Source organism: Procambarus clarkii, chromosome 43, assembly GCF_040958095.1.
Source record: "Procambarus clarkii isolate CNS0578487 chromosome 43, FALCON_Pclarkii_2.0, whole genome shotgun sequence".
In the NCBI taxonomy this organism is placed as follows: Eukaryota; Metazoa; Arthropoda; class Malacostraca; order Decapoda; family Cambaridae; genus Procambarus; species Procambarus clarkii.
Genome location: NC_091192.1, coordinates 22238362 through 22310450, shown reverse-complemented (window position 1 = coordinate 22310450; position 72089 = coordinate 22238362). Strand labels below are relative to the sequence as shown.

Sequence of the window (72089 nt, the reverse complement as noted above, 5' to 3'; positions counted from 1 at the left end):
AGTTTTTGACTGCTCTTCTCAAATAAAAATTAGAGTTACCGAGATTTCTGCTGAACAGGAAACTAACTCAAATGTCCAGCTAACTTGTATGGGGTTGGGCCCCATATAATTTAGATTATCCAGCATAGACAGTAATTTTCTTATCCTGTTCACATTACTTTAAACCACTTAGCAAGGAAAAAAATATTATTTTGTCAAGTTATTCGTACATACAGGGGTACAAGTCTGAAAATGTTTGTAAGTGCAAGGGTAGATATTGATATAGTAAAAGTAAAAAACTAAATCTTTTAAGCATCAGCAAGAGATAATCACCTCAAGTGACGTTCCAATGATAAGAAGAAGATCTGTGAAATGAGTCTGTTGGTTGTATTCCCAGAATGACGAAGGGAGATCCTCACCAAAGAAAACAATATCAGGTTTGACTTTACCCTGTGGATATTACAAAAAAAAAACTTTTCTCAAAACATGCAAGAAACACTATAGCATTTAGAGAAAAAAAAAAAACAGAAAAGACTGTCTTTTCTGTTTAGTAAATTTAAGGCTTTCAAGTATACCCACCTTAAATGTGATAACTGAACAGCAAAGGTAATACTGTAGTTTAATATATACAATGAAAAATAAAGCATTTTGTATCTCTGCCAAATTCTCATTTCAAATTGTATTTATTTACAGTTCAACATTAATATGTTACAGTTAAATATTAAAACATTGTATGTTTATAATCATCATGAATAGCCTTTCCATAAATATCCAAAGCTGTTCACTCACAATACTGTAAGTACTGTACTACATAAGTTTTGCAGAACCTATTTTATTCTTTAATGGGATACACTGTAATCTGTACCATCTGTTTTTTTTACTGACCAAAATTCCAAACAAGAAAAAATCTCACCTTGCATTTGGTGGCTTCACACATTGGAATATCCCCTTCTATGATGGCTTTTTTCACTTTATCAGCACTGTGCATCTTGCCACAGAGAGTACATGATGCTGAAGCAAAAGTGCCGTGAGCTTCCATAAGCTTTGCATCTGGTATTCCTGCCACTGGAGATATTCATGAGGAACCCATAATCAATTATCTCTTTGAAAAGACTAGGAAAAGATAAAGTATATTACTACTAACAACATTTGTATTTTCTTTACCAGGTACAGTTTGGTAGATCAAGGCCCTTTTTCCTCTTCTTTTCTTTTATTGCAAGGATGACCTGTGTACAGGATTCTCTCTCGCTACACGTCCACAACGTTTCCTTTTGTATCGTTTATATTTTGTCTTTGTGGAGGGTCAAAGCTGTGAAAGCCTTTACCTGCATGGTAAAGGTTTATACCCCCTTCCTACTATTATGAAATGCCTTTTCCTTTAAAAATTTTCTTGCAATTCACATTTTATTGCCCTGTTCACAGATGGACTGAAGTCTATGGATGGTGTATGCTACTTCATTGTTCTTCTTAATCAAACCTATATGTGTCATCTTTTCCCAGAGGTTAGCATTTATTTATGGCACAACTTTATAGAATTTTGAATGCTCTATGCCAGCTGCTTTTTATGCACCAATGCTACTTTGTTGTTGTGGTTGACTCTTGCTGTGCCCACATGACTCGAATCTTTTTAATCTTTCCCATCCTGTGGTGGTCAAAATCCAATTCTGTAAATGGCTGCTTCTCATCTTTCAGCAGATTTAAAAACAAAGTCAAATTTTGCTGGGTACCCAGCAATCATGGTGAACTTATAGCACTAACTAACATTGTTAGGGAGATCACTCCTGTCCCATCTCCTATAAGGGGATTCATTATTTTGATTTCTACTCAGTCATTCATACCACACTTCATCCCTATTGGCACGATCCATGGTCTGGTATTACAGACAAGAAACTATGTACTCTTAAATGTGCCTTATCACCATGGCTTTCCTAAAACCACCATAACAGACTGTGGGAAATGGCTCTGACTAGGCTGTATACCGGCAACGTGCAGTTAACTTATGTGCACTTAATGAAACAATGCCCTGCTCCTTATGGTGAAAACTAACTGTCCCACTTCCAGTCATATACCTCTTCATAGAATGTTTTGATTTTCAGAAAGATGAAATTTTTGTTTTCATACTCCTAAACGGCATACTGATTTAAAAGTAATACATGGAGCTGGGCATGTCTTAAAATGTGTACCAAATCATATTGGAGAAAAATTCCATATGGTGATTGGAGTACGAGGAAACCATAGATGGCAACTGGAGCAGTGTAGGGGTTAATGTCCCTCTGAGTCACATGTCCCTCAATAGAATCCTTAGTGAATCCAATGCTTTTCACGTCACTCACCTTATGTTTTTTTACTTTCATATTGGTATCCTGACTGATATTTAGGACCTTTTGAATATCATGCAGAGGATATTTCAGAGAATATCCTGCATGCAACACAGATGATGCTAAATGGTCTTCTTGGCTTGTTACCTTCTTTCTTCAATTACTTAATAATTGAAACACAGAAGTTTGAATACTCATTATTTGATTCAACTCAATTCTACCAAGAGAAAGGTATATATATGACTACTAGATAAGTTATTTATGCAACACTCAACAATAAATACAATTACAAGCAATCTGTATAGGTAACATATAATTTTATGTAACAGTGACCTATTAAAGTACTAAACTATTAAAAAAGTCTTATCTACTTATTTATTTTTGTATTTACTCATTATTGATATACTGTATATACAAAAAGGTACATTGGGTTTATGAGAGTACAGAGCATTGATGTTTTTACATTCTTGTAAAGTCACTGATATGCATAGCATTTCAGGTAGGTCCTTAATCTAATAGATAGTAGTTTATCAATATCTTAATGATTTTAAGTTTCATTAATTTAAGTCTATTAAGTTTTAGTCTTTAATGTTTTTCCTGCCCGAAACGCTTTGCGTAGTAGTGGCTTTAGGCATTATATGTACTAGCTCTATCTATAAATCTATCAATTTTTGTATCACCTCTTGTATGTATGTACTTTACCTAAATAAACATTTGAATTTTTTTGAATTTTGAATTATTAAACACACTGATCATTATTATGTACATAAATGTACTGTATTTGCCTCTGTCTCTTATAAGATGCCATAAATCAGAATTGTTCTAGAAAGAGCAAGGACACTTGTTTAAGAATTTATTAATGCACAGGCAAAATAAACCACCAGACGGGATTTTAATGAAGCTTTCAAGCCATGATAAATACTGTAGATGTTGAGAGTTCACCATTATGAGAACCCAATGTTCATTCATCTCTTAATGTATGGATTATTAGTTAAAATATAATTAACAATCTGTACTTACATCTCTCTAGACCATCAATGTTTTGTGTGTACACCATCTGAAGTTTTTCTTCTTCATATAACAATCGGAGAAAGTGATGAACGATGTTTGGTTTGTAGTTCACTCCAGGATAGAGATCTTGTGCTGGACAGTGAAATGCTTTAAAATATGCAGTATACAGTTTACACAACATTAATTCACATTCACTTTTTATTTCACATAAGTTACTGTAGATTTGAAAGTTTAAAATACAAATAATTAACATAAGAATGAAGGTAACTGCAGAAGGCCTATTGGCCCATACGTGGCATCTCCTATTTATTTACTTTATATTTATGAACATAAAATTTAGCACATTAAAAGTGATATTGCATGATCAACACTTATTTGCAGTTGATAATAGTACTGTACTATAATTTACAAAGTAATCATAGACCTTGCTTTCCCATGTCCCTCTGAATCACTTGTTCTTTGATAAAATCCTTGGTGAATCCAACCAATGCCTCTGATGTCACTCATCTTGTCTTTTTTCTCTTGTACAGACATTCTAAGTGGTATTTATGGCCTTTGGAATATCTTGCAACACAGGCACTGCTAGTTGGTCTTCTCAACTTGGTGCCTTCTTTTGGTAATTACTTACTTTACCATCTACCACCCCCTTTCCCCCACACTTATCATAGATGCCTAACAAATCTTTTAACTTACCTAATGTAAAGAAAGGTCGAGGATCCATCATAAAAAAATGAATGTCAAATATAGCCTCTGGATAGGGAAGATTATACTTTTGTAGATTATCATACATGCCAGTCCCCGGGGTTCTGCAATATATTGAGTAAATTAGCATCACAATTATCTAAAGTGGCACTAATGTACATATATAAATCCAAATGTAAATACAGTACTGTACACCCTACATGGTTCAACCCATAGGTTGTAATGATGCATATCTATCAATCTATATATATATATATATTTTTTTTTTTCTTTCTCTCACTTTCTTTCTTTCTCTCTTTCTCTCACACTCTCTCTAAAAATGAAATCGATATAGGAAGAGGTATGTGAAATGCATGAAACACTAAATGAACAGTTCTAAAATGTGTTCACGTGGAGTAAAATTTATGACGAACCACCATCGTAATGGACTTTTTGAACGTAACTGATGAGCACATCGAATTGTCTAAGAGATGAGGTAGAAAAACTCCTCAGGGAGTCATAAATTAAGCTGTTGGATCGGATGGAGTCTCACTTTGGGTACTAAGGGAATGTGCATCCGATATTAGCACCCCTACTACAAATTATTTTCCAAATATCTTTACAAATTGGAGAACCTAGCTGATATGGAAAAAGGTAAACAAAGCTTCAATCTATAAAAATTCAAACATGGAAGACCCTCTAAACTATAGACCTGTATCACAGACTAGCATGGTACTAAAAGCTCTAGATTTTTTTTTTTTTAAGAATCAATGGAACAGAGTACAGTACCTGGAAAGTAATGGCATAATATCAAAATCATAATAGACAGTCAGTTTGGATTTCAAACAAGAAGGTCTTGCATATCAAAATTTACTTAGTTTTTATAATGAAGCCACAAGAATATTGCAAGAAAGCGTCCCACATAAATGACTCATCAGGAAGTTACAATACATTGAAGGTGTGACAGACTTCTAAATTTAGGAGATAAATTTTTAGAAAGACAAATGCAAGCAGTGATCAGAGGCAATGTCTCTGACTGGAGAAGTGTCACTAGTGGAGCACCTCAAGGTCAGTCCTCTGGTAAGATTGTGAGGACAGAGAGAACATTCTCATAAAATCTTCTACTTTAGTTTATCTTTATATTCAAGTGAGTACTAGTATTCAATTTACCCCCATTTTTTTTTTTAATATTAAGAGTTGAATTAGATATTACAATTATCACATGGCATTTTATGTACATATAGCATAGTGGTCAGCACAGTCAGCTTACAACTGGAAGATCCTTGATTTGATTCCCAGACAGGATCAGACATTCATGCATGTGTCCTTACTCCTGATGCCTCTGCTTACAAGCCAGGTATGCCTGTATATGTAGGTTGAGCCTTAGCATCAATATAGTTCCCTCAGGTTCATCCCCCCTTGTCTTTTCAGGATTCAGAATTAAAGTGGTTGGTGTTTTCTACTTGCTCCAGATTTTCTTCTCTAACTCCTCCTTCCAGTTTGGCTGCTTTTCAGCAGGCCTGGAGACCACTTTATTTGCTCTCAGTTCTAAAATCTCTGCAGGGTTTGGAGTCTGCAGGTGGTGTTTCTTCAGGTGTATTTTGGGCTTCTCTGGTAACCACCTCTTGCACTTCAAGAGAGGTAGTAGATGAACCGATGTTTCCCGAAGAGAAACCGCTGCCTTCTATTTCGCTGCCTTCTCGATTTACTGTTTTCCTGCAGTAAATCCTTCCCTGTGGAGATATGTTTTTCTGTCTTCTATATCAGGCGTGGATCTCAGCTCTGCTCCGGTGACTCCTTTATCTGGGGTATCTAGGGCTCGTGTGGAGACTGAATGTGGTAACTGGGTGCCTTTCCTCTCTGGCCTTTAGTTTCCTTATTATTATTTAGAAGGTTATTTGATTAATGTGGATGATGTGTTGTAGCCCCCTTTGTTATTTCAAATAGATTCCTAACTGATTCCCTCTTACGTGCACTTCCAAGTTCGAGTAGAGTCCCTGGAGACATTGTATCTGCGGAGGTTTCTGAATTCTCATCTTTTGCCCTTAGGGGTGTGGTTGGCACTTTTTCAGTTCCTACTTCAGGATCAGGGCCTGGCTTCTTTTGAATCTGAGTCAGCCACTTCTTATTGGTTGTGGTATGAGGTCTTTAATTTATCCTGGTGTGACGATATCGACGCCATCTGTTGAGGGAGGTGTGATAATGACAATGCTATATGTTGTCATCCCCACCCCCCACACCCAACACTCATTTTCTGTTCCCAGTGGAAGATTGTGATTGCATTTGATCCTGGTGTACTTTCTGTCTTGCTAATCGATTTTTGTCCACAGAAGTGATGTGGAGAGTATCTTGGTCAGCAGGAATCAGTTCATCCAGGGCAGTCCTGAACTCAAGACATGTTCCAGCGGAACAAGTGGCAGTCGGTATAGACAGTGAGCTGTCTGGAATTACTTATCGAAGTAGTGTTGATTGGACTGATGTACCCCGGAATGGCCAGACCGAATTACTAGATGGAAGAAATGGCTGTCTGTTAAGGCTTGTTGCCAGTGTATTTCTGGAGACTTCTGCCAGTGTGTTGCTGGAGAGTGGAAGTGGTGCTTTGGACCCCGTGACAATACTGTGTAGGACTAGCCCATGTTTTACTGAGTAAGGTGAACTCGCCGGTGTGAGGACCAATGAGGACAGACTTGGGAAGAAACACTTGAGTGGTGTATAATAGAAGACAAAGTGGACTCGCTAGGAAAAGAATGCGGGAGTTTTACAGTGTCCTGTGCAAAAGTGGCAATGTATGTATGTATGTATGTATATATGTATGTATGTATATATGTATGTATGTATATATGTATGTATGTATATATGTATATATGTATATATGTATATATGTATATATGTATATATATATATATATATATATATATATGTCGTACCTAGTAGCCAGAATACACTCTTCGGCCTACTATGCAAGGCCCGATTTGCCTAATAAGCCGAGTTTTCCTGAATTAATATATTTTCTCTAATTTTTTTCTTATGAAATGATAAAGCTACCCATTTTATTATGTTTGAGGTCAATTTTTTTTTATTGGAGTTAAAATTAACGTAGATATGTGACCGAACCAAACCAACCCTACCTAACCTAACCTAACCTATCTTTATAGGTTAGGTTAGGTTAGGTAGCCGAAAAAGTTAGGTTAGGTTAGGTAGGTTAGATAGTCGAAAAACAATTAATTCATGAAAACTTGGCTTATTAGGCAAATTGGGCCTTGCATAGTAGGCTGTGAAGTGCGTTCTGGCTACTAGGTACGACATATATATATATATATATATATATATATATATATATATATATATATATATATATATATATATATATATATATATATATATATATACCTTATATATATATTTATGAAATACACTTGGTGAAGGTTTTGATTAGCCTGGTTTACCCCCTTTTTCCTTTCACGATTTATTATTACAATCAGTTACTGTCAGTTCTGGATAACGTACCTATGATTCCAGGTGGGATCAGTAACCTAGCTAGAGGAAAATTTCCTTGGGACCTAACAAGGCTTTGACAATGCCTGCATGCTCAAGTGGCATAAGATGAGTGCGGTCTGTCAGACTTTTTTGGGTGGTTTCTTTGAGCCACTTCAGTCTTGACTCTTAGCACTGTCTTTGCCTTGGGATGTAGGTATATGGCAGCTTCATGTTCAGTTGCTTTTGCTGTCTGGGTCTGCTGCCAGAGGAGATCAGAAGGCACATGCACACGTGGCAACAGTTGTGTGTTTGGGCTGTCATGGAGCTATTCTTCAGTCAGCTTTATGGCAACTTGGATGCCTTGGCTGATCTGCCTGTGGCTGGGACCTTGAATGAGCTGCCAAAGTTTTTTGCCTCTCTCCTTTCAGGTGGTGGTGGTGGACTTCTATTACACTAGTCTGTCTTGCCAGCATTCAAGAAAAACAAGGACCAAGATTCAGCTGTTCTTATCCCATTTATTCTTTCCCCTTTTCACCTCTTGTTTTCTCAAGGATGCTATGTCTTTGGTTCTCTTGACTGCAGCGATGGCACTCCAGCCACCTGGTCATGTTTTCGTAGCAGGGTTCAGGAAAGATGAATAATGTGAAAATGTACAACAAAGAAAAATAAGACGAGAAATTATTTTGTCTCATTTTTCATGGTCATAAATTTCCTTATATACTGTACAAACTATATACTATACAGAGATCGAAGATGATTTGTTTTATGGTTCCCTGTGGTTGGAGACAGGAAGCCTTCTAGGCTTATCAAGTTTTCCATAGGCAAACTACTTGTGAACCTCCCCAACATACAGGATTGGTATGGTAGCCTATCCAGGCCAGGTTTTCTAGTTTAAAAAATCCGGGTTGGAATTTTACAAAAAAACAAACTAAATAATGGAATTTTTACCAACCCTGAACACAGGCATCAGGTGAAAAGAAACATCCTATCTGTCTTGACTGTCCCACTCAGGTGATTGAACCAGGGATTCTCAGTTGTGAGCCAAGGATGTAGACCACTGCGCTACAGAGCCCATCCTTAACACAAATAAAATAAATAATAAACATACCTAAAATCAGGAATTCCAGATGGAGTGCTAATACCCGCTCCAACCATAACTAAAATGTTCTTGGCTCTTTCTTTAATAAATTTAGCCACGCCTTCCAAAGTCTTTAGGGTAGAGCCATCATTATTGTTTGATGATGATGACCATAGCCCAGTGTAACGTTTGGACTGTCGACTACACTGCTGTTGCCGGAATAATGGCTTGCGAGACAGCACAGCATGACAAAATGTTAATGACTGGTTATATGAGAAAGGAAGAGCCTGTAACACTGAAGACAGGTATCCAACATTTATTCTATGACGCTCAACTTTATTAATACATGTGACTTTTTTCAAGACACATGAAGATTTTAATAATAGCAATGACATCTCGGAAAAGGCTATTTGCAAGACAACACTAAAAATGAAATATATCCAGTTAAGTGTAAGAAGCTGCACACATGAGATTGTTCTTCTTAATTGCCTTGATGGGCCACAATAGAACATCCACATGCACCCTGTCGATCCGGTTCCCGGTATGGAAACAAAAGGGGAAGCTATCTCGAAAAACAAAACTGTAAAAACTCTAAACCGCCTCACATTGCAAGTACACTGGGGCGACGCCTGGCAACACCTGAATATCCCCGGCAGGGTAGCTATCACTGCAAAGAAAGAGCAAGACGCATTTCACGCCCAGATGGAACACAGGAGCCTCCAGGGCCGTCAATCCCCGATACTCCTCGCTCAAACCCTCAGGTAAATTCAGGTAAAGGTAAAAAAAAAAAAAGTCTCCAGATTCCTGCTCAGGGCACTTAGAACAAGCCTGACAACGCAGTCAAATCTATCAACGCCCCTGACTCCATGGCGATATGTGCGCCAGGTGTCGCAACAGGGCAGTTGAATAGAGGTGCCTTACGGCAAAGGTAACCCAGTGGAGAGCAAATGCAACACGTTCCCCCACAGGCGAGCAGCAGGCCGTTACTGCACGGCTGACACGGCTCCAAGGTTGTTGTGGTTATGGGGTTAGGGGCAGAGACAGCACAGGCCATGTGGACCCCGGCTGTCCTTCCCGTGCGTCCAGAAAAACTTACTTAAATGAACAAATGAATAAAACTTACTTACCTTTTATTTATTTGTATTTATTTATTAGCTGTACCCAGCCACAGCAACCTTTCCCCGTCCCCTAATCCTTCCCACCATTCAGCCCTCTCCCGTCCCCTCGTCCTCCCAATTCAAAAAATTAAGAAAAAATCAAATGTTTATTCAGGTAAAGTACATACATACAAGAGGTTATACAAAAATTGATAGATTTATAGATAGAGCTAGTACTTACAATGCCTAAAGCCACTATTACGCAAAGCGTTTCGGGCAGGAAAAACATTAAAGACTAACACTTAATACTAATTGAGATTAAAGTATAAAATGTGTTAAGAAAAAATAAAAATAAAAAAGGGGGCAACATGGCAGGAAAAAACAGCACAAATACAATTAGGTCGGCAAACAACGTTGTTTAAAAAATAACAGACTTGGGTTGACAATATAGGGGTAAGGTAGGTTATACCTGGTTGATACCTGGTTGATGGGGTTCTGGGAGTTCTTCTCCCCCAAGCCCGGCCCGAGGCCAGACTTGACTTGTGAGAGTTTGGTCCACCAGGCTGTTGCTTGGAGCGGCCCGCAGGCCCACATATACCTGGTTGATGGGGTTCTGGGAGTTCTTCTACTCCCCAAGCCCGGCCCAAGGCCAGGCTTGACTTGTGAGAGTTTGGTCCACCAGGCTGTTGCTTGGAGCGGCCCGCAGGCCCACATACCCACAACAGCCCGGTTGGTCCGGTACTCCTTGAAGGAAACAATCTAGTTTCCCCTTGAAGATGTCCACGGTTGTTCCTGTAATGTTTCTGATGCTCGCTTGTAGGTTACAGGGAATTTATTAGGTAGTGCTTAGTTTTTATCTTAAACTGGTTGAGAGAGGTACAGTCTTTAACATGATTGGGGAGGTCATTCCACATTCTGAGTCCCTTGATTTGTAGAGCATTTCTAGTTTGATTAAGTCGTACTCTTGGAATATCAAAACGGTATTTGTTTCTGGTGTTGTGCTCATGGGTTCTGTTACAACCTTCAATGAAGCTTTTGAGGTCAGGATTGGCATTACAGTTCAGCGTTTTATATATATGTATAATACACATGAGAGAATGTGCAGTGACTTAATATCTAACATATTCAGAGATTTGAGTAGGGGTACCGAGTGATGTCTGGGGCCAGAGTTGGATATTGTCCTAATAGCAGCTTTGTGTTGAGTAATTAGAGGACATAAATGATTTTGGGTAGTAGAGCCCCAAGCACAAATACCATAGTTGAGATATGGATAGATGAGGGAGTAATAGAGCGTCACCAAGACAGGGCGAGGTACATAATATCTGATCTTAGAAAGAATGCCAACAGTTTTTGAAACTTTTTTTGATATAATTAGAATGTGTCCCTGGAAATTCAGCTTGTGGTCAATGAGATCGCCAAGAAATTTGCCATCTAATTTGTTAAAAATTTGCGTATTGTTTATTTTGAGATTTATTTGATTAGAGGATTTATTGCCAAACAGAATATAGAACGTTTTGTCAATGTTAAGGGTGAGTTTGTTGGCAGTTAGCCAAAGATGGACTTTCTCTAGCTCAGTATTTACTGTGGCATTTAGAGCAAGGGGGGTCAGGACTGGAGTAAATGAAGGTTGTGTCGTCAGCAAATAGAATTGGTTTGAGGTGTTGGGAGGTATTTGGAAGGTCATTAATGTAGATAAGAAAGAGGAGAGGGCCAAGTGCTGTGCTGCTTTTTCATCTATGTTTTCATTTCTTGTTTTCATTCTACTCATTATGTTCAATTAGTATTAAGCTTGTCATTTAAGTTTATCATGCCCGAAACGCTTTGCGTAATAGAGGCTTTAGGCATTGTATGTACTAGCTATACCTATAAGTTAAACAATCCTTGTAAATATTTATTGTATGTATGTACCTTACCTAAATAAAATTGTATTGTATTGTATTGTATTGTATTGTATTGTATTGTATTGTAAGTATGCTGCCCTGGGGAACACCAATGTTGATGGGTAGGGTGGGAGAAATGGAATTATTCACAGAAACATACTGGAGCCAGTCAGTAAGATAAGATTTGAGGTATTGCAGGGAGTGACCTCTGACTCCATAATGATGTAATTTAAGAAGAAAGTTTTAGTGGTTGACAGTGTCAAAAGCCTTACGCAGGTGCACAAATAACCCAACAGGGAACTCATTTTTATCAAGAGCTGCATGAATCAAGTTAATCATACTAATAAGTGCATCGTTAGTGCTTTTTTGGGTCTGAAGCCATATTGACAAGAGCTAAGTATATTGTGTTTGGCTAGATAAGAGTAAAGCTGCTTGTAGATTAGTTTTTCAAATATTTTTGACAAGTTAGGCAGGATTGATATGGGTCTGTAGTTGTTAACATCTGTGAGATCACCACATTTGTGGACAGGCGTTACTCTCGCTTTTTTTAGAATATCTGGAAAGGTTTGGAGTTCAAGTGACTTGTTGAAGAGCAATGCAATAGCAGGGGCTAAAGATCTGGAGGCTTTTTTTGTAAATTAAAGTTGGTATCTCCTCAAGGGCACTAGACTTGGTTTTAAGGGAAAGGTTTATCTCATTGACATCAGTGGAATTAATAGGCTTTAGGTACAGAGACTGTGGATAGTTACCTGAAAGATAGTCCTTAATGTCAGTACTGGAAGATGGAATATCGTTTGCAAGGGATGACCCAATGGAAGAGAAGAACCTATTGAACTCAATAGCAGAGTCAGAGGCTGAAAGCTGACCATCGTTATTGGACAGGAGTATTGGTTTGTTATTTAAAATCTTCTTTGATCCCAATATTTGTGAAATTGTGCTCCAAGTTTTTTTAATGTTGCTCTTTATTTGGGTAAATTTATCTTCGTAGTATTTAGTTTTGGCTCGTCTAATTATTTTAGATAGCAATAACGAGTAATTCTTTGAAAATTCTTTGGAGACGGTTCCTAACCTATACTTCTTCTCAAGGTCATGTTTTTTATTAATGGATTTAAGTATTCCCTTTGTAAGCCAAGGATTGTTAAGCCTTTTGGTTGTGAGTTGTTTTGTAAGCATAGGACAGTGGGTGTTATAAAGGCTAAGAGTTTTTTGAAGAAAAGATTGCACTGCTAGGTTGATGTCCCCTATGTTACCTAACTCGGACTCCCAGTTGACATTATCAGCAGCAGTTATAAATTGTCTATAGCAGTTTCATTGTGCAGCCTAAAGCTTAACTCCCTTGACTCTAGAGGTGGTTTGTTAATGTTAGTGAAGAGAAATGTGGGGTAATGGTCTGTAGTGCTATCGGTGATTATACCTGAAGTAAGCGGAGAGGTTATGTTGGTCCAGATGTGATCTAGAATCGTGGCAGTGCTATCAGTGATTCTAGTAGGTCTAGTGATTAAGGGTATGAGGAAGCAGGAATTCATACAGTTGAGGAAGCTAACAGCAGTAGGGTGTTCAGGCTCGCAGAGGTCAATATTAAAGTCCCCTGCGATAATTAGGTGGTTTTTGTTCAGTCTGTTATCAAGTATTAGATTTCTAAGGTTTGAATTGAATTCGGACACATCAGTGTTAGGAATTCAATAGACTGCACCCACAGACAGGACAGACTCGGCACCCTTGACTCTGAAACTGGCGAAGATATACTCCCCACAGCAGTCTCTAGTACTAATTACTTTTAAGCATGTTAGTTCTTGGTGGTAGTAAAGAGCAGTGCCACCACCTCTCTGGATTTGACGACAGTTGTGAATTGCTGAGTAGTTAGGCATGTTAAAGAGCTGAGTAGTATCCTCTTTCAACCATGTTTCAGTAAGTATAATAAAAGAGAATTTGTTGTCAATAGTTTCAATCAAGGCACTAACATCATCGAAGTGTTTACCTAGGGATCTAACGTTCAAGATGATTACAGAGATATTGTGATTATCTGTTAATACATTGTTTATATCATGTGCTGTAAAATATCTGCAATTTTGATCATTAAAGTGATGTGTGACCATTATCACACATTGATAATGGTCCATTGTGGTCCAACAGTGACCATTGTGTGATATAATAATAATAATAATAATAATAATAATTTTTATTTAGGTAAGGTACATACATAAACAGATTTTACAAAGTTTGTTGGCTTTATAGATAGAGCTAGTACATACAATGCCTAAAGCCACTATTACGCAAAGCGTTTCGGGCAGGAAAAAAACACTAATGACTAAAGCTTAAAACTAATGGGTAAAAAGAAAAGATGTGATGAGTACATATAAAAAATAGAGGTAAAAGAGGGGGGAACATTTTTGAAAAAGCAGCACAAATACAATTACAAATTATTACAGAAAATTACATTCAAACAGCGATGATTTGAAAAACAAAAAATATACATGGGTTGACAACAGGGGGGTAAGGTGGGTTACATGGAATTTATTAGGTATAGCTTCGTTTTTAACTTAAACTGATTGAGAGAGGTACAGTCTTTAACATGGTTGGGAAGGTCATTCCACATTCTGGGCCCCTTGATTTGTAGAGCATTTCTGGTTTGATTAAGTCGTACTCTAGGAATATCAAAACTGTATTTATTTCTGGTGTGGTGCTCATGGGTTCTGTTACAACCTTCTATGAAGCTTTTGAGATCAGGATTTGCATTATAGTTTAGCGTTTTATATATGTATAATACACATGAAAGAATGTGTACTGACTTAATGTCTAACATATTCAGAGATTTGAGTAGGGGTACCGAGTGATGTCTGGGGCCAGAATTGGATATTGTCCTAATAGCAGCTTTGTGTTGAGTAATTAGAGGACGTAAGTGATTTTGGGTAGTAGAGCCCCAAGCACAAATACCATAGTTGAGATATGGATAGATAAGGGAGTAATAGAGAGTCACCAGGGCAGGGCGGGGTACATAATATCTGATCTTAGAAAGAATGCCCACAGTTTTTGAAACTTTTTTTGATATGTTTAGAATGTGTCCCTGGAAATTCAGCTTGTGGTCGATGAGAACGCCAAGGAATTTGCCATCTAATTTGTTACAAATTTGGGTATTGTTTATTTTGAGATTTATTTGATTAGAGGATTTATTGCCAAACAGAATATAGAAAGTTTTGTCAATGTTAAGGGTGAGTTTGTTGGCAGTTAGCCACAGATGGACTTTATTTAAATCATTTAGATCATTAAAGGGTGACTTATCTGGTCAGTTGGGTGACTTACTGGTCAGTTGGGTGACTTATCTGGTCAGTTGGATGACTTATCTGGTCAGTTGGGTGACCTACCTGATCAGCTGGGTAACTTACTAGTCAGTTGGGTGACTTACTGGTCAGTTGGATGACTTATCTGGTCAGTTGGATGACTTATCTGGTCAGTTGGGTGACTTACTGGTCAGTTGGGTGACTTACTGGTCAGTTGGGTGACTTATCTGGTCAGTTGGATGACTTATCTGGTCAGTTGGGTGACCTACCTGATCAGCTGGGTAACTTACTAGTCAGTTGGGTGACTTACTGGTCAGTTGGGTGACTTATCTGGTCAGTTGGATGACTTATCTGGTCAGTTGGGTGACTTACTGGTCAGTTGGGTGACTTACTGGTCAGTTGGGTGACTTACTGGTCAGTTGGGTGACTTACTGGTCAGTTGGGTGACTTATCTGGTCAGTTGGATGACTTATCTGGTCAGTTGGGTGACTTACTGGTCAGTTGGGTGACTTACTGGTCAGTTGGGTGACTTACTGGTCAGTTGGGTGACTTACTGGTCAGTTGGGTGACTTACTGGTCAGTTGGGTGACTTATCTGGTCAGTTGGATGACTTATCTGGTCAGTTGGGTGACTTACTGGTCAGTTGGGTGACTTACTGGTCAGTTGGGTGACTTACTGGTCAGTTGGATGCTTTACTGGTCAGTTGGATGCTTTACTGGTCAGTTGGGTGACTTACTGGTCAGTTGGGTGACTTACTGGTCAGTTGGATGCTTTACTGGTCAGTTGGATGCTTTACTGGTCAGTTGGGTGACTTACTGGTCAGTTGGGTGACTTACTGGTCAGTTGGATGCTTTACTGGTCAGTTGGATGCTTTACTGGTCAGTTGGGTGACTCACTGGTCAGTTGGGTGACTTACTGGTCAGTTGGATGCTTTACTGGTCAGTTGGGTGACTCACTGGTCAGTTGGGTGACTTACTGGTCAGTTGGATGCTTTACTGGTCAGTTGGATGCTTTACTGGTCAGTTGGGTGACTTACTGGTCAGTTGGATGCTTTACTGGTCAGTTGGATGCTTTACTGGTCAGATGGGTGACTTACTGGTCAGATGGATGCTTTACTGGTCAGTTGGATGTCTTACCTGAGAACTTGGATGCCAGAGAGAACTGGATAAGCACCTCCAAAGGATACCTGATCAACCAGGCTGTGACTCATACGTCAGGCTGCGAGCAGCCGCGTCTAACAGCCTGGTTGATCAATCCGGCAACCAAGAGGCCTGTTCGACGACCGGGCCGCGGGGACGCTAAGCCCCGGAAGCACCTCAAGGTAACCTCAAGGTAAGGTAACCTGTCAGCTGGGTAATTTACTGGTCAGTTGGGTGACTTATCTGGTCAGTTGGGTGACTTATCTGGTCAGCTGGGTAACTTACATACATCAAGAATCGCGACCTTTCTTGTCTTACGTGTTCGAGTAAGAGCCGTAGACTTGTCCTCGACCAGAGAGAGAGGTTCAACTGCACGTGTCTCCTAGCGACTATTTTTATGAACCGATAAAAATACGAGCGCTGGGTTACCGTTCGTGTGTTCATACCCTCAACGATACCAATGTCTACTTCTTCCCCCGAATTGTTTCTCATTTACTAGATAAATAAAAACGAGATTTAAGGTAAGATATGGGTGATAATGAGATTTATTTATTTATTTATATATATATACAAGAAGGTACATTGGGATTGTGAGGATACATAGCATAGTAATTACATTCTTGTAAAGTACGCGCAGCGTTTCGGGCAGGTCCTTAATCTAAGAAACTTATAAGTAGGTAAATACTTGCAAAATTTATAAAAATGATAAGTTACATAGCATGAAAAAAATAAAAGATGAATATCTTTATTTGGGAACTTGTGATAATGATGATAAATGTGGGAAAAGAGAGAGAGAGTAGCTGGGAACGTTTTGCCAAGGGGGGATACAGGCAAGTTTTGACACGCTGTGGATGTTTACGTGGTCAAAACAGCGAGTAATCTGTCACTTGCTGTTGATAGATCACTCGTCGTTGGCTAATTAATAGTCTCCATGGTGTAGTGGTGTAACGTACGATTATGTTACGTTGTTGGGTAGATTAGACACACAGTGTTTAGTGGGTTATCATATTTATTTAGTCTTGGATACAGCAGTGTCGTAGACGTTGAGACGGAGCTTGGAGCAGAGAGCTGAGTGTGGCCGGAGTCACGGAGCTTGAGCCTTGATGTGGGCGAGCGTGGCGGCTCAATGGGGAATCGTGAGTGTCTAAACTCGATGGGGTGTTCAGTGACTAAACTCGATGGGGTGTTCAGTGACTAAACTCGATGGGGTGTTCAGTGTCTAAACTCGATGGGGTGTTCAGTGACTAAACTCGATGGGGTGTTCAGTGACTAAACTCGATGGGGTGTTCAGTGACTAAACTCGATGGGGTGTTCAGTGTCTAAACTCGATGGGGTGTTCAGTGACTAAACTCGATGGGGTGTTCAGTGTCTAAACTCGATGGGGTGTTCAGTGTCTAAACTCGATGGGGTGTTCAGTGACTAAACTCGATGGGGTGTTCAGTGACTAAACTCGATGGGGTGTTCAGTGTCTAAACTCGATGGGGTGTTCAGTGACTAAACTCGATGGGGTGTTCAGTGTCTAAACTCGATGGGGTGTTCAGTGTCTAAACTCGATGGGGTGTTCAGTGTCTAAACTCGATGGGGTGTTCAGTGACTAAACTCGATGGGGTGTTCAGTGACTAAACTCGATGGGGTGTTCAGTGACTAAACTCGATGGGGTGTTCAGTGTCTAAACTCGATGGGGTGTTCAGTGACTAAACTCGATGGGGTGTTCAGTGATTAAACTCGATGGGGTGTTCAGTGTCTAAACTCGATGGGGTGTTCAGTGATTAAACTCGATGGGGTGTTCAGTGTCTAAACTCGATGCGGTCGTAGTCTGCTGTCCTGTACTCACCTAATTGTACTCACCTAATTGTGCTTGCAGGGGGTTGAGCTTTGGCTCTTTGGTCCCGCCTCACAACTGTCAATCAACTGGTGTACAGGTTCCTGAGCCTATTGGGCTCTATCATATCTACACTTGAAACTGTGTATGGAGCCAGCCTCCACCACATCACTGCCTAATGCATTCCATTTATTAACTACCCTGACACTGAAAAAATTCTTTCTAACGTCTCTGTGGCTCATCTGGGTTCTAAGTTTCCACCTGTGTCCTCTTGTTCGTGTCCCACCCGTGCTGAAGAGTTTGTCTTTGTCCACCCTGTCCACCCCTGAGAATTGACAGGGTGGAGAAAGGTGGTTATCATGTCTCCCCTTACTCTTCTGTTTTCCAGGGATGTGAGGTTCAGCTCCCTTAGCCTTTCCTTTCTAGCTCATTCCTCTTAGTTCCGGGACGAGCCTGGTGGCATACCGCTGAATTTTCTCTAACTTTGTCTTGTGTTTAATTTGGAATGGACTCCAGGCTGGAGCTGCATACTCCAGGATTGGTCTTACATAAGTGGCATACAGGGTTCTGAACGATTCCTTACACAAGTTTCTAAAGTCAGTTCTTATATTGGCCAGTCTAGCATATGCCGCTGATAATATCCTTTTGATGTGGGTCTCTGGGGACAGGTTCGGTGTGATATCAACCCACAGATCTTTCTCTCTATTTGACTCTTGCATTATTTCACCTCCCAGATGGTACCTTGTGTTCAGCCTGTGTCGAAGCTAGAGTGTCTTGGGGTCGATTAGAACTGCATACAGCGAGTGCTACAGTCTTGAGTCTGAAGAGGTGTACGTGGTAACTCCGAAGCGTCTGTAATGAAGTTAACTGAATCACTGTGGAAATCATACTGATGCTGCTGTTGTTGTTATAGATTCAGCTACTCGGAACAAGTTCCAAGTAGCACGGGCTATGGTGAGCCCGTAGTGGACTTACCTGGCACAGGAGCGGGGCAAGTAGCACGGGCTATGGTGAGCCCGTAGTGGACTTACCTGGCACAGGAGCGGTCTACTGATGCTTATTTGATTGATTGATAAAGATTAAGCCACCCAAGAGTTGGCACGGGCATGAATAGCCCGTAAGATGCTTATTTGCTTCTTGATTGTTTATATAATTGGACTACACCTCAGCTTCCTCCAATAGAATGTAAAGAATGTTAGCTGTAGTTAGGGAAAGGATCACACACAGAGATCACACTAACGTGATGCATCAAATGAACAAATCCACAAGGGCCGTGACGGGGATTCGAACCTGCGTCCGGGAGCATCCCAGACACTGCCTTAATCAACTGAGCTACGACAGGGAAAAGGGTTTGTAATCCTCGTCACGGCCCTTGTGGATTTGTTCATAGGGAAAGGATATAATGGATTAAACAAAAGTAGACTTATCTCCATATGCTAATGACAGCTCGGAGCGAAAATATTGTCGACATGATATACTCATTACAGTGGTAACCAGGTACCAGGTACCAGTGGTAAGACGCTCGCCTGGCATTTCGCGAGCGCTTTGTCCTGGGTTCGTATCCTGGCCGGGGAGGATTGACTGGGCGCAAATCCTTAACTGTAGCCTCTGTTTACCCAACAGTAAAACGGGTACCTGGTAATTGTTAAACGATTTGGCGGGTCGTATTCCAGGGAACATATAGGATTAAGGGCCTGCCCGTAACGCTATGCGCGCTGGTGGCTTTACAAGAATGTAAGAACTCTTGTATATATTTAAATCTTGCAAGCACATCCACGGCTCGCCTCATCCATCAATCTATCTATCTACCCACGGGTGGATATCTATCTATCTCCCAGTCTAGCACTTTTCTGCTAATCTTATGCGCTATAAAATATAAATCAGGTAAATATAAACCTAATTTATATGCATTGTTTACACACACAAAAAATAGCTCAGGGAGTGTACATACACACATCTATATATAACTGAAAACTCACACCCCAGAAGTGACTGGAACCCATACTGCCAGGAGCAACGCAACTGGTATGTACAGGACACCTTAATCCACTCGACCATCAGTTGCATATAGTCCTGGGGACCATTCAGGCTTATTTGCACATCTATATATCTATAAAATATAATGTCTCTGTCTGTCCAAGTTTTTGTTTATTATTATTATTACTTTCTATGGATGGATTATTTTATTTGTATTATTTTATTTATATTATTTTATTCTATTTTCTATTTATTATTGTCCAAGGTAGGAGGCTAGATGCTTGAGGCTAGCCTCGTTAAACTTTCCAAGATGACTCATGTTGGGTAAGGAATTGTCATAGGTCTGTAAAATCAAAATCAAAATCAAAATGTTCATAGGTCTGTAGGTTCGTCCCAAGTGAAATTATTGATTAATTATAATCCATTAATCATGAAAGAAATATCGGCATATATATATAGAGGCCCCCGGGCGATTTTACCTCGAGAAGAAATATCTTATTATAAAAATAAAATAAAAATTAAATTAAAAATAAAATTAAGTCTGAAATATTGTTTTAGATTTTTTTAGCAGTTTCAGTGCTTCGTAATGGATGAATACATGGATACATCTATCCAGGTATCTGTCCAACGGATGGATCGTTGGATACATAGCTGGAGTGATAGGAAGGTAGATAAATTGATAGAAAGATAGATGGATGTATAGAGGAAAAGATAGATAGATGGATGTATAGAGGAAAAGATAGATGGATAGATAGATGGATAGATAGATTGATGGATAGATTGATGCACAGATAGACGGATACAAATGAATAGATAGATGAGTAAGGCCCTCAGGTAAATCAGGAGAAGATGGATATTTAGATAAAGGGAGGGATAGACGAAAAGATCGATGGTAAATGGAGGGATAGATAGATGGATGGGTAGAAAGACATATGGATGGATAGGTAGATGGATGGATAGTAGGACATGTGGATAGATGGATGCACAGATGTATGGATAGATGAAATGATATAGGAATAGACGGACAGATAGATGGATGGATGAATAGATGGATAGATTGATGGAATGGTAAATGAATATATGGATGGATGAATAAATGAATGGATGGATAGAAGGATAAATAAATAGATGGATAGACAGATGGGAGACTCACAGATAGACAAACCCGTGTGTGTGTGCACTCACCTAGTTGTGCTTGCGGGGGCTGTGTGCGGGGATTGAGCTCTGGCTCTTTGGTCCCGCCTCTCAACCGTCAATCAACAGGTGTACAGGTTCCTGAGCCTATTGGGCTCTATCATATCTACACTTGAAACTGTGTATGGAGTCAGCCTCCACCACATCACTGCCTAATGCATTCCATTTACTAACTACTCTGACACTGACAAAGTTATTTCTAACGTCTCTGGCTCATTTGGGTTATCTTGAGGTTATCTTGAGATGATTTCAGGGCTTAGCGTCCCCGCGGCCCGGTCCTCGGCCAGGCCTCCTTTTTGTTACACACCCCAGGAAGCAGGGGGGGGGGGTGGCAGCTGTAGCAGCAGTAGCAGCTGTCTAACTCGCAGGTACCTATTTACTGCTGGGTAACAAGGGGCATCAGAGTGAAGGAAACTCTGTCCATTTGTTTTCCGCCGGCGCCGGGGATCGAACCCCGGTCCCTATAGGTCCACGAGTCTAGAGCGCTGTCCACTCAGCTGTGTGTGTGTGTGTGTATGTGTGTATGTGTGTGTGTGTGTGTGTGTGTGTGTGTGTGTGTGTGTGTGTGTGTGTGTGTGTGTGTGTGTGTGTGTACTCACCTAGTTGTGTTTGCGGGATTTGAGCTCTGGCTCTTTGGTCCCGCCTCTCAACCGTCAATCAACAGGTGTACAGATTCCTGAGCCTATCGGGCTCTGTCATATCTACACTTGAAACTGTGTATGGAGTCAGCCTCCAGCACATCACTTCCTAGTGCATTCCATTTGTCAACCACTCTGACACTAAAAAAGTTCTTTTAAATATCTCTGTGCCTCATTTGGGCACTCAGTTTCCACCTGTGTCCCCTAGTGCGTGTGCCCCTTGTGTTAAATAGTCTGTCTTTATCTACCCTATCAATTCCCTTGAGAATCTTGAATGTGGTGATCATGTCCCCCCTAACTCTTCTGTCTTCCAGCGAAGTGAGGTTTAATTCCCGTAGTCTCTCCTCGTAGCTCATACCTCTCAGCTCGGGTACTAGTCTGGTGGCAAACCTTTGAACCTTTTCCAGTTTAGTCTTATCCTTGACTAGATATGGACTCCATGCTGGGGCTGCATACTCCAGGATTGGCCTGACATATGTGGTATACAAAGTTCTGAATGATTCTTTACACAAGTTTCTGAATGCCGTTCGTATGTTGGCCAGCCTGGCATATGCCGCTGATGTTATCCGCTTGATATGTGCTGCAGGAGACAGGTCTGGCGTGATATCAACCCCCAAGTCTTTTTCCTTCTCTGACTCCTGAAGAATTTCCTCTCCCAGATGATACCTTGTATCTGGCCTCCTGCTCCCTACACCTATCTTCATTACATTACATTTGGTTGGGTTAAACTCTAACAACCATTTGTTCGACCATTCCTTCAGCTTGTCTAGGTCTTCTTGAAGCCTCAAACAGTCCTCTTCTGTTTTAATCCTTCTCATAATTTTAGCATCGTCCGCAAACATTGAGAGAAATGAATCGATACCCTCCGGGAGATCATTTACATATATCAGAAACAAGATAGGACCGAGTACAGAGCCCTGTGGGACTCCACTGGTGACTTGACGCCAATCGGAGGTCTCACCCCTCACCGTAACTCTCTGCTTCCTATTGCTTAGATACTCCCTTATCCACTGGAGCACCTTACCAGCTACACCTGCCTGTCTCTCCAGCTTATGTACCAGCCTCTTATGCGGTACTGTGTCAAAGGCTTTCCGACAATCCAAGAAAATGCAGTCCGCCCAGCCCTCTCTTTCTTGCTTAATCTGTGTCACCTGATCGTAGAATTCTATCAAGCCTGTAAGGCAAGATTTACCCTCCCTGAATCCATGTTGGCGATTTGTCACGAAGTCCCTTCTCTCCAGATGTGTTACCAGGTTTTTTCTCACGATCTTCTCCATCACCTGTGTGTGTGTGTGTGTGTGTGTGTGTGTGTGTGTGTGTGTGTGTGTGTGTGTGTGTGTGTGTGTGTGTGTGTGTGTGTGTGTGTGTGTGTGTGTGTGTGTGTGTGTCAGACAGGACCCCGCCGAATATACATATGACACACAAACGACACAACTATACCGATACACAGGCTGCACCATTAAAGACGTGCAAGTGTGAAAAAAGCAATACATTTCCGTCAAATAAGGGGTCTCAGAACTTGGCACGGAGATGCGTAGAAAACGGGAGTTAATTCATGCCTCCCACGGGTGTGTGTATTTTGGTAGTAGCGATCAGCTGGTGGCGGGGGCGGATGAGGGAGCCCGTCGCCTTATATTATTTTATAATTTGTGCGAAAATGTAATTATTATGCTGCTAATTATAGATGAGATGTGTGTGTGTTTGTATGTTACACGTAGTTAGAACCGATGAATTACGTGCGCATGAGACGAGAAGGTATATAGGCATTCGTAAGTCATTCAAGGACCTGCCCGAAACGCTATGCGTGTATAGTGGCTTTGTATGAATGTAAAAAATATCAATCTTATGTAATCTCACCATCCCATTGTACCTTCTTGTGAATAAATTTATTATTATTACTAATATGAGCATTAGGGAGAGTGATGCTAGACGGATAGAGATAGATAGATGAGTATATGAATGGATATATTATTTGTCTACCTAATAAATATTACGGCTTTTCTGTTATTTTCGCGGAACGATTTTTTGGCGATTGCATAGTTTTAATCAAAATACAACGATGATTCCTTCTAACATAAATTAAATATCTGCAACCCACTTCCTTAAGCCTTCGGTCATATATATATGTATTTGGCCTAGAAAGTAGAATCAAATTACACCTTATTTTTCTTCTATTAACAAGCTTAGGTACACATGAGTATGGTGCTAGCCTATTCTATAAAAAGCATCATAGAGTATTGGTCAGTAGGTATTTACAAGAAAATATTCACAAGAAATATTTACAAAAATGTAAGAACTCTTGTATATAAATAAAACTAAATAAAAAAGGTCTAGCAGCAAGCTCGGAGGATACTTGGTCCCGCACAACTCACTCTGATATAGCTGCCACTAGCAACATTGCGATGGAATATTACCATATACTTGTTAAGATCCCTTGGCAAATGAAATAGTTACATAGCTTTAGGTAATTACACGAGGGGACACCACCTCTAGCGGCCTCAACGACCAGCGGGGACAGGAAGGCGGTGGGTTGTTAAAGAAAAGAAAGATCCCTTATTATTTACGAAGATTCTTTCCAGGTGAATTTCGAGCTGGAATGCTGTTTTATGGCATCGACGTTTAGTTCATTTATTATGCACCCCATACCCATCTTGTGGGGGGTAGTGGAAAGGGTTACAGAGGCACATAATGGGCTCAGGAACTGAACCCCACAATTCATTTAGCTAAGCAAGTTACAATCTTGATGAGCTAGTTACAAAATTCAACGCACATCGTCACATCAACAATGGGTTCGAGATCGACCACAAGTACAGTTTCTAAATTAAGCAACTGACATATGTGGAGAGCTAGTGTCACAATTGATATGTTTGTCCTGCACACCGCCCCCATCCAGTGGGCAGCGGTGGATAGGTTACAATCACTTAGTTACTACCTACAGTTAGCAAACTGGGGATATTTGGTTAAAATTTCTGGTAGCAGATCATTTTGAATGAAATATTTACACATTGCTAGAACATTGGTTATAGAATTGTCTCTTAAAGTCACGTATCAAAAGGTGTTACGTATGGTGTCCAGTTCCTTATAAGAATATAAGAACATAAGAACAAGGTAACTGCAGAAGGCCTATTGGCCCATACGAGGCAGCTCCTATCTATAACCACCCAATCCCACTCATAAACATGTCCAACCCTCGCTTGACTCTGGCACTCTACTTATGTTTTGATGAGGAACTGAACATCATGGGATCCCAGAGTCTGTAATGTGCAATATACTAGCTCAAGATGGTAACATACTGACAGTGGGAGCATGCAACAGGACTGACACAGCAACAGCAGAGGAAGTTACTGATCTGCATAATGTGATCAATGCAACATCACAAACCCAAACTCTTATAATAGACGACTTTAACCACGAGACGATAGATTGGGTAAATCTAACATCGCAAACAGGAGAACAATTTACTGACCTGGTTCAGGAGTCCTTTCTCATACATGTGGTAGAACCCACATGGACCCACAGGGAACAGCATTCTGGATCTTGCACTAACATCAGAAGACGTCATGATCGATCAAATTCAGGTAGAGAAAAAGCTCGCCCCGTCATGTGATTGCAATATTCTAAGATGGAGCACAATTATGGAAACTCACGTAAAGGTCCAGGAGGATGACTTTCTAGATTACCGGCGTTAGTTTAGTTCATTTATTATGCACCCCATACCCATCCTGTGGGAGGCAGTGGAAAGTTACAGAGGCACATAATAGGCTCAGGGACCAACCCGTTCTCGACTCAAGTCCATTACATCCAGCGGTCGACCCCACAGACGCATTCATAAATTTTAACATGCTGTTCATTCAAAACAGGAATTTTCTCAAATATAAATTAATATTGTAATATATTAGCATATTGTGCATATATAGACATAGCTTAGGTTAGGTGTTTAGGTTCTGCTGGCGATTATTTGTATTTGTAGTACGTGGGTGAAGCATTTACGGCGTTGTGGTTCGAACAAAATTCGTCAGTGAAGCACTTGTTCCGGAAGTGTTCGAACGAAATTAGTTCTGAGTGGTGTGTAAACCGTTTTTCATTCATAAACAGGGGGGGTTTGGCGGGTGGATGGAATCACTTTTGGGTCTTTGTTTGGACGGGCTGCACAATTACAGTTTCTAAATTAAGCAACTGACATATGTGGAGAGCTAGTGTCACAATTGATATGTTTGTCCTGCACACCGCCCCCATCCAGTGGGCAGCGGTGGATAGGTTACAATCACTTAGTTACTACCTACAGTTAGCAAACTGTTTACCAGCAGAAAGGCGATTTCATAACTTATTACCCCTATGGGTGAAAAAGCATCTACATTAATAGTGGTAGTGTGAGTATAGTGGTATTATCAGTATAGTGGTGGTAGCAATATAGTGGTAGGAGTATAGCGGTGGTAGCAATATAGTGATGGGAGTATAGCTGTGGGAGACAGTTGTGGTAGGAGTATAGTGGTGGTAGCCAGGATAAGGGGACAGTGCAGTACAACTCACCAGCGCGCGCCGCCTGTGCTCTGTTATTTATACCTGAGACAGGGCCAGTAGAATGTTAACCCCCCCTATGTTTCCCTCTGTACGCCAGTCACCCATGGCCCTCGTTAGTGTGGCAGGGCTGCCTCCACCCCTCACTTCTTCCTTCATTCCTAACTTATTTCTACCTCAGTCCTTCCTTCATTCTTTCCATCCGTTCTTTCTCCCTTTCTTCTATACCCTCTGCCCCTCCGTTCACAGCTTTGGTTACCCGACACTCTCTTTTTATGTGGGTCTTGGGTACGTTCTTAATGTGTGTGTGTGAGTTTACCTACCGAGCAGGTAAGTATAGTGTGTGTGTGTGTGTACTCATCTCATTGTTCTTGCCGGGGGTTGAACTTCGGCTCTTTGCCTACGCCTCTCAACCATCTATCAACTGGTGTTCCTGAGCCTATTGGGCTCTATATCATATCTGCACGGTGTATGGAGTCTGCCTCCACCAGATCACTTCCGAGTGCATTCCATTTAACTACTCTCACACATGTAGTAGAGTTGGCTTCGTTATCGACTCACAGTCGTAGATTCTGGGTTCGATTCCCGGGCAAGATAGAAATGGTTAGGCACATTTCCTTTCTCCTATTGCACTGTTCACGTAACAATATATATATATATATATATATATATATATATATATATATATATATATATATATATATAAACTCACTTCTCAGCCTACTATGCAAGGCCCGATTTGCCTAATAAGCCTAGTTTTCATGAATTAATGTTTTTTCGAAAACCTAACCTACCTAACCTAACCTAACCTAACGTTTTCGGCTACCTAAACTAACCTAACCTATAAAGATAGGTTAGGTTAGGTAGGGTTGGTTAGGTTCGGTCATATATCTACGTTAATTTTAACTCCAATAAAAAAAATTGGCCTCATACATAATGAAATGGGTAGCTTTATCATTTCATAAGAAAAAAATTAGAGAAAATATATTAATTCAGTAAAACTTGGCTTATTAGGCAAATCGGGCCTCGCATAGTAGGCTGAGAAGTGAGTTCTGGCTACTAGGTACGACATATATATATTTACACCGTATCGTGACCACTGCACCATTGATCGTCTGTAAGGATTGGTCAGTCGTGGTGCTTATGAAGTAAGCTCCACGACTGACCAACCCCCGACGACACTCGTGGTTCCATTTGGGTACAGTTTTTCATCAAATTCTGGCACATGCCCGGGCCGCGCTGAGTTTACCAATGTAAGCACGGTTGCTGGAACACGTAAGCCGTAGATCACTCCTCTATGTGGAGTGATCTGTGGCCGGGTGGCCACTCTAAATGACCCGATATTCACCAAGGTATTATACTTTACCTTACCGATAATTATATATTATATACATTTTTTTTATATTATATACTGTTTTTTTTTTAAACAACGCTGTTTGTCGACCTAATTGTATTTGTGCTACTTTTTCAGCCATGTTCCCCCTTTATCTCTATTTTTATTTGTTCTCAACACATTTTATTCTTTATACTCGTTTAGTATTAAGTATTAGTCATTAAAGTTTTTCCTGCCCGAAACGCTTTGCGTAATAGTGGCTTTAGGCACTGTATGTACTAGCTTTATCTATAAATCCATCATTCTTTGTAAAATCTCTTGTATGTATGTACCTTACCTAAATAAACATTTATTTATATTATTTATTTATTTACATTTTCTCTCTCTCTCTCTCTCTCTTATATATTTATATATATATATATATATATATATATATATATATATATATATATATATATATATATATATATATATATATATATATATATATATATATATTCCTTAGTTTTCTAAAGACAGTTTTTCAAGTTGAATTAAACGTAGCATGCGTAGCTAATGATAGGCTAAAATAGCTAAACGCTGCTCCTTGGTGTTTTTTATTGTTTCCGCTGAAGGCGGCTAGTTTATTGTGCACCCAATACTCATCCTGTGAGCGGTAACGCAAAAACTTAATCTGTATAAACACTATGCAAATAAAGGGACCCAGTCTATGGAACTCACTCCCTACTGAATTGAAAATCTGTCCAACTTTTGCGTCATTCACAAACAATACTAAAAAATACCTAATTTCATCTTCATAGTTTTTTACCTTTTGCTTTAAAATTGCACTGTATCTATTGCTACCCAATCTCCTAATCTTTATGTACCCAATCTGAACATCTTTATCATTGTGATCATTGCTGTCTTCTTATATGTGCTGTCAATCTGCTGTATGGTGTCTATTAATCTTGTTTAAATTACCAATCAAGTTGTCAATGTAATCAATCAGAGCTTTAATATAAAAATGTGCTTTAATATACTTACTAATCTCTCTCATCTCATTTTTTTCTTGCAATGTATTTGTTATCATTTTATTAATTCTGCTAGAATTTATCTACTTAAAATTATCTGTTAGATTAAGGACCTGCCCGAAACGCTGCGCGTACTAGTGGCTTTACAAGATTGTAAATACTATGCTATGTATTCTCACAAACCCAATGTACCTTCTTGTATATAAATAAATAAAATAAATACACTTGAAACTGTGTATGGAGTCAGCCTCCACCACATCACTGCCTCCACTGCATTCCATTTGTTAACTACTCTGACACTAACAAAATTATTTCTAATGTCTCTGTGACTCATTAGGGTACTACGTTTCCACCTGTGTCCCCTTGTTCGTGTTCCACCGATGGTAAATAATTTGCCTTTATCCACCTTGTCAATTCCCCTAAGAAATTTGTAGGTGTGATCATGTCTCCCCTTACTCTTCTGTCTTCCAGGGACGTGAGGTTTGGCTCCCGTAGCTTTTCCTTGTTGCTCATACCTCTTAGTTCTGGGCCTAGTCTGATGGCATACCTCTGAATCTTCTCGAACTTTGCCTTGTGTTTAACTAGGTATGGACTCCAGGCTGGAGCTTCATATTCCAGGATTGGTCTTACATAAGTGGTATACAGGGTCCTGAACGATTCCTTACACAAGTTTCTAAAGGCAGTTCTTATGTTAGTCAGTCTAGCATATGCCGCTGATGATATCCTTTTGATGCGGGCCTCTGGGGACAGGTTCGGTGTGATATCAACCCCCAGATCTTTCTCTCTACTTGACTCTTGCAGGATTTCACCTCCCAGATGGTACCTTGTGTTCAGCCTCCTGCTCCCTTCGCCTAATTTCATCAACTTACACTTTCCTGAGTTGTGCTGCTTTTATGGTTTGTGGCCTCGTCGTAACTAACACTAGTGGCTTCGACGAGGACAGGAGGCCGGCGGCTTGTCGAAGGTCCCCACATTTGTCCTGATAATCTTTTCCAGTTTGACTTTATAATTAACAGGGTTTTGGCATTTACGGCTTCGGCGGGTAAGCGGTTCCATGGGTTAATAACCCCTTGGGTGAAGAAGCATCTGTTGCCAGTCCTACATTGTGGTTTGTTGAGCGTGAAGCCGATGCTCCTTGTTTGTGTTACATCTTACCTTATGAAGAAATTATTTGAAACAACATCCTTCTTATTGTTCAGTGTTTTAAAGGTTTCGATGAGATCCGTCCTGTCATGCCTAGTTTGTAGTGTTGTTAGCCCTGTGGCCCTCAACCGTTCGTGGTACGAGAGTTGACTTAGCTCTGGAATGATTTTTGTTGCTCGGTGTTGAACTCCAAAGCAGTTATAATGTCTTTCTGAAGATGAGGTCTCCATGCTTGGATACAATAATTCAAGTGGAGGAGCACCAGAGATTTATACAGTTAAATAGCTACCTTATTTTCCCTAAAGTTAAAGGTACGTTCTATTATTCCTAGGGTTTGGTTGGATTTTTAACTGCTGCTCCCACTTGTGCAGCCTTCAGTGAATTTACCTGATGGATTTTACTTGATGAATGATGGATTCTGACTCCAAGGTCCTTTTCATCATCAATCTGCTGCAAGGTAATGTCATTAATTTGGTAGTTGTGACGGGCTGTTACACCCCCACAGGCAAGGTCTTGCATTTTTCGATAAAAAAATACATTTGCCAGTCTTCTGTCCATTTGTGGAGTTCATTCAGATCGCTTTGTAATACCTCAATATAATTTTTACTTCCCACCTGAAAATCTTAGTGTCATCTGCAAATCTGATGATGTGATTTTAAATATTGTCTTCTATGTCTGTGATGTAGACAAAAATGGTTGGCCCCAAAATGGATCCTTGTGGTACTCCACTCACCAAATTTCTCCAGATTAATGTCCCTTTAGGACAACCCTATGTTTTCTTTGTTTTAAACAACTATCCATCCGTTCTAGTATTCTACCATTTATTCCATGTACTAGCAAGTCTCATGTTGTAAAATCCCACTCATGGCTCCTACTGATTTTGTCATTGATACATCACTTAACATGATTTATTTGTGTATTTCATAACTATCTTATCTAAAAAATGGAACCCGTGGAATCACCCATATACATGCAGAGACCGTAAATGCCGAGTCATTACTTCAGATCAAAATCCAGTTGGAAAAAATCCCCAGGAACAATAGGAGGCGTTGACAAGCCACCGGCTTCCAGTCTCCGGCGAGGCCACTGGAGATGTGGTGGTCCTGTGGCGCTCAGGCCACAGGACCACCACATCTTTATGTATGTGAAGGCCACATACATGAAGGACATTATGTTTGATCTCGTTACGCACTTTGAACGGTACATTATTGATTTTACTTAAAATTCATGTCTATAATTCCATATGTAGTAGAGTTTGACTGCATTATATCCCCCTTGACATTATCTTGCTAAGCACAGCTAATTATTGATCCTTACATGTATATTCACAATATTAACACTGAATAATTCATCGCTGAATTAATTAATATCAATTAAAAGTAGCGTTTCTAGAGTATAATATAAATTGTGAATATTGTTAACAAAATATCGTAGTATAAACATTTAGAAAACATTGTATGATACGGAAGAATTCAGTGGGCCGGTCGAGCTGAGCATCAAGGGAGTTACTCCAGGCTAGCAAGCAGTGTGCATGCAGGCCCTAGCCTACCTCAGCCCGCAAAACCGAATGAATTATTACGCTGATTAAGCCAACATTGGGGGAGAGACAAGGAGGAGCGCCGGAGCCCAGCTGGGGTGGCCCAATAACCGCGGGGAGGGTCTAACAAGTAGTGTGATCACTGGGACCTGACACCATGTTGACGGGCCGACATTAGGTTGGTCCATTGTGCCTGGCAGGGGAGGCGCTCCTCCCGGCCCTCATTTACACCCCTTAAACCTGTTATTTCGCTTCCTTATTACATTACCGCATCATACTCGCCTATATGAAATTGAACCGCGTTTTTGTTTAGTTTTTTTGGGGGGTTGAGTGTGAGGAAAAGAGGGGGAGTAGTGAGGTGGCGTAGAGGGAGTACAGAGGGTAACCGCCCCTACGCTAAAAATAGACGCGGCCAAAAGTGAGTGCGCACTGGGTGAACTGGACGAAGAATTCTGGCGCAGTGGAGTTGTGGTAGTGGCAGTGCTTAGGGTAGCCCACCTTCATCATCAGCCCCCCACTCGAAAAATGTAAATATGGTGAGTAGAGCGTGTTGAGAGGGGGAGGCCTAGTGGGGCGGGCCGGGCTGAGGTGGTGATGGTGCTTCTCCTCCTCCTCCCAGCCACTGGTTCTTCTCCTCTGGTGTGACGTTGTTTATTTTTAATATTTGGTGGCCGGGTGTGGAAGAAGGGGGGTTAATTGTGACTCATTGGTGGTGGTGTGGCCCCGTGGTGGTGTGGCGAGACATGGTGTGGCCCCCCCCCCCCTGTGGTGTGTGTACCCTGGCCACTGCTGACCCGCCTCCTGTAAACCACACTTGAAGAGTTACAGCAAGAGTGTGTGTGTGTGAAGATGTTGAAGAATGACCAGGATGGGGGTGTTGGTAACCCCCGGCGAGGGAGGACTCTGGTAAACTTACACTTGGTAACCCCCCCCCCCCTTCTCTTCCCTCACTGGTAAACTTACACCTGCCTCCTCCTCTTCCCTCACTGGTAAACTTACACCTGCCTCCTCCTCTTCCCTCACTAGTAAACTAACACCTGGCCCCCCCCCCCTTGGTTCCCTCATCTACATGGTTACTTACCAATATCATCAATTACTTTAGTATTTAAAGCGAACATTGGTACACGGATGGACTAGCAAGAAGACTTAACTTCATTATGAGCTTACTAGCAGATTTAAGATTTAAATACTGGACAAAGAATTAAGGCCTTTTTTGACCTGGTCCAGGTATATATCTTTGGGCTAAGATGGGCCACTGTCATGTCCACTTATGCTATTTAAGTAACGTAAAAGATAATGGTCTTGCTTTTCACATTTCTGGCCAATAGTTCTGTATTGTAATTGGAGTTTGAGCTGAAGTTTCATACATTCTATTTTATTTACATGGAAGGTTGCCCTTGCTTTAAATATGCTGTTTAGCATAACGAAACTTAACCTTAAATTTATCCAGCCCAACTTATCCTTACCTAACTCTTCAAGGAAAGGCCAGATTACTCTTATCCAGAGATTGGTCACCAGCTCAAGTTACCACATTTCAGTAATGCAAAAAAAAAAAAATCTTATTTCTTACAAGGTTGATTATATTTGTTGTATAAATATATGAACTTTTTAATTGAACCCATTGAGTGGGTGAAAGGAAAAGTACTTAGTGTGGGTAGTGTATACAATTGAGTCTTTGATCAGGTGTGTACTTGTGTAAGGCCTGTTTGGTTGCTAGTTACAGTGCAAGAACATTACCGAGTCTACTTACGCAGGATACAATAATTATATGGTTCGTTTTCTGATTGAAACGATGTATGGCATTAGGGTTGGTTGGAGTAGGATTCAAAATGCATTGGCATTGTCATGGATATGAAGTGAGCTGTAGCCACTCCTCTTGTCTCCAGTCTGTGAGCAATAGCAAGTAATCACTCACTTTACTGCTGTAGCTATGCAGTCAAATTATCTAAGCTGTAAATTTCTTAAATGAACAATTTCATAATTTGTTGACCAAACCACACTAGAAAGTGAACGGACGACGACGTATCGGTCCGTCCTGGACCATTCTCAAGTCGATTGTGATGATAAAAATTTCATAATTTAACATTTTCACTTATCTCCATTCTATACTTTACCATATTTTTCTAATACTTTTTCTTTACTGTACAGTAAGTGTGCTGTAGGTGATCTCATAAAGTTGGGTTGCATCAATTAAATATTACTTGATTTTGAAATTTGCATTCCTACCCAGTTATATAAATAAAACATGAAGGAACACTTGTATGATATTTCAGCACTAATTGCAATAAGTGGCACTTTCTTAAGCCTCAGTTTAGATGTATTCTATTTTTATGATTTCAGCCATATTCACACGTCATCTTTGACAAGGATAGTGGACGTAAATTGGTAACGGTTGGCTTGTCTAACGGTTAAGTTGTCTAACCTAACCTGTTCATGTCTTGCAAGAAGTAAAGAGTTCAGTAATGAGTTATACAAGATGTAAAATAATTAAAATACCCTGTAGTATATAGCTGGCTTTGTATTTTTAGGCCACTTAATTATGAAATAATAATAATAATAATAATTTATTTAGGAAAAGTACATACATAGATGCAGAGTTACAAACATTCTGATTGATTTATAGAGCTAGTACATACAATACCTAAAGCCACTAGTACGCATAGCGTTTCGGGCAAATTGCATTGAACATAAAATTTAAAGCGCTGTACAGGCATGAATATGAAAATTGTGCAGGCTTCATTGTTGATTAAATATTCTTTACAGAAATGCTTTACATTTTTTTTATACAGTAAAGGGTAAAATTGCTATTTCTTGGCCAGGTGTTGATCACCTGTGAAAAATTATAGTACAGTACAGTACAGGTACTAAGATTGCTGGATCAATGTGAACCACAAAAAATGTCAGTTCAGATATGAATGATGACTAAACAGTTTAATAAAAAAGTAACATTTTGTTTCCTGTGTATGTGCGTGCTGCTTATTCAAATTAAGAAATATTTTTATCAAATATAAGGCAGTACTGTATACTCATTTCGGTTTTTGGTTGTGTACTGCTGTTAAACTATAAAACGACGCCAGGGTCTACAGTACTGTATACTGAAAGTTGCATCATGAAAAAAATCAGACCCATACCATGGTGGTCCAAGTACAGTACTGTACTGTATATACCAGCTTCCAAAATGACTGTCTTCAAATTAAATGAAATCTACTAAAACATGCTGATATTTACACATGGTAGCATAGTATATCTGATCTTGACACTGGATGGTTTTAATAAATAAGACATTAAACATGGCATTGCCAAAAGAAATAAAAGGGCAACCAAAGAATACCTACACTTCCACATTTTATACAGTATTAATCTCAGATCTTAACACTTGGTGGGTCCCACAATGCAAGTAATTGCATGGTCTGTTGGACAATGCTTGTTGTAAAAATAGTCAATTATTTTAATTACAAATGTGACTGCTGTGTTCGTAATTATAGGAATGTTGCACAAGTGTTAAAATAAAGATGAGTGATACTGTGCTGGTACTCTACCAAAGCACTAGCACTGGAGTTAGAGGACTAGACAACTACAGCAACTTTAGCCTGCATATTTCAGTTAATATCTTAGAAGGATTGTATCTTTTGATTAGATTATAGAGTATATTTTAGTTCAAATATCATCTTTAAATTTATACTGTAGGCCAAGTCTTTATGAAAACGTTTATAGGCCCTAGAGATGTTTAATCAGATTTGATAAATATAAAATGATAGAGCACTGTACTTGTGGCTTCTCATCCTATGAGTTGTACTGATGCTTGCATCTGTCTGGTCAAAGATTTACTCAATTTTCCAATAAGATTTGACTGACATTTTGCAAGAGGCTTATCCAACGTGTCTCCTCAAAATGAGCAAAGCTGGTTTAATCTGCCATTATTGTATAGCCAAAGTGTCGCTATAAGAATACATGTACAAAAAACACAAGCCTATCTGTGTGTGTTTTCAAAATTTGCAATTCACCTAGAGAACTTCAAAATGCAGTGCAATTTTTAAAAGAAATTATGATCCTTCCTTGAAAATCATCCATACAAGATTGAATATAGGGTAACATCATCAGTTGTTTGCCACGTGCATTATTTTTATATTTGTAAGTTGAATAAAAAAAGGTATTAACTTTTTAATTAACTGGTATAATTGAAACAGGTTTGTTTACAAAATGAGATTAAAATCCAGTCTGTAGGTTTAATTTGGCACTAAAGAGAAATTAACTGAGATATGTAGGTGCCATATTATTATTATTATTATTAAAATAATAATAATTAGTAATGGTAATGTCTTCTCACAGACATAATAGCATAGGATAAAAAAATAATAATAAAAATGTTTACTCAGGTATAAGTACATACTGTACATACAAAATGAGTTACAAACAGAATGTTGGAATTCTAGAGATAGCTAGTACAGTACAGTATATACTATGTATGGACCCATATGTCAGCATTGGATAGTGTAGGTGGCTATAGCCAATAATGAGCTTTGTGACATGAAAACTGGTTTATCTCAGGTTTTCCTCGTTTAATCAAAATAGGAAATGGACACTTAATTAATCTGATTATGCATTGGCCACACAAAATTAACACGTGTGCACAATTGCATTATCTGCTTACAGTAAACAGCACATCAGTGTATCTTTTTAATTGAATCCTCATTCTTCACAGTTATAGAAAAAAAGTATCCTGGAAAACAGGAAACACTGCCTTTACATTTGTGTAAAAAAAAATGCTTACACCAGTTGTTAATGGAAAAAATACAGTAAGAGACCTATATATAGAAGGGGAGTTTCCGCTACACACTAGGGGTGTCTATCGTGAATATGTACAGAATTTATATGGCATTTGATTTGGCTTTCACTCAAATTTATAATTGTGGCTGTAGTTTCATTGATCACATTGCTACCATTGCAATATTGCTTCAGGAGAAGAGAGAATTTGATATTCATTTTACATTTATTCAGGCACCTAATATTAGATACTGTATACCAAAACAAATTGGATTTTTCAACTACAGTATGTTAAACACTGCCATGTCACTTCCTGCATGGCTTTTCCACAATGACACAGCTTACCATGTTTTTAACAGGGAACACAACAGGGTTATAACTATCGACTGAGGGTAAATCTTGTAGTACATCCCACTACCACAACACGTGCCAGCTCCACATGCAGTGATGTACTCAACCACCTTTTGGTGCAAGCACACATGAAGATATGTGGTGCAGTTCCTCACCCATCATGGGGTCTGTGAACTCTTCTGCCTACAAACATTCACACACTGTAGTACACTTGAGGCATCTTGGTAGATATATGGAAAAAGGCAGTTCCAATCTACAAAAATGATAGCAGGGTACAATGGTACCCTCTTAATTATAGACCCATTTTGTTGACTAATGTAGTAGTCAAAACACTAGAAAAAATAATTAAAACCAAATGGTTTGAACACCTGGAGAGAAATTATATATGGCACATTCATGGCTTTCAAGCAGAAATCCCTGTGTAACAAATCTATTTAGTTCCATGATTTCCAGAGATTTTACGGGAAAGTAATAGTTAGGTTGACTGCATTTATCTGGACTTAAAAAATAGGGTTTTTGATAGTCCCGCATACGAGGTTGTTTTAGAAACGAACATACTGGAGGGGTGATAGAATGACTCCTGACTTGTATAAAAAATGCTAATGGAAAATTAAAGTGGTAATTGGAGACAATACATCACACTAAAGAAATGCTACTAGTGAAGTACAGTATTACAGGGTTTAGTTTAAGCACCAGTAATGTTCATTGTCTATATGAACGGTCTACCAGAAGGAATACAGTCTTATATACACATGTTTGCTGATGATGCTAAGCTACTAGGGAAGATGAGAAATTTAGACAATTGTCATGCCCTTTAAAATGACCTGGAGAAAATAGTGTATGGAGCAACATTTGGCACATGGAATTTAATGTGAACAAATGCCACATTATGGAAAATAGAAAAAGAGGAAATAAGCTACACAGATTACAAATTGTGAAAAAGTTTAAAAGAACTCTGATAAAAAGATCTAGGGGTGGTTCTGGCAGCCCGTCCTCCAAAAATGGGGAGGTAAATGTAATAAGTGCAATTATATACTATGTATGACTGTCAGGAATTGTACTTATTTACACTTAGTATTAAATCGTACTGTCAAATATAGTGTGAATATTTGAGTTTACCTGAAAAGCTGAATAGAAAACCACGACCTCACCTAACCGTCTTAGTTTTTGAAGATAAGCATTTTATTGCTTCTTAACACTTTCACGCTCTCCGCAAAGGTCACTCAGCCAACCGAATGTGCGCGCTGCGTTTTTATCGCTTAAGCGTAAAAACAAAAATGTGTATACTCTTTTTACTCTTCTGACCTTAGTTCTCATGCTACGTATTTCATTTTGGTACCAACGTGTTCGCAATAAAATTCTCTAGAAGAACATTAGTAAAATAAGTCACGAAACATATAGGGATACCAGCACCAAATAAATAACTACGTAGATGACTCGCCGTGAGCGCCCATCAACAACAAAATGTTTTTACTCTTGGGATTGTAATCACCTCCACACTTGTTCTACAGCGTTAATTTTGGTATCAATGGACTCGCAATGAAATTCCCAACACGGTGATATGAATATAAGCGTAGAATAATGATGCAGCCCGCCCGCAAGAGTGTGGGAAGTGGTGAAATTGTTACCCGGTATCGGTGACGGGACGACGCACGGCGCTTTGAAAGTTTATACTTATTTCACTCTCATGACATTAATTTTCTATGTACGTCATTCATTTTTATGTCAATGTGTTCGCAATAGAATGTTCTATGTGCCCATAGGTAAAAAATATCAACAAAGCGTAAGTTAGAATAGCGACAAATATAAAACAACGCTGGAACATATCAGTGAGCGTCAAACACACACGAAATATTTTTACTTTTGTTATGTTTGTCAAGATTATACTTGTTGCACACAGTTATTTTTGGTTGTATATTGATCGGAATAAAATTCCCTAAACAGACATATGCATATAATACATGATATGGGGGAAGAATTACCAGTATAAACGGCTAAAGTCACCCACCTGCAACCCGTTTGGGACAAAATACCATTTGATCGAAGTTATCCACACCTTTCATGAACTTATTGTACCATGCAGCCTAGTGGTGAGAAAGAGAGCCTCATAGCGCGCAGTTTGAAACAAACCCAAAGTAAATCGGATAAAAATTTAATTTTATACAAATATTTTAAAAGTAGACATAACTTTATGTCCAGTATGCGTTTACGTTAGACGAAACCGAACGCGCCGGCGCGTCCAGATAGCGCGAAAGTGTTAATTACAATTACTACTTAACCTATAGCTATATTGATATTACAGTTTTATAAAATAAATAAAACAAAACTAAAACGTCAATAAATTGTAAAGTAACTCAGGATATTTTCAAATTTTGTATAAAATCTTTGTTTGATAAAACTGAAAAAGAAATTCCTGATATTTAAAACTTGTGTATAGCAAACTGAATTTTAAAACTTCATCTTAAAATTCTGAGCGTCTTAACAGAAAACGAGGAGAATTAAATGGGGAGGTAAATGTAACAGCCCCATAAGTGCAATTATATACCATGTATGACAATGTACTTATTACACTTAGTATTAAAACTTACTGTCAATTCGGAGTATTGGGTTCTGGATAGAAAACTGCCACCCGAGGACCACATAAAGAACATTGTGCGAGGAGCCTGTGCTAAGCTTTCTAACATGTGAATCAATCTTAAATACACGGATGACAAAATATTAAAGAAATTATTCATGACCTTTTGAAACCAAAATTTGAATATGCAGCAGTAGTGTGGTGCCCATATCTCAAGCAGTACATCAATATATTGAAAAGGTGCAAGGACGTGCCAATAAATGGCTTCCAGAACTGAAATACGAGAGCTACAAGGAAAGGTTAGAAGTGTTAATTATACAAAAAATCGAAGATAGAAGGAAGAGGCAATGTGATCACTACATACAAAATATTTATGGGAATATACAAAATTGACAGAAGAATTCTTGAAACATGGAACCTCAAGAGATCATAGATTTAAGCTAAGGAAACAAAGCTACTGAAAAGAAAAATTAGGAAGTTCACTTTTGAAGAGTGGTAGACAGAAAACTTAAGTGAGGTGGGGTTGGATGCCAAAACTGTCAATAGTTTCAAAGTGTCATATGGCAGAGTACTGGGAGGATGGGACACCACAAACGTAGCTCTCATCGTGTAACTACACATGGGTAATTAGTCTTAAGTGTAATTACCTATCATTATTATTCCTATGATAACTTCACTGCTATCATGAGCAGTTGTAGACAATTTCTTGAGATGAAAGAAAGACAAAACTTTGAGAATTCATTGGTGGACATGTTGCGGTCCCCAAGACTAACTCATGATAATTTAGGTCTATATGGGAGCTGATGATAATCCGAGTATAGTGTCCATGGTTCCCAGAACTGAACCACATGTTGATGTAGCTGAAGGTTGAAGAGACAGGAGGGGTGTGGACTTGTACCAGCATGTGAACTCGAACCTATCAGTCAGTTTAGATGAATCGCCTGTTTTTCCATGAATGGCCTCTCTTGAGGTACGTAGCACAGATGAAGGATGGATGGGCACAGCAGGATGCAGCGTTGATCAGACAGGAAGGAAATGAGCTAGACAGACATGCAGACATGTGCCCCTCAAAGCATGTCAGTGTGTGGCCAGTATAGTGTATATGATGGCCTCGCCTGATTGGTTCCTACCATATGGCCTATACCCTTTCTGACCACTGGTGCCCCACCTTGTCACAATATTGCCTAGTATTGAAGCAGAACCCAAGATGGCAGAGTATTTAGCTAAAAATAACTAGCGATACTTCTAACTCTTCTCAATCCGGTCACACTGGATTGAGAATTGTATATAGTATATGCAGTACTGGTATTTGGCTTCCTTAAAAGCCATAAGCAACGAGTCCAAACACTTTTGGGGATGCAAGCACTTGTTGCTTTCACGTAAGCACTGTTGTATATACTGGTGTATTTGCAAATTGCAAAGTTTGCAAATACAGGCTCTTTGTTACAAAGGCTGTTGAATTTTCTGTAACATTAATGTCCCAAAGTTCACTGTCATAGTCTATTAAGCTCTCTTAGCTTTATATAAACTTGTTATACAGTTTAGGCATCTTGAATGTTGCCTGAATAATGATGATAGTTGAGTAAAGTGTTGTATAACCTTAGGCCAGCCTACTGGCTTAGCACTTTATTTTTATTTTTTTTATTTTTTTTTTTAATTAGGAGTACATGCCAAGTAACTGGCCACCTCATTGGATTGGTTAATCATGTATTTATTTATGTAGGCCTTTAATGCACATATTTAAGAGTTTCACCAGTGCAGTATTTGTACTGGAAAATAAGAGGAAGATACAAAAATTCTAAATTAATTTTTCCTTTTCAGTCGAGTCCTAATAGTGCGGAAGTATCAGGCTCCCCATCCCCAGCTCCAAGTAGCATTGGTAACAACGCACCTAAATATGGAACGTTGGTCCCTAACAGGTTGGTTGATAAGTAATGAAGGTTTCAGTTTGTATAATTGTCCTGTGGTATTCCATCCTTTAAAGTAAATAATGTATAGCATGTGTGTTGTGTGTGTACTGTCCATACAGGTGTTGCGATATACTTTGGGTTTGCCAATGATATTATAGAACTTTTTAAACACAGCATGTGTATGGGCCTTTTTTTTTTAAAGAACTGTATAGTATTGGCATCAATCAAAATATTGGTGCAGTATCAGTACACCTCCTCTTTTCAAAGTATAGTACCTGTACATTCAATACAGTGGAACCTTGGTTTTCAAATGCCCCTCTCTCCAAATTTTTCTGTGCTCGAGCTCAATTTCTTCGAAAAATTTGACTTGGTACAGTATTCGAGGTTTACCTCGGTGCTAGAGTTTGTTGATACACGTTGGGCCGACACGCTTCAGTTTACCAGGGTTTCCTGGCTAGTGACGACCACGCTCGAATTCTTTGTGAAGAATTTCATTGTTTTAATGCTTTTTCGGTTTCTGTACATAAAAGTTCTTATTATATATCATACCATGGGTTCCAAGAAAGTCAGTGGTAAAGTTCATCCCAAGAAAATAGTTGAGGATGACGATAGAGGAAAAACAGGAGATCATTCATAGTGAGACAATGTGATGTCTCGCTACAGACAAGTGTTAAAACGTAGGGAAAAAAGTGTCTAGACAGATTCTTAGTAAGACAAGCAAGCAGTGAGCCACAACCAGGTCCTAGTGGAATGCCTGCAAAACATGAGACACTACCCCAGAATATCATCACTGCTGTTATAATGGAGTTGGATTCCTCTTCCAAACACTTACCACCTCTACACACAGAAATTACAATAGCGTGATGCATCAAATGAACAAATCACAAGGGCCATAACGAGGGTTCGAACCTACGTCATTTGACGCATCACACTATTGTGATTTCTGTGTGTAATGAAGGGCGAACAGCCTATTGGCAGAGCTCGGGTGCATGGGGTAATTGTGTAAAACCCTGGTTTGTGTCTCGGAGAGACTGCAGGATCCGTGGTAGGCCAGGATGATTTCCCAGTTGCAATTCTTTTACCATGTTGTAGCTCAGTCGATTAAGGCAGCGTCTGGGATCCTCTCGGACATAGGTTCGAACTCTCGTCACGGCCCTTGTGGATTTGTTCACTTACCACCTCTCCTTCCTTACTGTCTTCCATACGTCAACAAGAGTCCTCAATAAAGGCAAGATATACTTGTACATACTGTAGTACAAAATATGAGTATGTATAAAATGTATTTTTAAGTTAATATTATTGGGGGTGTGGAACGGATTAATTCGATTTACATTATTTCTTGAGGAAAAATTTGTTTCGGTTTTTAATCTTTGGTTTTCAAACCGCCTCTGGGAATGAATTAAGTTTGAAAACGGAGGTACCATTGTATTTGTAATCACAAGGTTGAAATATGGCTGAATTCTAGTCCACATTCATTGTTGAATGATGGATCTACTGGGTGCATCACTTTTTTTTTTTTTTTTTTTAGTCCCAATAATGCAAATGTATCAGGATTTAGAATGCAGGCACTGTATGCATTTCATTTATTGACAATACAGTATACTTTGTACATCAATAGTATTAAATGGGAAGAGACTAACTGCACAATAAATAATTCCTTTGAAGAACAAGTGGTAACAGGATGGATAAGATGCCTAATATTACAGTGTAACTTCAGTTTGGTGAATCTGTTTGCAACCTGTGTATGTCTTGGGCAAATTTGCCCAGTCTATTACTAACTCTTTCTGCAGCCAATATATTTGATAACAAGTATATAAAGGTGTTTAATGAGGTGGGCTAGATTAAACATACCATGTGTGGTGGCCTTGGCACAGTATCATGTGAATATTTGTTTGAATGTTCAGGGATAAAAAATAAGATAAAAAAATGTCAGAAGCCTTTCACTGGCAAAGTTTTAAAGTTATTTTACAGGAATTTTATGACATGGTTTTCATGTTTAAAGTTGATTCTTGCATAAAGTTTTTATAGTTTTGAGTAAAAGGTGATTGAATTCCTGCACTGGTAAAATCAGCTTGCACCTCGCTTAGCTTTTTATACGCAAAGTCCAACAATATGTGAAAGCTTACTCACACATTTGTTTGTTTAATGATTCAAAGTTTTCTCAATGGAAATTAAAATCAAAATGCCTAGGAACTACACACCTGAAAATTATGCAAGGTGAGCATAGATTATATCATGGAGGGGGGGGCTTTCTAGGAGATATTAGAGGTATGAAGTCTTGGGATCATGAAAAGTGCTGTAATGTATGTGGTAGCTTGTTGTGTGGCAGTAATTTATACCAAATAGATGATAAATTCTGAAGTTAACCTTTTATGTATCTTGTTTGCAGAGTATTTGTTGGTGGCATTTCTGCCAGCACAACAGAGCAGGATTTGTTGGAGTTATTTTCACAATATGGGGCTGTCAAAGCCACGAAGATCATCAGTGACCGGGCAGGAGTATCTAAGGGCTATGGTTTTGTCACTTTTGAGACGGAAGAAGAAGCTAGAAGACTTACACAAGAGGTAATGGTTTATATGCCTGGGATAGAGAGGGGATACTGTAAATGAGAAATGTTAAGTCATGTAGTCAAAGGGTGACCAAGCATGCAAGGGGCTTTGTTGTACATAAACATTACCTTTCATAAATTATAATACCGTGTATTTTTTTAAGAGGAAATAAGTTGTAATTGTTATTTAATCATTAAGGTATCCTTGGCCCTTTCACTGTGGTACTTCCCTTTTACCTCATGCAGTATTTGTATCTGCATTTTACAGTAGATATTTGTGTATGTAAAATGGAAATAAATTATCTCGTTTCCAAATTTTTATTCCGTTTTTTTATTTTAATATTAAAGAGCTGCGCTTTCATATTTATCTTCGAATATAGCACACACAATAGTGAGATTGAGTAGAACTAATTAATTTTGACATACTGTATTTAGATACTGTATTCGACATCAGGTGAAGTTTTCCTCTATTCCACCAAACTGCTCCCACTACCAGGCCCTAGTACCTATTCTAAAGGCAAGATGTCTAAATATTTCAGGATGCTAAAACTATTTTTTGTTCATTTGGCAACTCACTTATCACAATGAATGTTTTATGCTCATAAGTGACTATAGCCACAGACAACAGTGAAACGGTTAACCAAGACGTACTTAAAGATGGTTCTGATCAGGATTAGGACTATTAGTAGCAAGAGTAAAGCTTTATAGTGCCTTCATTTAGTAATTAATTTTTTCTAATTCTATACTGTAATTGTATTCTTTAATTGGTCATTTTAATATAAAAATTAATGAAGTGATCTATATATATATATATATGGATTGCATATCTAGAAAATATATGATGACCAAACCACACATCAGAAGTTGGAGAAATGACGATGTTTCGGTCCATTCTAGACCATTGTCATTATTTCTTCATCTTCTGATGTGTGGTTTGGTCACCATTTCTTCAGCCACATTATTGTGACACATCGTCTGCTTAAAATATATATATACTGTATATACAATATTATTATAATTGTTTTTGTTAATAAAATTTTTAATGAATTTATTTCTAGGCTGATAACATAATGCTCAAGGACAGAAAATTAAATATTGCACCTGCGATCAAGAAACAAGTTAGCGATGTTGGATATATGAAGGTAGGTCACTTGGTTATGTGTAAATTGTATATACTGTACCATTATCTTGAGTAACCTAGTGTCTTGGGTACTGCTCGATAAATTTGGTTACATTTTTGGTGCTTGCTGCCTGTCAAACTTCACCTAATTCAACCATATACAGTATAAGCCTACTGGGGACAAGAGGTCAAAACCTAGCCCCCTCTAAAAAAAAAAAAAAAAATGGGGGATTGCAGATCACCCTAAGAAATGGTCTCCAGAAAGGTGGATAAATCGATACAGACAACAACAAAAGTAACCAAAGCATAGAAAGCAGGAGAGCGAAACCCTAAGATTCACAAGCACCATAAGGCGCTTTTAGGTATAAGGAACGGTTCAGTATTCCTGCAGGTACACTGGACTCGCATCCTGTGCCTCAGGATTCCAGTAAAGTCAGCATTCATACTGGCTGTGAGAGTCTCAGTACTGAGAGTGCGACCAAGGCTGGTGCATGCAGCAGGAGCTCACAGCACCACTTAATAATCCTGAATAAAATAGGTAACTTCAATTATTTTTCATTAATTTTGTGGTAGATGAACCTGACTGTAATAAAGACTAATGTACAATGTTCAGATACCAGTGAATACAATGCTAGTTATGATATTCACAGCATGAGATACACAAAGCACCCAGCTATTGTTCCTTGCATCTATACATCATGAAACAACCATGTTCCTTCACAATATAACCTTGTGGGAATAGGTTCATATTCTAGATTTTGACAGGAATGCGATAATAACGGCAGGTTTTGTTAGCTGTTCATAGCTAGATGTATAGAATATTGGAGGCATTGTCTTGCATCACTAGACTGCTGGTGTTGTCTACTAGTATCATGTGACTCCATGCTGTGTTTTGATTTCATCACCATACCCACCAGAACTGCTTAGTAGTTTATGGTGTATATAAATGGTGATAGTGATATACTGTATGTGTGTATAGTGTAATAACAAGAACAGTATGTTGGTGGAGCAATCTTGCCAGTGAGGTAGCATCATCAGCTGACTGGTGTGATGTTCCTTGGACTCACCAGATCAGCTTAGTGGTTTATTACAATGTAGATAGTTATATATTGAGTATATATATAGTGTAATAACAGCAAAAACACTGATCTAAGAATATAACATGCATGTCACTATATGTGAGCCCTATATTTTTGAGCATAGCAATGTTCCACAGATTTAACTATATCAGTTCCACAAATTAAACACTATTGAATAATATTGCTGAAAAAAAGAAGTTATAAAAGCATTCAGACACTGAAATAATTATGTAAAAATGTATTTGCGACATCGGGACAGCCCCTACCACACTCGGCTGTTGGTGACTAGGCTGACCTTGGATTTTTGTTGTGTATATAAACTCTCAACACACAATCTTTGTTGTTCAATATGGTGCACAAAAATGTAGACTGATAAATTATTTATATATAATATATATATATATATAATATAGCATGTGTAAATAGTGTAATTACAGCAAGTTACTGTTTGATCTAAGAATGTAATGTGTGTCACTATAAAAGAGCTGTGTATTTGTGAGCATACCGATGTTCCACGCATTTAAGTAGTCTTAGTTCAATTTGTGGAACTAGGTTTAGGTTACTTCAAATTATTACATTTGATGTTGATGTAATTATTGTATTACTGATGTTTAGAGTTCTAGAAGCTTACAGGAAACAAGTAGCATATCTAGTAGTCTTCACTTTCAAATTGCATCTGATTTTTATATTGACAATTTTAAGATGAACATGTAATAGGTCTCCCGACTATTATTGCTAAATGAGGCAAGACTCCATTTCTTTCAGCATGATTCAAAGAGTTAGGAATTTTACATGTAATTCATGTCAAATTGGTAACCACAAAATTTCTGCATCTTTATCTGCAGCCAAAACATTGTATTGCCTTCAGAATATATTAAATTCACTTGTGGATGCAGCCTCGTAATTCAGTGGCTTCATTCTCTACTCACAATTGGGGATCGTGGGTTTAATCCCAAGGTGGGACATATAAGAAATATCTTTTCATGATTGCAAAACAAACTCGAATGAAAATTTAATAAATGGTTAATGATTATTTGAAATTAATTGTGCAGTGTAAATGATCTTTCTTTGCAGACCTACTCCCCACACTTAATAGAGAGCAACAGTAATGTGGTCGGTTCTGGTGGGGCAGTGTTCTTCAGTAATGGTACAAGTTATGCGACATATGGGAACACAGTGCCTGTTTTGACCCCAACAGAATACCACCCAACATTCCCTCAAGCTCCGGCGGCACCTACAACGCCTTCAGCTTACCAAACTCTCGTATATCCTCAACCTATCTATTACCCACAGCAATACCAGTACCAGCCCACGGTATGTTACATTTATATTATTTAATTTGATCAAACATGATCACTTGATTAGAAACATTAATTTGTTAAATTGTTAATTTTTGTAAATACTGTTTCAACACTTCTTCCTTATTTTTTTTTTTTTTTTTTAAATATATATATATTTGGTATTTTAAATATTTGCACATAGGCATCTAGCAACTGTGATTTCATGTTCATAGTGTCATTATCATATACTGTTATCTTCTCTTCTATTTTTTCTTGTTTTGTACATCCTCTTCCCACCTTTCTGTTTTAACTTTTTCCTTTATGCATACAACTGGTCACTGGGCTCTGTTATTGGCATCAACCTATTTCTTTGCTGCTTGTGGCAGAGTATTCCTCCTTGAACACTTCCTGTCTGCAATACACATTTTTTTATTTGATTTATATGTACAAGAGTTTTTACATTCTTGTAAAGCCACTAGTGCGTTCTTCAGACAGTTCCTTAATCTTAATTTTCCCCGGAATATGACCTGCCAAATCGTTTAACCACCAGATACCCATTCACTGCTGGGTGAACAGAGGCTACAGTTAAGGATTGGCATCTAGTCAATCCTCCCAGGCTAAAGCGCTCGCGAAGCACCGGGGCAAATGTATTATCACTGCGCCGTGGGGACTGCTACATTGAATTCCATTTGTCAAGTGTTACTCCATACACTTCCATATGACCAGGTCATCTGGAAGGGCATGACAGTTGTCTTAAGTCTCATATATTCCCTAGTAGCTTAGCATTATCAGCAAATGTGCTCATATACTGTAATTGTCTTCCTTCTGGTAGTCCTTTATTTAGATTACCGACATTACTGGTGTAATAATTGAACTGTCATACTCTGCTAGTAACACTTCTCCAGTCTGATGCATTGCCTCTGATTACTGTCCTCATCTTTCTGGCAATTAAACATATTTTGGCCATGGCAGCAGTCTCCATATTTCATATTCATATTCCAGTTCTTCAAAAAACCTTGTGTGGGACTGTCAAAAGCCATTTTTAGGTCCAGATAAATAGTCAACCCAACCCTCTCTCCTATAGAATCTCTGGCTGCCATAAAAATATATTTTTTTTACACAGGTTCTTCCTGGTTGAAAGCCATATTGACTGCTATTATCATTTCTCTTCGGGTATTCTATAGATTTGGGTTTGACTTTTTCCTCTTGTTTTGATTACCATGCTTGTCAATGATTTGGGTTTATAATTTCAACCCATACTGCTGTGTAGATAGCACTTTTTTTTAACTATGTGCACCATAGTACAAACATTGATGTACTAAGCAATTAGTTTGAACTTTGTACTGTTTACTTTATAAGAGTCCAGCAGAAAAATGAAGCTTAAAAACAAATTTAAACATTCCTAGGCCTAGTATAGTGCACATATGCATTATATTAGGCCTCATAGTGTGTATCAGGCCTAGGAAGGTGAGGTTAGTTTAATACATTCCTAGGCCTAGTATAGTGCACATATGCATTATATTAGGCCTCAGATAGTGTGTATCAGGCCTAGGAAGGTGAGGTTAGTTTAATTAGTCTTTGCAACATAGTAGAAAATAGTTTTCCCAGTTCAGTCCAAATTCAACAGTACAGATTTCAATGTTTTAATTGCATTGTACATTGGTATATGTTCTCTGGTTTTATCCTCCCTATAAGTTCTATCAAAACAGGAGGATGGGCTGATAATTTAGAACATCTTTTCTGTTACTATTTTTGTAGATTTGAATTATTGTACATTTGTCATTTTACATGTATCTACTAAGATTCTTGTACACAAAGATGTCTGAAATATCAAAAGAATTGGAATGCTCAGCTCAGTTGTACATTCTTTAAAAAATAAAAAAAGAAAGTGAAATGCCATCTGATCAACCTGCTTTATTCTTCCTAGCTCCAAGAGTAATTTTTCCACTTGGTCTTGAGACACATCTGTGTACTTTATGGTGTTCTCTGGAATTGGCATTGTCTGGTTGTCTGCAAGCCTCAGTTTGCACACTTTGATAAAACTATTGCTGTTTGTTGACAGAAGACGCCTCGACTTGTAGCATTTTATCTGGCTTGAAGAAGTCTCACATTCATGCTGTTTTCAACAACCTGGAAGAGGTTGTTGAAGGCATTACCCTTTGTGAATTAAATATCACTTGCCACTGAAATTTTACTATATGTATTGGACACTATTAGAGAAGATAAATTTATAATACATTTCAATCTGGAAAATCACTTTGACTGAAGGAACACGATGTAGGCATACCGTAGGCGCACACACTGCTAAATATTAAGTCTGTTTTGAGTTTGTGTTGGTTTCCTTGTGTGTGTGTAATTACCTAAGTGTAGTTACAGAATGAGAGCTACACTCGTGGTGTCCAGTCTTCCCATCACTGTCATATAACGCTTTGAAACTACTGACGGTCTTGGCCTCCTCCACCTTCTCACCTAACTTGTTCCAACTGTCTACCACTCTGCAAAAGTGAATTTTCTTATATTTTTTCGGCATCTTTGTTTAGTTAGTTTAAATCTATGACCTCTTGTTCTTGAAGTTCCAGGTCTCGGGAAACCTTCCCTGTCAATTTTATCAATTCCTGTTACTATTTTGTACATAGTGATCATATCACCTCTTTTTCTTCTGTCTTCTAATTTTGGCATATTTAATACCTCTAGATTGTATTATTATATATAAATTGTATAGTGTGTGTGTCACTTTCTGGGTTAATTTTTCATCGTGGTGCCTTGTATACATAATGCAATCCTTGATGCACCCAGAGGGGACTCCCATGAATAAAATATATGTTTACTCACATTTACACCATTGGTGAGTATAAAGATCTATATATTGAACTGTATTTACTATGTGCCTGCAGAATTGAGTTATTAGTTCTTTGACCCTGCCTTTCTAACTAATCTATTTTTCTTCTATGATGTCGACTACTTGATGTAGTAGACATAAAGTAGGTAAATAGTCCACTATCTACTTGTCTACTGACAAGCAGATAGTATTCTAACTTCTTTCTCTATGATGTCCTACTACTACTACTCTATGATGTGTACTTGACTGCAAAGAGGCAATGGTTCTTCTATGCCATTGATGAGTGCAAAAGGTTGCTATACTTTATGCTGTGTATTTGGGGGTGGTAAGTGTTGGGAGTACTTTGTAATAACATTCAAGCAGGTGGTCAAAATCATACTGTATACATTTATGTGCGGTTTTGTAATTCCTGCACCAATTATTGTTTTCCCCATTTTAACTTTATATATGATGACGTAGCATGGATAGGTTACTTTAGCCAAGAAAATTATTTTAAGCATTACCTTGCAGATGTCAAAGTGATAGTCTGAATATCACCAAAAGACATACTCTTGCTACTAAAATTGTTGTAAAAATGGAGGTTTGAGTGATATAATGTTGGGTGGCGATAACAGCCAATACCTTTCATCTCCTCCAGTCCCTATTGATCCCAATGCCAGTCCTTATTCTATAAGAATATATTGGGACCCAAAATTGTATATACCATTGGTAATTAAAAGCCATTTATGATTCTTGTATTAATAGGCTTTCTATTGTGGTCTGGTCAACATACTTCAGCCACGTTATTGTGGCTCATCGCCTGCATAGGCTTTCTATTGTCATTTTGCATGTTTTTGGATGGCAAAGTGCTAATGTTGTTAAAGACTGACGTAAATGATCGACGGTTTGTCAGTAAGGGCAGGCAGGAGCCACCAAAACATGCCTTTTTAATTTTAACGATATTGTACTCTTCCACACTTGCAGTCATTCCATGTTGTGTAAGGATGCTCACGTTAATTAACATTACTTCTTCCATATTTAACTTCATGACAAGATAGCTTGGATAGGTTTATTTAAGAAGGTTAGGCAAGGAAATATTTGATAGTATTTGCTGGGTGGCAGTCTTTTCTTAGCTTATGGGGAAGGAAAACCAGATAGTATTACTGTACTGTCAGAATAATCCAAGAATTCAGAAAACAATTTGAATAATGGAGGTTCTAGTGAACTGTCAAGAGGGGGAGGTGTTGGTGGTTAATTTATACATGCATACAATTTTAATATCTTGAAATACATCCACTTCATAATTTTCAGCAAACAGTTCAGCCACAGTGGGGAGCGGCACCACAGTGGAGATGGATAACTCCACTTTCTTATGCTCAGGTAGGAGTATTAATATTATCAGTAATAATGATTGAGATAACTCTAGTGATTGTTCCTCAATATAAGCACTACTGTAGGTAGAAAGGGATCAAAGTAACTTGGCTTTAGATATTTGAAGCTACCTATAATTGTCAAAGGGGAAAAACAAAGAGAGTAGTGGGATCCAGAGGGGTTGGGGTAGCTGGCCCTCTCTCTTTACCTATTGGCAGCACCTTCTTCTTGCAGCTTCACATACAAGCAAGCTCTGTAATTTTTGTAATTACAATACTTAACATAAAAATTTTTGCAAATCATTTGGTTGTCAAAGGCAAGATCCAAATTAGTACACATTACGTATTTTCACAATAATGTGAAGCTTTTTAGGGGAATGCATAAATTGTTGACAGTTTCTATAAATGGGGCTAGATAAATAGCGGTTGCTAATTTTTTAACTGAAGATTTGTATTTTTAATTTTTCCTAAATGCAGCAGCCTGCTGGCAGTTACATATCCAGTGATGGAATGTACACACAAGCCTCACCAACCTACATCGTACCTGACAGAACCTATTGAGCAGTCCCTATTTCCAACATTGTGAGGATCCCAACTGATGGTTTGAAAGTTTGCTTATGGCATTTGCTTAGCCTGGTATTTGTGATTGACTTTATGCTCTGTGATCATCAGCATGCTTGCATGGCTTCTTAATATTCCAAATGTGCAGTTTGCTTACGCTGTTTTTGTAAATTTTGTGCAGTATTTTAAATATTTAAATTTACAACAAATTATTCCATTCACAGAGTGGGTTTTTGCCCTTTATAGAAAAAAAAATGATAAACATGAGAACCCTTTATAAAGTGGCATAAAGTATTGCTAATCAAACAGTAAAAGCAAAGTTGTATAGACATTTCAAAATGGTCCATAGACGTCCACTGTGATACTCATATTAATGAAAGACTATTTTCATCTTATAGGCTCCAAATGATCTGTCCCCACACGCAACTTGCATATATATTTTCACTTGGAAAATATCAAATATGTCATAATCACTGTTGGTTTGACAAGGTATTCTGAGTAGTGGTCTGAATGTCCCTTTTCCATTAATTTACCTGTTTCTTGGCTCGCCAGATAACGTATGCATAGGGTGTGCAGTGTTGGGGCTAACCTAGGATGAGTTTTGTTTTGTATGAAGATCATGACAGTGTAACTCCCTTTTGTTGTTGCTCATGGCTGGAACCAAATGGTATACAACTGTCACATTAAACTAAATGTGTGTGTCACAGGTTGTGTTAAAAATATACAATACAGCACTGTCTATAGACATGCTGCATGGTGAAGGGATTAATTTCTTTGCAAGATATGGCAATAGATTTTGGTGGGGCAATTGCAGTTTTCAAATTTTGACGTAGCTGCTAGTTAAAAAAAAAAAGATACATTTGTGCGTCTTTATTTGGTAATTTTCTGTATTTTGGTTGCATCCTTTAATTTTATGCTTGTCATTTTTGCTTTCTTGATGTGTGGCACTGGCTTTTATTATTGTTAAGAGATGGTTACCTACTGCACTGAAGGTCTTTCATGCCTCTTTTGTTCAGTTTTAAGAGCAAAGCAATATATACAGAAAATCATTGCTTTAACAGTAGCCAGTGAAATGGCTTTGAAAGACTTTTACTTCAGTCTTAATGATTAGTATTTGCATGATTACTAGGTTATTGGTAATTAAGTAGGAAGATAAGGTAAGTCATGTTTATAGTGAAGACTCATCCTGGTTACTTAAGCTATTTTAAGTTGGTATATGTTTAGTAGTATAATAGTTTAAAACATATGTTAGTCAAATTATAAATTTACATTGCAAATGTAGTCTTGAATTTCTAACCCTTCAACTATGCATATTAGCCAGTGTTTTATTGGTGGTGCATGTGTCGAACAAGGTACATTTTAGGCATAGCGTAAGATTTAAAACTCCGCGGGTACACGGAATACGCATCTACCTTCTTAGACTTCCAGTATTTTAATTTTCTCAAAGATGCCATCTTGGGAATACAGTGAATGACATGTGAATACAGTGCGATAGCAGCAAAAACGTTGTTTGTTCTAATATTGTGGTGCATATATTAGTGACAATAATATATCTGCACATACTGATGTGCTATACTGTACATTGTGGTATAGATAATATTGACAGCCCAGTGCATTGCCTGCAAAACCTATGGTAAAAGTACTAAAATTATAAAATGAAATACATTCAATATGTGCAGTTACAATTAGGTGCAAAATACTTTAGCAGGGTTTAGGCTGAGCTTGGATCAATGGTTATGTCATTATCACCCACCAAAATTGCTTAGTGGTTTGTAATGGTGCATAAACATTAGAATGTTATAATGTGAATATGCTGTGATAATAGCAAAAATGTTTTATTGTTCAAAGAATATTGTGTACATATTAGTGTCACAAATATATTTATTTCTATCAATGTTCAATGACTAGACTTAAAAAGTCTAATTCCCTTTAGTAGGTAAATTATTCTTGTAGACCAATTAGACCAAATACTGAGGTTGTGTTTTACATGTGGTAGTTCATTGTAATAAAAAGGGCAAAATTTAATGGGACAAATTTTAAATTGGTGATTTCTTTCAGCCTGAGTGTGGTCCCCAGCAGTGTTCGGTAGAGCCCAGCAGCCAAGCTCAAGGGGAATTTGCCACGGCTTCTGTTCTGGGAAGCTCACCCCTCGCCTCCACTCCTATCACCCTGGCCTGCCCCTCCACACCCACTACCGCTACTACCACCACCGCTGTTTGTACCGCATTCACTACTACCTCCTCCACTTCCACTAAAACCACAGCTACTACCTCCACTATCACTAAAAGCGTTAGAACACACGACACTCTGCTGCAGATCAAGCCCCTCTCTTTGGCTTCAAAATCCACACTGTGTGGGAAGTCTAAAAGCATTCCCACAGTTGTCCCAAAGACCACATTGTCATTGGACAAGAATAATAATACAGCTGAGGTAAGATACTAATTATTGTCCTATTGTCTAACAATTTTGTTTACCCATGTTAGAAAGTTATTAACAAGTCTGCCAAAGCCTAAGATTAACTTTATTTGCACATCTTGCATACGCGTAGTTATTTGTGTAGCTAATCGGGTTATTGGTTCGAGCCTTTCACATAATCCTTGCATTTTCATAAACGCTTAACTGCTAACCAGTAATTTAGTAGTTCACATCTAATATTTTTCCTAAATTTTGAAACAAATTATAGATTCAGCAGGTTGGATTACTCTGCTAAACCTCTTGCACCTAAGTTTTGTATGAAATTTTTGTTTTGGTATCTTTAACACACCATCAGCCATCCCTATTTTCTTCCCTATTATTTTGCAAAAGCGTCCATTAATCTGTTGATGAAAATTGTGGTAAGAATATTGTACATCTGTAATTATATAATTTGAATGAAGAAAAATGTTAAAGGTGTTTTAATACAGTACTGCCATTAAAAATAGTATATACTGAATGGGTATAAACAGGGGGGAGGGGGAGCTTTAAAGGTCATTTGGTGTTCTACATTAAGAAACTGGTATAAAATAAAATGAGATCAGGATGCCTCATGCCCTTGTGGCTTCTTAGCACACATGGCTGGAATTATCGGTGAGGGGAGGGTGTTTGGTGGGTGGTGAAGAGAGCTGGATCTCCAGAGAACTTCATTTCTGCTGACCAAATTAATTTTTTTTGTGTTAATTATCATTACCAGAAGGTTATGAGTGGCAAAAGATTTAAGTGGTTGATTATGCCTTACATGGCATCTCGAAATACTGTATATGTAGACTGAAATATTTAGTGATCTACAGTAATAATTAAAACAGTTTATTAGTTGCCAGATGTACTTAAAATTTTAATTACCTTATGTAGGACAAACTAGCCCAATTATTCAATCTATTAAAAGGGTACTTTAATAAGCACAATAAGATCAGAATATCCCTTTAGATTAGCATTCATGTGTGCTAGCTTGTCTGCTCATAAAATTTAATAGTATGAAATGTAATTTCTATCCAGTAGCTTGAAAGATTTTGCATACCACATTAAACAACAAAAAAAATCTACATTCACCATTATTATTATTACCCCTATTCCCACTTGGAGGTGGGGTGGTACTTGCTCATAGAAGAGGCTTACATAAAATAGAAACAAGACCAAAAATACTGTAAAATAGAATTTAGTAGTTATTGACGAGGGCATATTAGTTGCCTACTCTGTAATAATAATTGTTCATATGGCAGCATCACTGGACACTGGTACAGTCAAACTAGGAATTTTATTCCAAGTAGTACTTCATAGTTTCATATTGTTAGATATTAAGTACTCAGTTTGAATTGTCCCCCCCTCCCCCCTCCCAGCAAAATATCATTTTCCTCCTGACATGTGCTTTCACTCCTATTCATTGCTGCTACTTGTGTAGCGTGTTGATCTTCATCTGCTGTCCTCTCCCTCCTTTTCTTTTACTCCCCCCCCCCCCCCCCCTTCTATTTCCCATCATCTGCTACATCAACATCTAGAAATAGCTGTTCATAAATGGCCTAATAATCAAATTCCACTTTGGAGCATTCTCAGAATCCCATACAGGAGATTACATGGACAGTGAAATCTGGATCCCAAAATACAGTTTATATAGGTGTGACAGGGTATCCACATAGCTCTTAAACTCTACAAATGAGGTGGAAGATGTGCTTAGATTCAAAGTACAAAACATAAACCTTGTTATTATTTGAATATACAAACTGCAAGATGCAAAGGGTGGAATTCACAAAACAGATAAACAAAGATAGAATTGCCTTAATTATCTAGAAAACATGGTGGAAACATTGAGGAAATTGACCTCGAAATAACCGATCACAGGTCAGAGAACTATTTGGAATCTAAAATATTTTTTTGCTCAGCCACTCTTTAGACAATGAAAAAATAACCGGGGTCATTAACACTATCGTGTGCCACAGACATGACCTCATGCTCCGTTGGGTGTGGGCGAGCATGCGGTGACACCGAAAAGCGTGCACTTGTTTCAGTTTTCTCACCTTAATTCTCGTGCTACGTCGTTTGTTTTGGTATCCTTATGTTCACAATAGAATTCCCTACAGGGGGTATATGCATACAAGGTCCAAAAGCCTGCCGTGACTCCCCACAGCAAAGCCTAAAGTTGGCCAAGTTACCCGTGAACGAGCACCAATTGGGACACCTACAGACTAATGCATAGACTTGTCCAGTTTAATAACAAAAATTTTTGTGTTGTGTGTTTCATTTTGGTATCAAATTGTTTGCCAAATAAAGGCACATATTTTAAAACTTTAGAGCGGGAAAGTCCTGTCTTTCCCAGTTACTCGGGACTGTGACAAAATCTCGGCAGCATTGTAAGAAAACCAAAAACAGATGTTGTATACATGAACTTTGCAAATACATGTGATAAATGTTACCATGGAATGAGTTCATAAAATGAGATTAATAGGAACAACGGGTCAAGTACTGAAATGGATATTCAAATTTTGTTTCAAAGAGAGTCGAACAAAATAGTCTATGCCCAGTGAAAAGCTTTGTACCCTATGGCACAGTCCTCGAATCACTGCTTTTTCTCATTTGTATCGGGTAAATCAATGCAATGCAAGGTAATGTACAGACTCAAATAGAAGTCACAGCTTCATGCCATCCTTTGCAGGCAATATAAAAATAAAGATCTGCATAAAAATGACTTCTATAGAAGATATTGGAAAAACTGAAAGCTGATAAAATGCTAAATAAAAGTTTCAATTGGGCAATGGAAAATAACATGTTAACAGAAATAATTTCCAGATACAATACAGTACAGTACCTAGGTATGGTAAAAATGAGCTAAAATTAAAAAAAAAAAAAAAATACAATACACAAAGATCTCCTCATAGAAGAAACACAGCATGTAAAGTGGTGGGATAATGTAAGACGACCTAGCATTTAGTGTGTGTAACAAAGCAAATATAGCATCAACCAGGAAAATGATAGAATGGATTATGGGAACTTTCAAATCCAGGGGTTCCACTACACTGTTCCTACTATTGAAATCACCTGAGGTCTCATGTTTTGAACACGGCTTGTTGTTTACTTACTCATTCAAAGCAGGAGAGATTTCTGAAATAGAGGGAATACTGAGAAAATATATGGCATGCATACACACAATAAAGCTCCTAAATTATTGGAATCGTCACAAAAATCTCAATGTGCTCTCTAGAAAGTAGATGAGAGGTATTACATAATATACACATGGAAGGCACTGGAAGGCCAGGTTCCTAATATGCACAGCAAAATATACTGCAACAAGCAATATAGTAGGAAATGAAGAACAGACCTAGTGAAGAGTAGAGGTACCATAGGCACATCAGATGTCCATAGCTATTCAACATCCTCCCAGCAAACACAAAATGTTACCAGTACAAAAGTGGACAAGTTCAATAAAAAAAACTCTTGCAAGAAGTGCTGGACCAAACAGGTTGTAGTGAATATGTAGCCCTGCAAGCCACCTCCAAGCACCAGCCTGTGTGTGGAGTTATCACAAGTCGAGCCTGGGCCCTAGCCAAATTTGGGGAATAGAAAAATTTCCAAAACCCATGCCAGGTATACTCCAGGTTACCCCCTTTGTCAATCCCATTCATGGCCTCCCCCCCTTCATTGCCCCCCCCCCCCCTTCCCCTTTGCTGCCTCCTGGCCTTTATCTTCTATCACAAAACCTTGGGACATTGTCTTCACAAGTGTATCATCCATTCATTTCTACTAATATTTAAGTCTAGTTAAATTAGTAGACATGCATTGGAGCACATGTTGCCTATAGGTCGTGGGTTCTCACATGTGTCCATATTTCTAGATTTTTAAGTGCCTATATTCATTAAATTTCAATAACAATTTGTCACTCAAATGCAAACATAAAATATACTGTACAGTACCATATATAAATGTACGTACACCATGCTTTTGCATGTTTAATACACCGTTTACATACCATACATATTTCTGGTAGGGTCTCCTCGGTAGCTCCCCCGAGCTACCCACCTGGGAACTTCCAGACGCATGTTACCACACTCGTGCTCTAGTATACATGAGCACCTGCTGGAAGTCAGAACTGGAATCTGGCTCCCCCTTAATTAGAGACAAGGGGAACCTGGGGATACTAGATCACCCCAATAATCAGAAGGGAAAAACCACCAGAAATGTAGAGCAAACATGCAACTGAATGGGCAATATTGGCAACCCTGATATAGATCATGCAAATGCTTGTGTGGTGCTAGCTTGCAACACGTAATTGTCAACATATGACAGCCCTAGCCATCCAGCTCCCTCGTTCATGCGCCATCCACGTAACAACTCCTGAATTCCATCGAAGGGAAGGACAGGAATGGGGAGCCATTGAGGGACCAACCAGAAAGTAATTTTATTACGTCTAATGTTGGATTTCTGGTAGAGCCTCTCGCTCCTTGGTAGCTTCCCGAGCTAATTCACTACAAGCAAAACAAAATGGTACCTTATTGTGGGAGGAAGTGGGTGATGCCAGTAATCCCAAAGGAATTGGTACTGGGTCAACTGACCAAATGCCTCACTCCCAGTGCTGCCGGGGAACATTCACCAGGAGTGAATGTTCTGATTGGAACACCAGAACCTCTGGCCATAATATATTCTCGAAGAAAGCAGTAAATGGAGCATACTTGCATTCACCAAACAAATAAAACCAAAATCAGTAGGTCGTAAGTGCTGTGATCTGCGACCATTAAATATTAAAGCAAGGTAGTTCAACATGAAGCTGCAATGAATTAACATTTTCTTGGCAGGGCCGATTCAAAAATGGCAGCAAGCGCCACAAAGGATGAAACATTAACCCCACCTCAAGCTACATGAGCACTTTGGAATGACAAAGTGCACCAAACTCCCAGAGAAAACTGAGGAAGATCGGGCTCCAAACTGCAATGAAGACAGCAAAATGTACCCAAACTAAAGAAGCTGGATCAATCAAAGCATACTTGTGGTCCTCCAACAGGTACTGAACCATCTGCACCACAGACACCCAAGACAATGTAAAGCTAGAAAATGATGATGAATCCACAGCTGCTATTAGAACCTGGAAATGTACATGAGGAGCCACAAAGTAATCCAGCTGAAATTGTGACTGAAGTTAGGAAAGCTATCCAATGTAGAGTTCACAACCCCCAGAACCATGCACTAGATACCACCAAGGTTTAAAGGGCACCTGTGAACCTCCCTTGGGCTTCTCCACCACACCTGAGGCCTTGGTAACATTAAAACAGCAGACCCCTGAAGCAGGATCTGATGCTTTCAGCAACAGTCGTCCCACTTAACCCCACCCGAGAGAAAATAGATGCCACTAAAACAGATTATTGCGGTGATTCACATGTTCAACTATCTTCATGGTAGGTTAGAAAGGAGCACTTCCCTAGGAAAGTCCTTGCATCCCACAATAGTCATGGACCCCAAGGACAAGGAATGCTTAGATGCCTGAAAAAGTGTGCATCAAGAAGTGTCCTGACTTCAATAAACAGTAAAGGCACCAAACCTGAGGTGTCCAAGCTTAACCAAGGCTGCAGAAAACAAAAACACAACACCGTCCTGTAATAATGAGGCCACTGCCAGATAAGCTGCTGCCCGGGGAGGCGGCTCGGCCAAGACCAAGGACCACATGACAGACCTCACAACAAGGAGGATGAGGGGGAAATAATTGACCCAACAGGCTGAGTGGCAGAGACAGAAAAGGTGCCCATCAGTGTGAACCAAAACAAAGGAACACCCAAGAAAACTGCACAGCAGCAGCAGCAGCAAACTGAGGAGGGTTTCATAACACTTGATAAACAAGACCTGTAAGAAGCAGTTGGCACCAATCTGGTACAAACAGGCTGGAACACGGTTGTGGGGAAATAATTGCGAACCCATCCATGCCGTACCCTTGTCTGGGAAAACACTGCAAAGGGAGGCATAAGCTGCACTATGTAGGGTGAAGAACCATGAAAGAAGGAAAAAACCTGACGGATACCCTCCCTAACCTTCTCATTTAAGATACAGTAACCTGTACCAAAGGCAGGGACAAAACCAGTGGCAACTAGAGAAAACAAGTAATCACATGCCGGTGGCCTCCTCGGGTGGCCAGGGCTACTATCTGTTGGTAAGATAGTTGTTAATTAGCAGTTACTTTCCACTAACAAGCATAAGCATCGTTCATGTTATCTATGCATTTGCATGTTTTGTTTCACTTAGTTTTTCTGGTGGCTTTTTACTTCTGATTACTGTGGTGTAGTACTGTCAGGGTTCACTTTTCTCTATTAATGGGAGCCAAATTCTGGTCCTGGCTTCCAGCAGGTGCTTGTGTATCTTAGAGCCGAATGTGTTAACATAGGTCTGAAGTTCCCAGGTGGGTAGCTCAGAGAGCCACCGAGGAGGCCCTACCAGAGAGGCATTTAATTTCATGTTTAATACACACATACAAACCCTTGCTGTTTGTATGTGTGTATTATGCCTATGCATGTTTATAAAAAATTGCCGTGTGTGCCCACTGTAAATAGGTTAACCATGTGTGTGCATCATCCATATGTGTACACCATACATTCATGCATGTACACCGTGTGTGTGTGTACATTGTGTGTTCACGCATGCCTACAGTAAGTGCACGTTCTCTGATTTTTTCATGTAGCATTAGTAATGGAAATCCTCCTCATTTATCTTTCTATTTACCTTGATGCACTAGAATGTAATCATGCCCGCCCATATGTTTTGTTCTTCCAGAGAAGAAAAGTCGTATTTTCTGTTGCACTGTTCTGTTCCAGTACCTGTTTGGTAGCATGTCTCTGCACTTTTTGATGTTTTTCTTTATTAATTACACTACACTCCTCTTTTATCCTCTGACTTTACACTTTAGTGGTTCAACTCTTCATGCACCCAACTGGAAACATTCTGGGCTTCTCAAAACTCTGCTCAGTGATGCCTGAAACATACATATTCTAACGTTTTGTTTTTTCAGGTATAGCTGTACATTCAATAGTCAGTGTTTACAAATGAATGTTGTAGAATATTGATGCAAAAATAAAAAAAAATATGCACATAGATAATAATAATGCTTGACAAAACTTTATGAATGTTTATGTACATTTCAACATTCTTTTGTATTTCTTCAAACATAAGTCAAAATATAAGAAATGGAAATGGGCACACACAATAAATTTCTATAGCTGTAGAAAAAGTATAAATATCTCCAATTTTCCACCAAGTACTTTGTAAAGCAGAAAGATGGGGCACAAGGAGCTATTAATGCTTGAGTGGTGGTGGTTAGCAAGAGGTGATCTCTGGTTAGTCCCCTGTTAAGCTCTGCCAACATTGTGCTCATTTGCAATACACACGCACCAAAAAAATGGAAATACGGTACAAACATAGGACGACTCATTTTAGGATCATTGCAACGCTAAAGTGTTAAGAATGTTGTTAGTTATCTGTTTAGCATTTGTATTCGTGGTTTAGCATGTTGGTACAGGTATTAGTTTAGAGTATCCAGCAACCCTTAATTTTGAGATGATGATAAATACTTCATCTCGTGTAATGTATGGCGAAGAAAACGTTTAAGTTGTGCTCTGTATTTGTATCCTGTAATTTCTTTTGCTTATATGATCTTGAGCATAGTACAAATGCTTTATAAAGTGTTTTGCTTTTTTATTCTGATCTTTCTCAGAGAACTTCCATTCTTAAGAGGTTACCTACATGAATATTTCTGGTATTTCAATGTTCGTGTAATACACTTTAGAAGCAGCATTACATTCAAAGATTTCTGACTACTATTTTAGATATTAGTGTGAAATAATTGCCACTTTCATTGTTGCAATGACAAAAATTATTTGCAGGAAAGTGCTTCAGGTTTATTAAAAATTTCAGATGGCATTTTATTTTCAAATAAAAAGTTGTTGTTACCTTTTATGAATTTTAGAAAATAAATGTAATTTTGTTTTCAGATCAAAAAAATTATATTAAATTTTTTCTACCAAGGAAAGTAATAAGTTTGTGTTGACCACTTGTAATGTGTGGCAGGGTAGCAAGGTGGGTGGGGGAAGCGTCAACGGAACACCTCCCAGTACCCTGCAAACATCCCACCCAGGTTCTTACGTTCAGAGCCATCACAACAACAGAAGCAGCAACGGCGACAGCGACAGCAGCAGCAACAGCAACCCCACCACCAACAAAATCAGTATATCCAACAACTCTGTGGTTTCATCAACCAGCACAATTCACAGCAGCTGCCACAGTTCACAGAGCAAAACAGACAAGAACTGTGGACTGGTGAGCCATATGAAAAATATGCAAGTGGGGGCAACACAGAAGGTTCAAGAACTAGAAAGCAACAAACCATTGTATCAGATGCAAATGAAGAGTGGAAGTCCAATTGGTGTAGGCAGCCACCCATTCCATGTGCCTGGGTGCTACATGGAGGTTATGAGCAACAGCAGCAGCAACAGCACCACCACCACCACCAACAACAGCAGCAGCAACAACAACAACAAAAACAGCAGCAGCTTGCAGAGCAACAACATTGCTGGGACTGGGGAATGGCCACCAGTGACACCAGTTGGGAAGAGTGCAGGATGGGGGTCCCATTTGGGACATTCTACCTCATGCCCTCATCATACTGGAGGAATGACACCTCTTCCTGGCAGTCCTACAACTCTACAGGCATCTCACCTACTAATGTCCCCATCATGGACATCCCTTGGATGGCCTCTGACTCCATCACATACTCGTCCATTCAACCCCAGGAACACAACAGACAACAATCACAACAACGTCAACAAGGCCATGTGGTTGCCACACCAGAGTCATTCAACACTCAGAGAGACTTTACCGTGTGCAGGAGCCCAGCTACAACAGTCTTCCCAAGATCCACAATCCTCAGCATGCCCCCAAGCATCGGGCACATTAATTACAGCATCCCATACCAACACTCCGACAATTCAAGGCAAGGGTACATCCCCATGCTTGATAACTGTTCCCAACAGCAACAGCCTTACCACCAGTTTAACCAATACTTCGAGCAACAAGACGACCAGTCCCTTGAGCAATTCAACTCAGTCAGTGAGCCCTTACCTGGCTCCATACCCTGGGAGTGGACTCAAACAGATGACTTATGGGTATATGAACCAAGCACCTTTGTTAATGATGCCATATTACCAGTATGGGGGAACAGCAACACCATGTTACCAGTGGGCTTCTCCTGTAGTGATGCAGTGGCCATTGACCCCGACTCCTACACCACACCACTCGACCCCAACTCAAACCGTAGCATCAAAGGTGTCGGGGACTTTTCAGCCCCGCTTAACTCTGCCCTTCACTCCATGGAGCCCTGAAAATAAAACCATTCCCAAGCCTCAAAGCATGACTGTTAAATCCAGTGAGGTAATATCAAGTTCATCCAGCAACAACAGTCAGTGTTCTGGGCCAAATCATGGTAATATTACAATAAGCAAAATGAATCCTTGTCTTGATCGTAAAGTGCACGCTCCAGCTCATTGCGTAAGCCCTAATACATACGAGAAACTGTCTGGGCAGAAGCAAACCGATGGTTGTAAGGTATCGAATTCAGGTTCTTCATACAAAATCTCTTCACCTTGCAAAGTAGTTTCATCTCCACACAAATTTCCCAAGCCAGTTCTTCAGTCAAGTCCTCACCAGGTAGTGTCTGCCAGACAGTGTTTTGGTTCTCATGCAGAGGTAGATGTTAGTGTGTTGCCACCTTTACAAGATGACCATTGTGTGTCAGTGCCCATGACCCCACCTTCCACTCCCTTGCTTGACACAGATAATCCTACTGCTGCAGTTGCTAATTTGAATGAATCCTAAAGTCCACTACAGAATGCCAGTCATAGCTGGCTTGGCATTGCTTTGTTCAGTGCTTAAGGTTATGTTATCTGGAAAGTCTTTTGGTCAGGAACACCAAGGATATGACTTCATTAAAAGTCATTGAGAGCATAATACAAGGTGTCTTCATTATGCATATTGTGTTCATTTTATAAGTGCTTTCAGAATTACTAGGAATCAGTGGTTGTTGACATTGTGAATAACTTGTGGCTCTTGTGTTTGTGCCAAAGTCTTCCCTCCCAATTTCTGTCTCGGCAGCCTCAGTGTACCCTTTATCTCCCTTTGTATGTTAAAATGCAAGTCTTTATACATCATAACAAAATAATACCTATGGTTTGGTCACTAGGAGGCATTTCTCATTTAGTTTGCTCAGTTACTACTTAATGTGATAAGGTAACTAAAGTAGCAAGTTTAGGAACAATTGGAAAAATAAATTTCTGTAAAGTAATTTGATATTCTCATTTTCTCATTTAGTAAAACATTGCAAACTTCAGTAAAGGGCAAATTACTGTATTTTTTAAATACACTTGGAATCATCATCATCATGTGTTTCAGAGCACAAAACATGGTAAATAGATCTTTGCTCTTGCACGAAAGTGACATACACAGCTATTTATACATAATGAATTGTTAAGTTTCAGCTATAACAACATAAAAACGAAGTAGACATTCAGTCTCATTTTCCCATGTTTAAAGTAGAGGTGTGCATGTACTCTGCTGTGGTGATGGCATTAAACTGGGAATATTTGTAAAAAAAAAAAGTGTTGTATGAAAGAAGCAATGTTGTCATAATGATATATTAAGAAAGGTCAGTTTCCTCTTAAGTTTTTTTTTTTTGATGGGGGGGGGTTATTTGTTCATGTTGCCAGTACATGAAATTAAAAACATTCTTTTTGTGAAGGAGGATACTGGACCAGGGAGGGAAGCTACCACTAAGGCAGTAAGAGTTTTGTGCAGCTCTCCCTCTTAGTGTTTGTGTACATATAGGCATTTTGTACTGGAATTTCCAAAATCTCCTCTTGAAGATTGTATTCCTGACAAGAGATGGCCGACATTGCCCTGAAAATTTTAAAGAAAATTATTGAAATAGGTTTTTTTCTGATTATTAGCTGATAAAGATTTTTTTTATAGCAAATGCAATAAGGTTTTCAATGTTTTTGGAGATATTGGAAGTTCTACTTTTGATATATTCTTATATATGGTGGATGACAAAGGAACCAAAGATATGTGTGAGAGTTTGGAAAGGAATGTGATTTTATATTAAAAAATCAGTTACTAGTGGTAAAGACTTAAACTTTACCTTATTTTTTAAATTGTAAAAAAAATACTGGTTGTGAATTTAATAGTATCAATATGTGAAGTTTTCCAACTGCTGTTAGGAAAATTTTTTATGTCATTGGAAAGTGCTAACTTTTACTTAAGTTTTATAGTAAATTCATCCAGCTTGTTAAGTAAAGGGGGCTGCACTTAGATTAGAGTACACACACACACACACATACATACATACATACATACATACATACATACATACATACATACATACATACATATACACACACACACACACACACACACACAGTGCAGGTATTATTGTCTTTTATGGAAATTCAGTGTGCCTTCACTTTTGTGAGAAATTAAATATTTACTAATGTGAAATATATTGTATTTTTTTTTTAAGTATGCATACAAGGCATTGGAGTTCAAGTGTGCATCATGCATGCTGATACATACAATTGCAACCTGTCTACAATGGTCAAAAATATCATTTATTTGCATTAGTGTTACTTTCCCTCCTAATTACATTTTCAGTGCAATATTGCCTTTATTTTATATATGTTTTAAGCAGAGATCTATCCAAATTTTATTTATTTCTATTTATACTGTAAGCATATCATCCTTTAATATTCCCTATTGGTTGTGAGTCAGTGTAAGCTTAATTGATGCTTACTGTAGGTTAAGGTTATGCTTGGAAGAATCTGCAGTAATCCTTAAGATGTAGTGTTAATATGGAAATATCCCACTGGTGCTTGGGGAATTTAGTGCTGGTTGTATGTTAAATTTCTATCAGTCAATTTGTCTATCATATATTGGAGTAAAAGGCATTTTACTTTATTCAATTAACATTAGGACCTGTGAGAAACCTACAAGCCTTAGAATATAGTGGTAAGTGTGATTACAGTGAAGTGTGGTTGTTGTTAATGTAAATCAGTCAATTTGAAAATGTCAATCTTAATTTTTGGGCATTTATACTGAAACACTGCCACGTATAATGGTTTATTGCCTTAAGAAGATATATACAGTACTATACTCTTGATAATGGAGCAATTTACAACACATTAGGGCATTATAGACACTTATAATGGAAAAAATAAAAACTAGTACAGTATCATTACACTGTTCACATACTAAACAGTTTTGTATTTAAAAGTATAAACATGTAAATTGGATTGTTTAGGTGAATTGTAAGTTATCACTACGCCTTACGGTTCATGCATTTGAAATGTGAATTTCTAGTTCTGGATAACTGGGATAAATAGTATGTGCCTGTGAAGCAAGGAAACTAGTCGGTTGTACTTCCTCGTGTGAGTAAATCAAGTAATAAGATTTGGTCTTTCATTGAGCTGTCCACAATCTGGTATTAACTCGCTTCTTAATATGGTAGATACTAATTAAATAATTAAAGCATGTATACAATGCAGAGTTGGAGCATGCTATTGCATGTCATTGGCTAAAAAAAAAAAAAGAATAGAGATATCAAGGGTCCAAGCCATTAAGGATGAAAAGATTGCATATAGCTCTGTCTCCCAGATGCTGCTTTGTAGTAGTGAGGGAGTAGTTACACTTGTCATTTAGTGCAATATATTTCTTTTCTCCCCCCATCCTTTCTGTGGCAACTGAAGGTGCCCATTTTGGCACGCACCTTTTTCCATTATTTTGGTCCATGTCTTCCAGCCAAAGCTCTAAAAATTTTATATAAAGGGAAAATCTCTCTGGTTTTTCCATGTGTGTCTAGAAACTGATGCTTGGCATTGGCACTGGTCTTGTTCATATTTTTACATTTTTTAATGTCACCTTGGCCTTTTAATGGTTTTTCTATCACTGCTTTTTTAATCAAGAATGATGTTTCTTTTTTTTCCTCCTACTTTTATGTTGAACATCTATGTAACTACTGTACTTGTATTTTCCTAAATATTGTACTAGTATGTTCTCATTACCGTATCTCCCTCCCAGCTTTCTAAATTCTCTTGTTCCCTTTAAATACAGGTGAACTGACATCTCCATCTCTGTACCTGTACTATATCTTCAACTTTCTCTTTCTTTACTTCCATTTATCTAGACCTGGCATAGCAAGTCCTTGAAGACCAGCATAAGTGACCACTTTTCCGTTATCTTGTCCCTTAATTTTTTCACCCCTCTATCCATTTTATTTGGTGCTATATGATGGCACCTATTTTTTGGTGCTTGCAGAAAAAAATGATTTTACTATCTTTACCTTAATTCTATGCATGTCCTGTCATGTTTTCTTTTTCCTTTTAGCTAACTTTACTTAAACCTGCCCACTCCTCAATACTGTGCTATGCCTCCAATGGATAGCAAGTATGTTCCATTGTGGAATTCGGGCTGTTAGCGGCAAACTTGCAGCCTGGAAGAAGCACATCTACTGCCGGACCAGCCCATTCTCAAGAGTGTTCCCAACATCAAGAAACTGTCATACTTAAGTGCCTTATCCTAACCTACCAGAGGACATTTGAACAGAAAATGGAACATTGTCAATTTCTAGTACAGCAGTTTTTGGCCTTTGGTAAAGTATGTCAAATGTGACGCTTTTAGGAGGACGGGTTGGCTAGATGGCATCATCAATTATTTGCTCAAAGCCATTGCAGTGATCTACAGGGTCATTCGTTCTGCAAAACACAATGCAGTAGTTGGAGAGCTTTTTCACTCTTATCAATATTAACAACCTTCTTCCCTTTCTAGATGAAGATTCATAAGCTTGCTGACACACTCATACCAGAGGTTGCATCAGAGGTTCTGTTATTGCAAGAGAGAATGTCAGTCTTTAATGAGGTTGGCTACCTATTCTTTGCTATTTGCACTGGTTCTCATGTTCATCCTGGTATCCTTGCCCAAAAAATCTTTGAATTGCAGTTTTGGACTTGACCACACAATTTTGATATTACAATTATTGCTTCATTTCAGTCTGCCACTCAGCAGCAGCAGCAGGCTCATGATATCCATTATGAAATGCTCCGTTTCCCTACCCATATTTATAATTGGATCTTGAATACGGTGTGTCCCAGAGACCTCGTGTGATGTTGCCTTCTGATTAAGAAGCGTTATTCAAAGGGCACTTTACCTGGGAATTTTTGCCACTTTGCCTGTAACCAATTGCATCTGTTAGCTTTGCAGTGTATGGTAAGCGTGTCTTCATTCCTCTGTTCATCAGCCAACGTTCCTTTCTTATTGTTGACTTAAATTAAGTGCCCTTGATGGCTCGAGAATCTCTTGACCCTTTCTATCCTGTGGTGGTCGGAATTCAATTCTGGCTGTTTCTATTTTTTTTTTACTAGATTCAAGACAGTCAAACTTTACTATACGCTCAGTCTTATTGTGAATGAACATGCAGACACTGCTGCTGAGGTTCATTTGTACCTGACCCATCTCCCATCAAGGGAGTTCTAACCTATCATTTATAGTGAGTGGAGTACTACCAGGTTTCATCTTGGGGCCAACACTGTCATATACATCACTGACATAGATAAGAATATTACAAACCACATCAAAATTTACAGATGATACCAAGATAGATCTATAGTAAAGTGGGAAGCGAAAATGATACCGAGGCCTTCCAAAGAAAGAGTGAATTCCACAAATGGTCAAAAGAAAGGTAAAGTGACAAAAATCGTCCCAGAACTAAGTCAACTGTAACAACACTACAAACCAGGCATGATGGGGCTGATCTCATTTGAGACCTTTAAAATTTATAATGTAATTCATTGTGTCAGGACAGGGTGCAACCCCACAAGCTAGCACTTGGGTACCTATTTATTGCTAGGTGGACGGGGACATTAGATGATAGGAAGCATGTCCAACCATTTATGTCCCATCCTAAGACTTGCACTATGACTTTTACTCGGAAGCATGTTGTTCTTCGTCCCTCTGTCGCTTTATAGCCATCACCTTGTGTACAGGGATTCCGCTAAGCTTTTAGGGTTAATCTTTGACACTCGTTTGTCTTTGTCACCCCCATATCTCTTGCCTCCGAATTGAATGCTCTAAGGTCCTTACCCTCCAAGGTTTTGTGTCCCATACTTCTTGGGGAGTGGATAGGCGCACACTCCTCGCTTTACATTCCTCTCTCGTCTTGTCTAAACTTGATTATGGTTGCCCTGCTTACTCGTCTGCTTCTCCTCCTCTTTGCCGTCTTGGTGCTTTGCACCATACTGGGTTGCACCTCAGCTCTGATGCCTTTCGTTTGACTCCCGTCCTCAGCTTGTATGCTGACACTGGCCTCCTGTCTCTCCAGAACCACCGTGATCGCTACTGTCTTCGCTATCTTGCGCGGTCCTTTCAACATTGTTCCTCTCGTCTCTGTCGTGCTTTAACTTTTACCCCCTCCTGTGGTTCCTGTTCCTCTTCACCACCTCCCTCTTTCTGTCCAGTTATCTTGCTTACAGGATTCTCTTTCAGTTCATATTTCTAATGTTTCTCCTCGTATTGTTCCTTCCTTGCCCCATGTAGAGTCCCCCTTCCGAAGTTTTGTACATCGTAGACCTGCATCGCTAAAGTTTTTACCCCTCCTACAGTTCTGAAACACCTTTTCCTTGAGCACTTTTCTTCGTACTCCTGCTCCGTTTCCATCTTCACTGATGGGTCTAAGTCTGCGGACTGTGTAGGCTGCTGTTGTTTTTTCCTGACCGCACTTGTGTGTGTCGCCTACCTCTGGAGACTAGCATCTTCACTGCTGAATTTTATGCTATTCTCTCTGCCCTTCGTCTCCTGGTTTCTCGTCAATCTTCCTTTGTGGTTGTCGTTGACTCTCGTAGTGCCCTATGGCTCTCGGGTCCTTTAATCCGGTCCATCCAGTGGTCGTCGAGATTCAGCATTGGCTGTTTCTTATTTCTGGTAAATAAAATTCAGTCAAGTTTTCCTGGGTTCCCAGCCATATTGGTCTTTTTTTAAAATGAGCGTGCGGACACTGCCGCTAGGGAAGCTGTCCGCTCTTGTTCCATCTCCCGTAAAGGTATTCCTTATTCCGACTTTTATCCAGTTATTCCGTAAAGGTATTCCTTATTCCGACTTTTATCCAGTTATTCGTTCCTCCATCCTTACCCGGTTAGCAGGTTTGATGGTCGTTTGGTACTGGTAACTGTGTTCTCTGTTCTCTTAAGAGTAGTGTGTCCTCATGGCCTTCCTCCTACCACCGTAACCAGCGGTGGAAAACGACTCTGGCGAGGTTGCGTATTGGCCATACACGCTTAACTCGCGGTCACTTAATGGAGCGCTGCCCTGCTCCTTATTGTCCAAATTGCGTTGTCCCTCTTACGGTCGTGCATATCCTTGTTGAATGTCCTGACTTCCAGGACGAGCGTGTCTTGCTTTCTGAACGTCCCTCGCGGTAACTTGTCCCTCGATAGAATTCTTGGTGAATCGGATACTTTTAATATCGTTTGCCTTGTGCGTTTTTGTTCTCATATTGGCATCCTTGGTAATATTTAGCGCCCTCTGATTATTCCGCACATTTGACATTTGACGGTGCTACATAACCTTCCCGGTTTGGTACCTTCTTTTGATAATTACTTATGTCCCGTCCGGGATTCAAACCCAGGAATTCTCAAGCGAGAGAACGAACACGATTGTACTACCGGGGCCCTGAAATACTGAAGGAATTGTAATATATTAATTTAGGACACTTTTTTAAAGGTCAAATGTAACGGACACAAGGGCAACAGTTGATTCAATCAAGCCACAGTGCAAGACAGAATATTCTTTTTCACCCATGGGTGTAACCTATGGAATCACCTACCCACCGAAGCCACAGCTGACGGCTTCCTATCCCCGTCAAGGTCATATTTGGCGGTCGTCTGGCAAAAATGTTGCAATCGTTGGTCTGATATTACTGATAAACTGCATACTTATACGTACTTATAATGTGACCTCCCCTCGTGGCCTCCCTCCTACCATAAACGCCACACTTCTCTGGGTAGGCTGCATGTTAATCCCACGCACTAGACTCTTAATATCTGAATAGTAGTCTCCACTTATAGTTTTATTGCTTTACCAGTGTCCATACGAGTCACTGATCTCGTTATTTGTTATTATACTGGAGTGTGTGTAATCCTTGCTGAATCTGATGGCGTTGACGTTGCTCATCAAGCCAAATATGGAGGGGCCCCATTGACAAGCCACTGGCTTACTGCTCTCATCGAGGCTACTACAGATAGTGGCTCTGGTAAATTCGGCTAAATATATATAAAATGTGTTCTTTTATTGGCATCCTGAGTGATATTTAGGACCTTTTAGATATTCCTCGATACTGACGGTAAAAACGGTAACCAGTTATTCAATAGGACTTCGAAAATAGTTGCAGTATACATAGATTTTGCCAAAGCTTTTGATTAGGTACCACATAAAAAGACTGGCAAGGACGTTAAAGCACATGGAATATATGGTAAAATACTAAAAAGGATAAAACAATGCAAAGGGTCGACTAAAATGGAAATGAACCTGACTAGAATTGAATGCAGTACCGCAAGGTTCCATTTTGGGACCAACTCTGTCAGATAAATCAATTACAGATGAGAAAACTACAAACTACGTCAAATTTGCAGATGACACTTAAGAGATTTATGGAAAAGTGGGAAGTGAAAATTATATCGAGGCATTACAGATCTTGAACTCTACAATAAATAATCGGAAGACTGGGAAATGCATATGGGGCATAGCAAGGCACAATTAACTTCATCTTGCAGCAGATTGATGAAGAAAAGGACAGTGGAGTTGCAATCCACCATTCACTGAAGATTGCACAACAGGTGGGAGCTGCAGTAAAAAAGGTAACTATTTATACATCTCTGGAATATTTATTACAGTAATCCTCTGAATTCACGTATCTTTTCACACTCCACCACAGTGACGGAGGGTGTGCGAATAATTTTGTTGACACATTTTACATTTGGCCAGGTCAACAGCAGCAGATAAAAGTAGAATTTTGCCGTTTTCCCAGCCATATTGGTTTCCTTAAATGAGCGTGCTGACGCTGCTGCTAAGGAGAC

General features: G+C 39.0%; 2 protein-coding genes across 9 annotated transcripts in view; one reads left to right on the top strand and one right to left on the bottom strand.

The window, feature by feature from the left end:
• LOC123755807 (NAD-dependent protein deacetylase sirtuin-3) overlaps positions 1 to 9619 on the bottom strand; it is a 15600-nt gene extending 5981 nt beyond the window's left edge. The window contains exons 1-6 of one of the 3 annotated variants that reach the window (XM_045738644.2): positions 9466 to 9619; positions 8575 to 8839; positions 4002 to 4114; positions 3318 to 3440; positions 893 to 1044; positions 313 to 429 (exon numbers count right to left, since the gene is read on the bottom strand). In XM_045738644.2, coding sequence (XP_045594600.2) covers positions 313 to 429; positions 893 to 1044; positions 3318 to 3440; positions 4002 to 4114; positions 8575 to 8839; positions 9466 to 9598 — 903 coding nt within the window. In that variant the 5' untranslated portion in view covers positions 9599 to 9619. Of the gene's footprint in view, positions 1 to 312; positions 430 to 892; positions 1045 to 3317; positions 3441 to 4001; positions 4115 to 8574 lie in introns of all 3 variants that reach the window. The other 2 variants (XM_045738643.2, XM_045738645.2) reach the window with 2 other exon arrangements.
• Positions 9620 to 31064: 21445 nt separating this feature from the next.
• Positions 31065 to 66417, top strand: LOC123755804 (uncharacterized). Of its 6 annotated transcripts, none has more exons than XM_069300099.1 (8): positions 31065 to 31637; positions 40622 to 40719; positions 43100 to 43274; positions 44317 to 44400; positions 46532 to 46771; positions 50867 to 50935; positions 53545 to 53916; positions 61993 to 66417. In XM_069300099.1, exons 4-8 carry the CDS (start codon positions 44329 to 44331, stop codon positions 63793 to 63795), a joined length of 2556 nt encoding a protein of 851 aa, XP_069156200.1. In that variant the 5' UTR covers positions 31065 to 31637; positions 40622 to 40719; positions 43100 to 43274; positions 44317 to 44328; the 3' UTR covers positions 63796 to 66417. The 6 variants fall into 6 exon arrangements, with proteins under 6 accessions (XP_069156200.1, XP_045594589.2, XP_045594587.2 ...); XM_045738633.2 differs by having other exon boundaries at positions 31066 to 31646; XM_045738631.2 differs by lacking the exon at positions 31065 to 31637 and adding an exon at positions 31658 to 32016.
• Positions 66418 to 72089: the final 5672 nt, after the last annotated feature.

Coding starts and splice junctions, on each gene's coding strand:
- LOC123755804 (XM_069300098.1), top strand. CDS start 31,960: ATGTTGAAGAATGACCAGGATGGGGGTGTTGGTAACCCCCGGCGAGGG. Junction 43,275..44,316: donor CTAGAAGACTTACACAAGAG/GTAATGGTTTAT, acceptor ATTTATTTCTAG/GCTGATAACATAATGCTCAA. Junction 46,772..50,866: donor AATACCAGTACCAGCCCACG/GTATGTTACATT, acceptor CATAATTTTCAG/CAAACAGTTCAGCCACAGTG.